At 39.4% G+C, this 72089-nt stretch overlaps 2 long non-coding RNA genes across 2 annotated transcripts; both read right to left on the bottom strand.

The window, feature by feature from the left end:
* Nucleotides 1-29121: 29121 nt before the first annotated feature.
* LOC123580593 lies at nt 29122-63595 on the bottom strand. Its single transcript, XR_006703373.1, has 3 exons — nt 63446-63595; nt 36005-36180; nt 29122-31913 (listed from the first exon to the last, which is right to left on the bottom strand). It is a non-coding gene; the product is annotated as an uncharacterized LOC123580593 (long non-coding RNA).
* Nucleotides 41718-48404, bottom strand: LOC123580594. The gene is made up of 3 exons (XR_006703374.1): nt 48393-48404; nt 46622-46625; nt 41718-41822 (listed from the first exon to the last, which is right to left on the bottom strand). It is a non-coding gene; the product is annotated as an uncharacterized LOC123580594 (long non-coding RNA).
* Nucleotides 63596-72089: the final 8494 nt, after the last annotated feature.

The raw sequence follows: 72089 nt of genomic DNA, 5'->3' as shown, positions 1-72089 counted from the left end.
CAGATACAGGCCTCTTTAGATGATTTATTTTCCCTTGGATTCATTTGGTAGATTTTGTCTTTCAAAGAATTGCTTCTTTTCTTCTGTCTTACACTGTTTTCCTGCCCGTCTGATTTTTTTTAAATTTTTTTTTTAACGTTTATTTATTTTTGAGACAGAGAGAGACAGAGCATGAATGGGGAGGGGCAGAGAGAGGGAGACACAGAATCTGAAACAGGCTCCAGGCTCTGAGCTGTCAGCACAGAGCCCGACGCGGGGCTCGAACTCATGAACCGCGAGATCATGACCTGAGCCGAAGCCGGCCGCTCAACCGACTGAGCCACCCAGGCGCCCCCGGCCTGTCTGATTTTTAAATGAGCATTTTATTTGACTCCATTTTCTCTGTTCTCTTTGCATTTCAAGTATGGTTCTTTTTTTAAATTGTTAGTGGTTGTCTAGAGTGGGCTATATACATTTACAACTAAATCCACTTTCAAATAACAATATACCACTTCACAGGGCAAGTACTTTATTACTGAGTCTTCTCAATTGCTGTCTCCTATCCTGTATGACAATTGTGTCATTCATTTCATTCATCTATAACCTATAATCACTTGGTACATTGTTGCTATTATTATTTTGAACAAATCACTACACTTGTTAGATTAATCAAAGCCAAGAAAAATAGAAGCCTTCATTTAATCCTTCTCTAATTCTCTTTCTGTATATATGTATATCTAAGTTTCTGACCCTTATAATTTTCCTTCTCTCTGAAGAACTTTAACTTTTCTTGCAAGTGGGCTCTACTGGTGGCAATTTTTTTCTATTTTTGTTTGTTTGTGAAAGTCTTTATTTTTCTTTCATTTTTGAAGGATAATATTTTTGAAGACACAACTCTGAGTTGATGGAGTTTTATTCCAACACCTTGAATATTTAACTTCCGTCTCTTCTTGCTTGCATGGTTTCTGAATGAAGTCTAATGTAATTCTCATCTTTGTTTCTTTAGAGTTTGGAATTATCCCCCCCTCTAGATTCATTTAAGATTTTCTTTTTGTCCTTGATTTTTTGAAAGTTTGAAGATGATATTTCCAGGTGTAAATCCTGCTTGGTGCTCTCCAAATTTCCTAGATCTGTGGTGTAATGCCTGTCATTGCTCTTGGATGATTTTCAGCCATTATTAATTCAAATATTTCCTACATTTTTTTTCTTTCTCCTCCTTCTGATATTTCTATTATACATATGCTACTCCTCTTGTAATTGTCCCTCAGTTTGTGGGTATTTAGCTTTCTTGATTTCATTGTTTTTTTCTCTTTAATTTTCAGTTTGCAAATTTTCTACTGATAGAGCTTTAAGGTCACTGATTCTCAGCTGTATCTGATCTACTGATGAGCTTATTAAAGACATTTTCTATTTCTCTTCTAGTGTTATCAATTTCCTTTTGATTCTGAAGTTTTCATCTGTTATAGGTAGCAGATATATTACTTACCTGTTCTCACATGTTGTCCACTTTTTTCCATTTGATTCTTAGAGTATCAATCATAGTTACTTTAAATTCTTAATCTGATAATTCCAAAATTTCTGTCATACTGGTTCTGATGTCTTCTCTGTCTTGCAAACTCTAGTTTTGCCTGATAACATGCTTTGCAACTTTTTGTTGAATGTGGGAAACAGCGTATTGGGTGAAAGGAACTGAGATAATAGGCCTTTAGTGTGAAGGTTTGTGTTTCATGGCTAGGGGTTTGATTGTGTTTGCTTTGTGCTCTAGCTGTGGTGTCAGTGACTAAAAAGTCCTCAAGTGTCCTTGTTTTTGTCTTCTCTGTTGTCTTTGTTTTCTTAGAAACTTTCTTTCTTTTTTTTTTAAATTTTTTTAACGTTTATTTATTTTTGAGACAGAGAGAGACAGAGCATGAACGGGGGAGGGACAGAGAGAGAGGGAGACACAGAATCAGAAGCAGGCTCCAGGCTCTGAGCCATCAGCCCAGAGCCCGACGCGGGGCTCGAACTCACGGACCGCGAGATCGTGACCCGGGCTGAAGTCGGACGCTTAACCGACTGCGCCACCCAGGCGCCCCTAGAAACTTTCTTAAATAGGATCTGAGGCTTGCAGTTCTTTTAGCTGTGATCACTATTATACTATTGTTATGACTTTGTTAAATCAACATTTGTTAAATGGAGCACTGGGTGCTGGTGGACTGCAGCTCAACAACAAACTCCAAGAAACATTGAAATAGAGCAGTTTACTACTCATGGGTTCTGGTGGAAGTATGGGGAATGATTCAAGGGGCTACAGGGGAGGACAAGGTGGAGTGCAGACAGAGGAATATGACCTGGAGTGCACACCTTCATTAGGATTCATGGGCCGAGTGCTTTCGGGTTCCCATACTAGGGCTGGACTAGTCAATTCACACCAAGAATAGGGTTTTGGTAGGCCCCTTGGGGGCTTATCTAAGGGGTATACAAGAGGAAGGCCCTGTGAGGTGGGGGAGACTTGATAACAAGGGCTGTTGGGAACATCACATCAAAGACTTCTATTTTTGTTGGAGACTCTGTGGGCTACTGTCTGGGACATGCATTTGCATGAAGAGCTGGTGTCAGTTTAAGGTCCCTGCAGGCCACTTTGCCAAACTAAATGGAATCTGAACTCTCAATACCTATAGATATAGTGCAGGTATGCAGAGAAGAGGAAGTGTTCTATAGACCTATGATCAGGTCTTAGTATTATTTTAGTGAGTCTGTGTGTGCCCATGGGTTGTGGCATTCATGATGAGTGCTTTTCAGAATCCTTTCCCTGTTAGGGGGAGAGAAAGTCTACAGGGGACTGGATTTGGATATTTTCCTTCCCTTAAATTCTAGTGAAACTGAAATCACTTAGGCTCTGGTAAAATAGTTTCTCTTGAGGCCAGTCTTAAGGATTGCAACGCTCTCGGTGTACTTTGAAAAGATTCCTTTTTTCCTTTCCCCTGCCAGAAGAAAGAGAGGATTTTTCTTTAATCTTCACTGTGAGAGTCTGATGAGATTCCTGGAAGGGAAACTAACAAATGTACGCAGGTCCTCCCCATTTATCTCTCAAGCTTGTCAACACTGAGCCTCTAACAATTCATCAATTACAATTTAGGTTTTCCTATCAGTTTGTGGTTCCAGGAGCTGTGAGTCTCTATTTCCTTGTCTATTTCTCCATTTTTTGGGATGCTGATCTAAAAGCAGTTGTTGATTTTCAGTTCATATCTCTTTGTTGTGTGAATGGGAGGGATAACTTTCAAGCTCTTTACATGTTGGACCAGAACCTGGAAGCTCCTTTTCCTTCTCTGGCGCTGAGATCTTAAGTCTCCTCTGTAGGGATTTTAAGAGGGAGAAGAGCTTTGCTAGCTTAGGAAAAGACTAGCCAAGGCTAATGTAGAAGGTGGAGGCTTGAAGGCAGAGTCAAGTGTGAGGATCTGGCATGGATCTTTGGTTTCTGGGGCAGTCACTCATATAATGCCTTGATTTCCATCACCAAGCTGGTTCTTAGTTTGATCACTAATAATGTCACCATTTCCCTCACATCGCCACATCATGCCACCACAATTGTCATTTTGATATATAACCTTAACTTTTTGCCAAGAAATCCTTGCTGATTTTCTGTGAAGATTATTACATCTGTACTCAAAAGACTTGAGCAGGAGTTTGAATTCTTCAACTTAATAGCTCTGTATTCATGGGTCAGCAGTTAAGCAGTCTCTGCTTGATTTGGGGACAGGATGTTGCAATGAAGAGAAAGCTAAGCCAGAGACCTAAGGACCTAAACCGTAGCCCTGACTCTTACTAGTTAAATGTTTTGGGGCAAGTTTAATTCTCTGAGCACGAAGGAAGATGGACTCCATTCCAAACCAAAGTTTCCCCTGGAATGAGGGAGAGCTAGGGACTTCGGCAATGAAAATATGAGTGTACAATCCAGTGAAGGAGATAGAGAAGGAAGGAAACAATTGTAACAGAGTGGCATGAGCCCTGCCTGAAAGGAAATGTGACTTAAATCTGCCCAGGAATACTGAGTATTAAAGCTATGTAGAAATTGAGGGTGGGTGGGATGAAAGGTGCAGGGATTGAGGAAGGGACATTCCAGGTCCTGATGTGATGCAAGTCCATGCAAAGGATTCTGGCTGTATAGTGAAATATCATTTGCATGTTAAGTAACTCTCTCACAGCTGTGATGTCATTAGAAGCTCCATGCAGCAAGGTGCATGCTCAGGTTCGGCCAGAGTCCTTTTAGTATGTAGCCCAGTATCATTCTGCTAGTTAACTTCTCATGTATCCCTTGATTGACAGGTCAAGTGCCATGTCCTATATAAGGTACTTTCTGGTGTATTTCCATTTAATTGAATCAACTTTTTAAAGATATTTTGATTATTGGTTTATGTATGTCTTCTTCAATTGACCTTTAGCTTGTCTCTGGAAAGGACTCTGGCCTTTTATCAGAGCATAGCCAACCTCTGATCCAGGCATTGCCATGGCACGTGGCCAAAAAAGCTCACATGGGTGAGGCTCACTGCAGTATTTAACACAGAACTTCAGTCTCAGAGTATGGCTCTGATCTCCTCTTTTTAGTATCTGTTGAATTGGGGAGATTAGTTAACTCTCTGGATTTCAGATTTCTAAGACAAAAAGATAATAAAATATAGAGATGGAATGCAGGTACAGCACTTAGAACAGTGTCTTACACAGTGAGCATTTCACAAAGGACAGCTATTCATAATAATCATTTATTGAGTGGATGAGAAGGGATTTCTCGATAAAACGCTGTAGACTGAGACAGTCCCAGCTTTGCAGAGGCATGAGGAAATGTTGCACACTGTAGTCCTCTCTAGGACCACCCCCTTCACACAGATGGTGGCTTCCTTAGGCACAATGATTAGGTAAGTTGACCTCTGAGGTTCTAAATTACTTCATCTATGAAAAGGGACTGATTTAATAGGTTGTTGTGAGTTCCAAGTTAGTAAATGTAAATATGAAGTGCTTAGCACAGTTCTTGATATATAATGATCGATCACTCAGTAAGTCATAACTAGGATTATTAGTTGCGTTAGTAGCAGAATAGTGGCAGCACAGATGACATCCTGGGGTTGTTTTGAGGCTTACATGAGGTCATGTGTACATGCCTGGTAGAGCGAACCCTCAATCAAGCTCAGCTGTGAGTCTCTCTGGCCATGTACCGTATCCCATTTCTTTTTTTTTTTTTTTAGTGTTTATTTTAATTTTGAGAGAAAGGGTACACGTGAGTAGGGGAGGGGCAGAGAGAGAAAGGAAGAGGATCCGAAGCAGACTCCACGCTGTCAGTGCAGAGCCTGACACAGGGGCTGAACTCACGACTGTGAGATCATGACCTGAGCCTAAGTTGGACGCTTAACCAACTGAACCACCCAGGCACCCCCACCATATTCCATTACTTATGAACTACCTCTTGCCTTCTCTGCCAGCCTCTAGAACCTCCTCTCCAGTGCTCTCCCATTTCTAGCTCTGTGTCATTCTGGGATAAGACACTATGATTCACATGTAAGAAACCCAAGGCGGTTTTCGTAGGATTTTAGTTTTGAAGAGGGATGCATTTATCAAAAGTTTGTGTACGATGTTCCCAAAGATCTGAGTGTTTTGCTTCATGACTATTCAAAGATAGGCAATTTTCTTGATTCCTATTTTTCAGTTTTCATCCAGATGTTTGGTATTACTTGACGAGAAGAAGGCCTACGTGTCACTCTTTTGTCAGTGTCGGAAGCTATTTGTGAATATGCTGGAAATCAAATAACAAAGATATATTCCTCCTTAGCTTTTCCTTTCGCTACATAATCATATTAGTATTCTTGAATTGCAGACCCAACCACAACAGTCATCTGGATGGCAACTTGCATCATACAAATCATGAGTCCAAAGCAAGTCAGATCCACTGCAGCCTCACCGTATCTCCAAACATAGCTGAGAGCTAGCATCCAGGAATATAATTCCCTGCTTCTTCTCTCTATATTTGAGCCATGATATGAGTTTGTGACGGAAGAGAAAAAAGAGATGAGTAAAAAGCTAAGTGAAGAAGAAAACAAGACCAGAAGTCAGATGATAGAATTGAAATTTAGATTATATGCCCACAAATTGGTAAAAACCAAGTAGGCAATGACTTTTATACCCCCCTCTCATGCTCAAGGTTGTCTCTCTTCATTTGGTACAAGCAAAATCATGGTTAAACAGTATATGCAAATATCACGATTCCTGACTTCATTTAGCCTCACTGCATTTATTAAAGCTCATGTTTAACATCTTGCCTATCCAAAATATAACATATGGACCACGTGGGTGAGTGTGCTAGCAGAGCCTTCACTTGTGCAGCCTTTGATTGTGGAGGCTTCAAAATAACCTGAATGTTAAATTGCTTGTTTTTTTTTAAAGATGTTGACTTTTTAAACCCTTTGTAGAAGGAGAGGAAAAACACCTTAGGTAAGAATTTCTTGAAGGCTCCAGGATAGGCTAACAGGGCAAGGAGATCTTTGAAGTGCAGGAAGATTTTGAGATGCCCTAGTGGAGGAGGCACGTCCATGGGGGCAGAGGCAGGGGCAGAGTCAGTGAAAAGACTTTCTAAGCCTGAGGGTGAGGGCAAGGCAGCTTTTCAACCTCAGCAAGGAATCTGTTCAAACTATTGTTGTCTGTGTGTTTGTGAGGCTGTTTAAAACTCAGGAAACCAACAAAACAAAGGACCTTTTTATTAGCATCTCAAAAAGAAAAATTCCATCGGTATACCTAAAAATTTAGTCATTATTTCTGCAATGCCTCTGTAAAGTTTGCATCCTTTGAAAGATGGCAACTAATGAGTTTAGGTCAATAGCCAGTGGAGAGAACAAATCAACTCTTACAGTCTTTTTAGAGCATGTTTTGAGCCAGTTATATTACAGGCCTGTTTTTCATGATTCCTGCCCCCAAAATCCTTATGCTTCTTTTTAATGAAATCTATATAGAGGAAGACTGTGGATAAGAAAGGAGAGATAAGAAAACTTGTCAGATGTAGAGCATCTAGCAAGTTGTATGAAAGTTATAGATCAATGTTCCGTTTTAAGAATTCAATTTCATGTTAGTGAGAACCCGAAAACCAGAACTTTTGTATACATCTACAATATGTTCAAATGAAAATAGTCCGTTGTATTATGGAAAAGCTGTATTTTGTACTTTTGAAATACTAGCAGTTTTAACACAAAGACTTCTTTCTTCAAAAATGTGCAATTTGTTGCATTTTGCTTAGATAATGAATGTAACTTCAATACAATTGTTAATCCAAGCTGTTTAATTCCATCAGACAGGGTTGTGGTGGTGATTTTTGTTTGTGTTTTTTGTTTTTGTGTTTTCCTAATCTTTGGGTGACTGATTTCAGAGTTAAAAGAATGTCGGCGTCATCTTTTGAATAGCAGTTACGATTCTTTGGTTACTACAGGTCATTGTTATAAAATACACACGACACACCTCCCATGACGTTGGTTTCCAACCCTCCCCCCTCTCCATCCTCCCATTCCTCTGACCCCCATCCTCCCATTTCCCCCACCCCCGCCCCCCACCCCCGCTACAGAGTCTGGAGAACACACTCTGTCTGCAGGTGGGCAGACCCGGACTTGAAATTGCCTTTTTCTCACACAAGCCTTGGGTTCTCCAATAAAACATCTGAGTAACTTCCATCACTTTTTCTTTAGGTATAAAACAGAAACAGTGACGCCTACTCTGTAGTGTTCTTTGTGGATTAAACAAGATGATGTCTGTTAAATGTTTGGCTCATGGTATGTAATCTCTCCATGAATGGTGTTATTATGAAGACTGATGACTGAGGGTAGACTCCAAGCCTCCCGGACAGGGTTCTTCCCCCACAGCCCACTTTTGTCTTGACTAACCTCTGACTGAAATTTAACATTTGCTTCCATGATGAATGTAAGCAGCAAACCACATCACTTTTGAGACTGGTCCAGAGGCTGCACCTATGGCTCTTAGGAAGTATTGCTTAGATTTATTGGATGTTTCTAATTCCCACCTCTTTTTGAAGCATTGGCATTTTGTGGCAAAGGTAGGCATATTGTGGGTCTCGGGCCACATCCAGTTCCCTGCCTGCTTTTGTGAAGACAGTGGTATTAACATGGCCATTCCTGGTTGTTTACTGTTGTTTAGGGCTGCTTTGTCTGACAGAGTTAGAACTAAGTAGTTGTCACAGAGACCTTATATCCTGCAAGCCTAAAATTTGCCATTTGTCCCTTTATGGAAAACTCTGTTGACCCTGGTATATTAAATTTAGCAACTACTGCCAACATCAGATCATTGATGATTCATACAAGTGCTTTCTCAGATAGAAGTTGACAGACAACAAAACATTCAATATTAAGGCCCTATTTTAAGCCAGCTACCAAGCTAGGTACAGGGGATTTAAATATCAACAACAACAACAACAAACCACCACACAAACAAACAAGTCATTGCCCTCAAGTCTCCAGTTAAGAGGTGGACTCGGGTAAGAGAACAATTAACTATGACACACTATGGGAAGTGCTATGGTAGATGAGATCATAGGTACTCTGTGAGGATGTTTGACAGTGGTTCCTCATGAAGTCAACCTCAATGGGCAGTCCAACTGTGTTGTTACTACCATAGGTTGTCTAGGAAATGCACACTCTGTGCTCCTTCCCTCAGAAAATTAACATTTGCGGGGCACCTGGGTGGCTCAGTGAGTTAAGTGTCTGACTCTTGATGTTGACTCAGGTCATGATCTCACAGTTCTTGAGTTCAAGCCCCACATTGGGCTCCGCATTGACAGTGTGGAGCCTGCTTGGGATTCTCTCTCTCCCTCTCTCTCTCTGCACCTCCTTCACTTATTCTCTCTCTCTCTCTCTCTCTTAAAAATAAATAAATAAACTTAAAGAATGAGAGAAAATTAACATTTGCTTCAGGGAGCTGACTTAACTCATGAAACATGAGCAAAACCAGGGACAGTTGTTACTCAATTATGCATTAAGTTGAAGTTCATGGGTGACTATAATCTATGAGAACAATGTGTGATGGTGGGTAGAGCCTGGGTATGCTTAAAAGATGCAGAACAGCTCCACAGAAGAAGTAGGATTCGGATTACTCTTGACCTTCAAATATCTCTGCATCTCACTGTGGATTTAATTACTTACTGGTCTCTTGGTGAAATTTGCTTGACAGCCTGATGTTGGAAGAAATAGAAGTAATATTATATATAGCAATATCAATTTTATGAATAATTTCCTAGATGGGTTCTTTTTCAGCTATCTGATATGTTTACTTTGTTACTATTTTCATAGGGAACTTAGTGTTTAGATGTCAACAAGTAACTTATTTTGTCCTTCTCAAGGACAAAATTTGTTGATTACATCTGTACTTGCCCTAAGCATATCTTTCTTGATTTTATAGATATTTATCATCTTAACTCCTAATCTTTTTTTTCTTACAGAAATATACAAAGGTCACTACATAAAAAGAAACAGGGGCTATTTATTCATAGCTGGGATCAGACACCATTACTCGTATTTTGGCAGGCTCAAAGGCTGGCTGAGGAGTGGGAAAACTTTATCATGGAATAAAATAGAAGGCTTCAAGTGTGCCCCATTTGGAGTTCGTTGGCATGGGGAAGTTGGAGGAGGGGTCACTTGAAATGGGACAACTTACGCGATAGTTTTGGGAGCATGTTTGGCTTTTCATGGTTGGTTTTGAGTTGGAAACAAAGACAAAATGTAGAGAAGCTTTCAGTCATTCTTGACCAACTCCTGGAATCCTGTGCCAATTGCCACAGATATTGAGGTTTGGCCTCGCAGGTGGTTGCTACAGATTTTGGATCGGGGTTCTATTGTCATGTACGGTCTGGCCATTGTTTGCATACTCAGTCTCCGACTTCCCTATCTGAGCAGTTTTACTTAGTTATAGAGCACGAGAGTGAGTGGGACAGGGACAGAGAGAGAGGAAGAGTGAGAATTCCAAGCAGACTCCACACTGTCAGCACAGAGCCCCATGAGGGGTTCAAACTCACAAACCGCGAGATCGTGACCTGAGCAGAGATCAAGAGTCCGACACTTAACTGACTGCTCCACCCAGGCACTGTAAGAATACAACCATTTTTTTTGTATGCCAAAAACAAATGCTTGTCAAATTGCAGGCAATATAATCAAAGGTAGTAGAAATTACCAAAGCTCTCATAATGGGAGCTTGGAGTGATTGGTATACTTAATTCATATCTCTGTCACTGAGTGAATATTTATTTGTAAGATATCTGCCTGACTTTCAAGAGGAACTGTTTAACTTTCAACAAAATAAGATTCTACTCAAAATTAAGCTATACATTTAATCATAGGAAATAGAGTCAAAACCCTAATATTATCTAAAAAGTTTCAAAACTATGCTGTTGATCCTAAAGCTGCTAAATATGTCAAGAATACAAACAATTATGGACTCTGAAAGACAATGTGTCTCCTTAATGTTATTCAAGGAGGTTGAGGGGCCAAAAATTTTATTAGAACAATCTTTTATCTTTTTAAAACAATTTTTAATGTTTATTTATTTTTGAGAGAGAGAGAGAAGACAGTGAGAGCCAGGAATGGGCAGAGAGAGAGAGAGAGAGAGGGAGACACAGAATCCGAAACAGATTCCAGGCTCCCAACTATCAGCACAGAGTCTGATGCAGGGCCCTAACACACAAAGTGGGAGATCATGACCTGAGCTGAAGTCAGTAGCTTACCCGACTGAGCCACCCAGGTGCCCATAGAACAATCTTTAATTTCTCAGTTAAGAAGCCTTTTGTAATAACATAAGGAGAAGAATGATAAATTAGTATGTGATATGTATGCTATATTTGTTTAGCTTTAAAAAAAAGCACACAGAAACCAAACATATGCACTTTCTTGTTTCTCCAAATACTTGTTATTTAATCTATGATGCAGCTTCCATTTGATAGTGTCTCGAAATTAAGAAATTAGTGTACCCTTATTTTAGATTAAGGAAGCACAGATTCTTCTCACAGTTTTTACCTCCAAAATTTTACCTATGATCATTTTCTTTTAAACTCATATCCCAATTTTTTGAACTGCTGATTTCATTGATTAAGTGCCTCCATGGTCCACCTATCCTGACTCTTTTGTGCCTTAGCAAAGAGTTGTTTGGCAGTTAATAGCTAATGTTTTTTTCCTTGCTGGTGTTGTGACCAAATATTTCATAAATTTATTCTTGTGCTTTTAAATGCAAATTCAAGTCTGTGGGAGAGAAAATATTTTGAAAAATCTTGCCCCTCGCTTTATGATTTGCATATTGGAACAAGTCAGGATCTACCTTTCAGATGCTTGCCGACCACAGCTTGCATGATATGCTCTGAACATTTCATAATTAAAATGGATTGCTTTACGCCTGGGGTTTCACTGGGATTTTCAATATATCCAATTAAATTTTACCTTTGAAGCCAAAATTACAATGAGCAAAACAGTATATTGCCTACTATGTCTGGGTTGTTTGAAAATATTTAGAGATTATTTAGGAAGATAAATTTTACTTGATAACACTCTTTCTACATTTAGCACCCAGTCACAATTTCCAAATTACATTTGCATTTTCTGGAAGTTTGAGCAGAAACTTTTAATACATTATGGACCAGTTAATTAAACACAATCAATGCATATCACCATTAAAATGATACTGAAAATTGATTATCTTTAGGTTGAATAATATACTCTCCACACACTTATATTTCTAAAGTCATACTGGACACCTCATCTGCACAGACATCTTATCACCTTCTTCTGGGGTATCAGATTAGCTCTATTTGCACCCCCTCCCTCCAATGCATTTTGTTGTTCTATTTATATGACTATCTAGAGATATTAACAGACAAAAGGTGAAGAGAGATGCCCAGAAAAGAAAAAAGCTATTCTCATCCTCTTAGAGCATATCTGATTAGATATCATACTTGAAGGTAGGAAATACCCAGAAAAATGTTCCAGACTGTATATCAGATACCTCTTTTATGCTATTCCAGATCTTCTCAGACTCACCTGTCTCCAGGGACTTTGGCCAGTTGTCCTGGGTCTTGCCACATAAATATATCATTTGTATTCAATGCAAAATGATATTTAAAGTAAAAGGAAGTGGTTTTAATGATTATGCAGTGACCATACACTTAAACCGGAACAATGTCTGGTGAATCAGAATGTACAGCCAAGCTAAGTCATAGCAAGTAACTTCCAGTGACCATCATCTGGTAGTGACTTCTACTTGCCCTGCTGCAGCTCTGTCCTGGGTTTCCCTGTTGACTCTGAGGTGTAAGAATTGTGGTCTCAGCTTGTGCCCAAGCAGGTGCAACTTAGAATTATAAGAAGATAAACACTGTGGAGGAAACATTTGGTGAATGGGACACAGGAGCTAGTGGATTGCTTTTTTCCTCTTCTTTCCTTGGACAGACTATAATAAGATATAGCTGCATAAAGAGCCTCTTGGAAGACAGTAATGGACAAATGCACAGTTAGGTATTCACTGCTCTTTGTGAAGTGGAGGATAGCTCTTCCTCATCCCCTACTTTCTTCTCTTTTTCTCTCACTCTTGAGCCATGGGATTGCATTTCCTAATAAAGCAGTTCCATAAAAGCCTATGCCTTAGGCTCTGATCTCTGGGTAACCAGGCTGAGAAAATCCAGAACACTTATATTCATAAAAAATATACTGGGCACTGTCGGAAAGAAATCTATTGAATACATTCCAGCCAGTGTGTTCGGAAAGTAGCTGTGAGCTCTTGGCAGTAAGCACCTGTAAAAATTAGAGGTCAGGGTCTTAAGAAGTATGATTTTCATGAGACCAGACCTATAGAAGATGTAACAACATTTTGTGAAAAGTCCCAACAGCAGAACCCAATGATAGCAGATCTTCAAAAGGGCTAATAAAAGTAAAGTTTGAGAAATGTAAAATTATGGAAAAAAGAGTGGACGGATAAGGTGGCACCATAAAGTGAGGAAGTGGAGGAATTTTTCTGCATGTGGAAGAGCACAGAAGCAGCAGTTCTGCAGGAAGCTGTTGCATGAAGAGGCTGAGGAACAGGGAGCATGTGCTTTGTGGAAACCAGCCAGTTTGGAAACTTATATCACCTTCCGTCTTCCTACCAAAATCTCTTGCAGATAGGCTGGCTTCAAACTGCCCAGTCATATGAATGGTGTAATAGAGAAGGAACTAGAACCTCTTACACATAATGTCCATTGAAACAAAGATGCTAGACATGAAAAGGAAGAAATGAGCAGCAAAGATTACCAACAGAGGAAGGGAATTCTCCAGAAAATTATTGCAATCGTAGAGATGAAAATTGTAAAAAAATAACATTTTCAAAAACTTAAAATAAATCACATTTTAAAAGGTATACGATGAGGCAGAAATGCAATAACTCAGGAAAGACATAGAAAATGGAGTGGGTGTGGAACACAGGCTGGAGGAATGCAGGATAGGAATGTGAGAAAAGGACCACGCATCACCAAAATGAAGATGGAACTGGATGGGGTCCAAACGTGAATAAAAAAAAAAATAAACGACATGGAGAGTAGAAGTGAGAATGTTCACAAGAAAATGGGGCGAAAGTCTTAAAAATATTAGAGAACGTGTAACTGAGAAACTAGCCCAAATGATTGGTGTTAGATAGTGTTTTGACTATCTACTGCAGACTAAAGATAAAAATAATATGTGCATACATATTGAATTCTAAATTAGTAGCTTTGTTTTTTCACAGTCCTGTGGGTTAGTAATTCTGAAACTACTTCTGGGCATATTAGAATTGAGCAAATAAGTAAATATATTAGGGCAAATTGGCTTTGAGTTTCTCCTCTCCTGTTGGTGAATTGGGTTACAAGCATGAAGAAGGTGGGGACTAAAGGGAACCCTGTGATATGCAATGCAATTGGAGGTATCTGTATAATCTTATGATTACACACACACACACACACACACACACACACACATCAATTCATCCACATATTTCTAACTCTCCTTGCTAAAGAGGCCTGGGAGTACCCATCAGCACTAGGATTTTGAGATCTAAATACCATTCTCTAATGAAATGGCTCAGAGAAATGGTTTCCTTGGAGAAATGGTCAATTCTAGGGTTTGTGGCAAGGAGAGTGTAAGATGAGTCAGAGAACATCCTTTTGTGTTGGGAAGTAAGAAAGTAATCAAAGAATGATGGCGTCTCACCAAAAGGTCCCAAGAGCCAGCTTAAAAGGTGTTCCAGCTGGTTGGCTCTGGGACAAGGTAAGCATCAAAATAAATAATGACAGAAGGGAATTTTTAACTTCTTGGATAAAATGAGAATCAATCAGTTATTACTGATATGAATGAATGAAAGAATGAGAAGAAAAGCTCCCCTTACTGTGAAAACCAATGAGAAAAGTAGAAGGAATGATGAAGTTAGGAAATCACTGTCTGAGAGTGGTTGATTCAAAACCTGTGGGTGAAAGAGTGAGACTGTGTGAACACCCTGTCTCCAGCCAAGTGTCTCCCCATAAGATATTTATTAGTTACAAAGGGGGAAAATCATAGCTTTAGAGCAGAGAAACGTCTCAAACATCCCTCAAGGGATCAAAGTTAACTTTGAGACAAATCAAGATCAAATACCTCTTGTTATGACTCACTGAGATCCCAGCACCACTTCTGTGGTGTTTCTGTCAAAAACACAGAACTACAACTAATCATGATAAAACATCCAATTACACACATTGAGTGATAGTCCCAAAATAACCCGTCAGTCATTAAAGAAAACAAAGTGTAAAGAATGCTTCAGGTTAAAAAGGGACTAAAGAGATATGATAATTAAGTATAATGTGTGACCCTTTATTAAATCTTGGGCTGGGTGGGGGAGATGCCATGGCAGACATTATTGAGACAATGGATGAAATTTGAATAAAGACTGGTTATTAGATAATAGAGTTGTATGAATATTAAATTTTCTGAATCTGGCCATTGTTCTGTGATTGTGTAAAAGAATAGCTTTGTTGTTAGGACATATACTGATCTATTTAGGGCAAAACGGTGTAATGTCTACAACTTACTTTCAACTGGCTGAAAAAATGTGTGTGTGTGTGTGTGTGTGTGTGTGTGTGTATGGAGAGAGAGAGAGAGAAGGAACACATATACATCATAAGTAAATGGAGCAAAATATAAACAATGGGTGCATCTGGATAAAGAGAAAATAAGAGTACCTTCTATTCTTCTTGCAACTTTTCTATATGCTTGAAATTTTATCAGAATAAAAAAGATTAGAAAGATCAATATAGGTGATCGGCCAAAGAGACTCAACATGTGAGTTGCTGAAGAAAAGAACCAAAATAACAGAGCTGAAAGATGTGTTTAAATATGTAATACATTAAGTTTTCCCCCTGAATTAATAGGCAACTTGAATTTCTATTTAAAGTGTATGCCACGTCCCAAGTTATATTTAACCCAATCAGCCCAAGTCATTTTCTTATAAAACCCTTGGAGCTCAAGGATAAAGAAAGAAATTTTAATGCAGCAGGGCAAAATAATACGTGGGAGGGCAAATCAACCTTATTTTGCTCTTTTCCATAGCATATTTTGCAACATGACAAAGACATCCAAAGAGACATGGAGTAAGCTGAGGATTTGATGCTCGGTCAAAATGTCCTTCAGGTATAGGTATGACAGGCAAATACTTTTGAACTTGAGCAAAGTTCCTATGAGCTCATCTGAGGAGGCTGCAAGAAGATGCTCTTTAGCTACCCAAAAGACCCACAGAGAAACTATAGTAAAAGGACTTCAGTAAGCACAGCATACACACCTAACAATAGAACCAAGAGGAAACAAATGTGGCTGCTAAATAACCTGGTAATGTAGAAATGACACAACTGTCAGAAGTGCAAAAAAGAATGAAACTGAGGAAAAATAGCTATCTTACTTGTACTATCTGGAGTCAAAGGATAAATGTTCAAACTGACATATTTAGTCATAGATGTGTAACTCTGGGAAAGATATGAAAATGCATGCTGAAAAATGTTTTTTAAGAAGACTAAGGGAAAACTCTGAAGTAGAAGGGCAATGAGCAGGAATTACTCTTAGAAGACATAAAAAAGATACTTTAAAACCACCTAAATAAAGATAGTATGGTATTTTTGTATGACTGGACAGACCAAGGGACAATAAAGAAAACAGAAAACAAAACAAAACAAAACAACCCCAACCTTCTAGAAATTAAGCCTGATTCAAATGTTACGTATGATGAATGATGCAAGACAGAATATTTAACAATCTGGGATACAATGATGGGACAGGCATCTGGAAAAAAATGAAGTTAAATTCTTTGTCAGAGATAAAGTCTAAGGGTATCTGGATGGCTCAATTGGTTAAGCATCTGACTTTTGATTTTGGCTCAGGTCTTGATCTCAGGGTGGTGTATTCAAGCCCTGCATTGGGCTCAGTGCTGGACATGAAGCCTACTTTAAAAAGAAATTAAAAATAAAAAAAATAAAGTTTAGGTTATGTTGCAGTAAAAGGAATCCTAAAATCTCAGTGGCTTAATTTAATCTAACAAAGTTTTCTTTATTGTTGTGGGCAGGTCTGCACTCTTCAGCAGTCATCGTTACTGTCACTCTGGAATCCCAGCCTCTATGTCATACACTGTTGGTTGCCGTGCTTGAAAAAAGAGAAACAACAGCACTCTCAACAATAGCCAAATTGTGGAAAGAGCCTAAATGTCCATCAACTGATGAATGGATAAAGAAACTGTGGTTTATATGCACAATGGAATACTACATGGCAATGAGAAAGAATGAAATATGGCCTTTTGTAGCAACGTGGATGGAACTGGAGAGTGTGATGCTAAGTGAAATAAGCCATACAGAGAAAGACAGATACCATATGGTTTCACTCTTATGTGGATCTTGAGAAACTTAACAGAAACCCATGGGGGAGAGGAAGGGAAAAAAAAAGAGGTTAGAGTGGGAGAGAGCCAAAGCATAAGAGACTGTTAAAAACTGAGAACAGGGGCGCCTGGGTGGCGCAGTCGGTTAAGCGTCCGACTTCAGCCAGGTCACGATCTCGCGGTCCGTGAGTTCGAGCCCCGCGTCGGGCTCTGGGCTGATGGCTCAGAGCCTGGAGCCTGTTTCCGATTCTGTGTCTCCCTCTCTCTCTGCCCCTCCCCCGTTCATGCTCTGTCTCTCTCTGTCCCAAAAATAAAATAAACGTTGAAAAAAAAAATTTAAAAAAAAAACTGAGAACAAACTGAGGGTTGATGGGGGGTGGGAGGGAGGGGAGGGTGGGTGATGGGTATTGAGGAGGGCACCTTTTGGGATGAGCACTGGGTGTTGTATGGAAACCAATTTGACAATAAATTTCATATATTGAAAAAAAAAAAAAAAAGAAAAAAGAGAAACAACAGAGTAAAGGATGCACCATCTCTTAAAGTTTCTAACCAGAAGCAACAAATGTTATTTCAGCTCATATTTCATTGGCCAAAGCAGGTCACATAGTCAAGTCTAGGGTCAAGAGGGTGGGGAAGGAAAGGCATCAAATATTGTAAAAGAGTCTTACAGTCTGCACTAGATAACTCACTCTAAGCTCAAGGATACTTTTTTTAAAAGAGATTTTGTTTTTGGGGTACCTGGGTGGCTCAGTTGGTTAAGCCTCTGACTCTTAATTTCAGCTCAGGTCATGATCACATGGTGGTGGGATCGAGCCCCATGTTGGGCTCTGTGCTGAGCATGGAGCCTGTTTAAGAATCTACCTCTCCCTCTCCATTCCTTTGCCCTAACCTGCTCACCTGCTCATGTGTGCTATCTCTCTCTCTCTCTCTCTCTCTCTCTCTCTCTCTCTCAAAAAAGTTCATTTTTAAGTAATCTCTACCCCCAGTGTGGGCCTCAAACTCATAACCTGGAGATCAAGAGTTGCATGCTCCACTGACTGATCCAGCCAGGTGCCCTTCAAGGATGCACTTTAAATGAACCAAAGACTTAAATATAAAAATAAGAAACTATAAAATGTATTAGAAGGTATATGGGACAACACTTTTATTATTCTAGAGAAGACCAGTTTCTTCTAACAAAAACACATCCCAAAAGCCATTAATGAAATGGATGTATCTTATTATATGAACACTAAGAACATTTTCTTGGGAATATTTATAAATTCTGTCAAAAGATGAACTGCAGCATGTTTAAAAATATTTGTATTTATGACATAGTCAAAACATTAATCTCCCTAATATATGAAGAGTTTCTATAATTCAATAAGAAAAAGGACCAACAATGTACTTAGTCAAATAATTGAGTAGTTCAAGAAATAGAATACAGATAGGTCATAAATAAATAAAAGATGCTCAGCCTCATTCATGTAAGATTAATGCAAATGAAATGACACCGAAGTATCATTTTTGTTCACAAGACTAGCAAAACTCCAAAACTTTGATGACACAAATATTTTGGAGAAGCTCATTCTTTTTGCCTGTGGGAATGTAGACTGGAGCCCCCCCTCTGTAGGCAAAACTATCACTACCTTTCAGAATTACAAATTCATGTGTACATTGTACTAACAGTTCAATTTCTAGGCATTTATCTGGCAGACAAATTCAAGCACTTGAAGTAAACGACCTACATGGCAAGTCCACACAGATAGGAGTGCCACTGACAGAAACTTCTCCTGGTGTGCAGAGTGTCTGTTGCTGGAGATGCAGACACCACCAATTAAACAGAGGACACAGTGTGGAAATTATGACTTGGGATGAAAACGTGCCAACTAGAGCCTTGTCAATATTTTACACTTACTTCTGCCCATACTAAACAATTACCCCAGTAGGATATATCTGACAATTCTTCTCTAAAGGAATTGGATTGACACTCTGGAAAAAATTAGGACAGCTAGGAGAGGTTCTAGTGCTCAAATCTGGAGATTCCACCTCATAAGATCTACTTCTGAAGCATAAAATTAAGTCTGAAGGTGGAAAGCCCTGTCCACATTCCAAGAGTTTTAGGTATTCTTCCTATTACCACATCTACAATATGTGTGGGACATGTGAAGGGGTAATTAATGGTAAAATAAATTACATTAAACCTGCCCCTTCCCAAAACCCTGTAAAAAACAAGTAATGACAAAAATGAACTACTGGGATCTCATCAAAATACAAAGCTTCTGCACAGTGAAGGAAACAATCAGCAAAAGTAAAAGGCAACCGACAGAATGGGAGAAGATATTTGCAAATGACATATCAGATAAAGGGTTGGTATCCAAAATCTACAAAGAACTTATCAAACTCAACACCCAAAAAAACAAATAATCCAGTGAAGAAATGGGCAAAAGACATGAATAGACACTTCTCCAAAGAAGACATCCAGATGGTCAACTGACACATGAAAAAATGCTCAACAGCACTCATCAGGGAAATACAAATCAAAGCCACAATGAGATATCACCTTACACCTGTCAGAATGGCTTACATTAACAACTCAAGCAACAACAGATGTTGGTGAGGACGTGGAGAAAGAGGATCTCTTTTGCACTATTGGTGGAATGCAAGCTGGTGCAGCCACTCTGGAAAACAGTATGGAGGTTCCTCAAAAAACTAAAAATAGAACTACCCTACGACCCAGAAATTGCACTACTAGATATTTATCTAAGGGATAGAGGTGTACTGTTTCGAAGGGACATATGCACCCCCATGTCTATAGTAGCACTATCAACAATAGCCAAACTGTGGAAAGAGCCCAAATGTCTATCAGTGGATGAATGGATAAAAAAGATGTATACACACACACACACACACACACACACACACACACACACACTGGAATATAATAAAATCTTGTCATTTGCAAGTATGTGGATGGAACTGGAGGGTATTATGCTAAGCAAAATTAGTCAGAGAAAGACAAATGTCACATGACTTCACTCATATGAAGACTTTAAGAGACAAAACAGATGAACATATGGGAAGGGAAGCAAAAGTAATATAAAAACAAGGAGGGGGACAAAACATAAAAGACCCTTAAATATGGAGAACAAACAGAGGGGAGGGGTTGTGGGAGGGGGCATGGGCTAAATGGGTAAGGGGTATTAAGGAATCTACTCCTGAAATCATTGTTGCACTATATGCTAACTAATTTGGATGTAAATTTAAAAAAATAAAATAAAATAAAAACAAGTAATGAAGAGGACTTTTAAAAGCTAATTAGTATCCTTAGAAAGATTTAAAGAGATAACTTTTATAAAAGAAACAAGAACTGAATGCCATGAGACAGGAACAAATTGTGTGTGTGTGTGTGTGTGTGTGTGTGTGTGTGTGTGTATATATATATATATATATATATATATATATATAGTGGTGGGAAGATAAAGGTATGGAAATCTCTTTGAGCATAACATAAAAAGACAAGAAAATGAAAAAAAACAAAAAATTTGAACCTCAAGAAGATCAAGAAGGCTAATCAACTATTAAGAGTTACAGAAAAAGAAAAAACAAAGAAAATGTAGGAATACCTTTATCAAATGCATGAAAGAAAATCATTCCCTGAGCTGAAAAAAGATATCTCTTTAAGACTACAGGAATGTATGATACATAGTCAAAACACAGCCCTGGGGCCAAGGTAATTAGGAAACAATCTCATATACTGCTCCCTGTTTATCTATGTGAAATCTGAAAATAGCTACATGTAATCATTAGATGATTCTGAAGTTGACCAGAACAAAAGACTTAGGCAAAGGACTGAATTGTCCCAGGTGAGCCACATTTGTCAAAACCCAAATCCCAGAAAATCTGGAATTTGTTAACAAAACAAATCTAAACTAAAGCTGAACCCCAGAAGGATGGTGGTAAGCCCATGGAACACAGTAGCTAACTGCAAGAGCTGTCCATGGCTGAAGCTGAAACAATTTGACCAAGAAAATAAAGTAGCATTGGATTATAATTCAAAGTATAAAATAAATCTTTGTAAGTCTATATTAATATGAATGAGTGAATAAATGTGTGAGAGAGATGAGTCTTTTGTGCAGAAGTATTGCCAATAATTTTCACAGATAATTCTCCTTCAAGGAGAAGTGTCTAACTCCTATACAAGTGGGCTATGACATAGTGACTTCCTTTCAAAGATGACAGTATGAAAAGGGGAAAAAGAGTCACTTTACAGTGGGGAAATCTGACAAATCTCACTTCAGTTAATAGCAAGGTTAGCATCAACAGTGGTAAATCATGTTGATGGTATGTATTTTTGACCTGATGTGATGCGAATGGCACTGTTCCTCTGTGGTCTCCTCTCCAAAGCCTGTAACCCTGCTCCAACCACTAGAAAAACATGAAATCACTTCTTGGCCTCTGACCGTTTGTAGTATCTATTCTCGTCAGTTTAGAAAATGTATGTCCTTTATCTGAGCACAAAAAACAAAAGCAACAACAACAAAAAAGAAAAAAAAAACCATTAGACAAACCCTGAGTGAGGGACAGTCTGCAGATTACTTGACCAGCACTCCTCAAAACTGTCAAGGTCTTCAAAACACAAGGAAAGTCTGAGAAACTGTCGTAGCCAGAAGGAGCCAAAAAGGACTAAGTGTAACCTGGTCTCCTACATGGGGTCCTAGAATAGAAAAAGGAAAATAGATAAAAGCTAAGAAAATTTGAATAAAGCATGGTTTTAAATTAATAGTAATAATCATGTATTGACATTGGATCATTAATTGTGGCAAATATGCCATAATAATGTATGATGTTAACAGAAGAATCCAAGTGGAGGTATGCGGGAAATCTCTGTACCGTCTTTGTCATTTTTATGTAAATCTGAAACTATTCTGAAATTTTAAAAAGTTTATTAAGAAAATCCAAATCTCAAATTGCTGCCTTCTCCGAAGTGAGTGAGGTGCCACATACTCTGGTGACAACTGTCCCCTGAACTCATGTCAACTTGGGCAGACACTGTGCCTTTTTTCACAGTCTTCTGAACATGCTCTCGTTTGGCAGGAACTTCAAGGACATCAGGATTAGGGGCATTTCTGAACATTTATTGCTGTTTCTAGATCCTGAACCCCTTCCTGAAATCCCTGGAGATCTCATTATTTACTTCTAACCTCGTACCGGCCTGCCAGGCCCCCAGCCACCTCTAACTGTAATCACCACATTTCTGGCCTCTGCTCTGACCTCTTTCCTGCTTCTCACCACTTGATTTATTTCTCAAGAAGAATCAGAACATTTTAGTTCTGAAAGGAAACTTAGACCACAGAGTCAAATCCTTTCACATTGAATGTACAAGGAAACTGAGATCCAGGGAAATGGAGGGCTCACTGCTAGTTGTGACGTTACAGGCAAACTGATCCTGACCTGGAATCAAAGTTGAGCTTGGCCCCTTCTTGACCACCTGGCCAATCCTGACAGCAGCTCTATTTTTGATTTTATGTTATATGTGTTATGCGTACACACTCAAACAACCAGTGTGGGTGTGTGTGCCTATACATATGGAGTTTGAGTCTAAAGTCCATTGAGATCTTGCTTTTCTTGTACCATGCATGCGGTGTTTTCTCCAAGGCTACCAAAAGGAACACTTGACCAAGGGTAGCGGAACAGCTAATGGCTAAAAAGACACACCTCTGGTTTTTTGAATATTCTAAATGATTTTTCCAAATCGTTAAGAGTAAATATAAGATACAGTATTTATCCAGTTTCTTTCTCCTTGGACACAAAAGTTCCTACAACTCCTTTCCAAAAGAAAAGATAAACCTCTATTTGATTCATTAGTGAATGCAGCAGAGTGTGAAAAACAGAATTAATTTTAATTTTTAAGCCGTGGTCTACACTTGCCTTTAGAAACAGAGGTCACATTTTTCTTCATCGAAATGAACCTGAGAACATTATACATTTGAATGAATCATTGGCCATGTGAAGCTATCCTCATTTGGATGATACGGTAAAAGTTTTAGAAGCAGTCTCCAAGAAAGCAATCTAAATTTAGAGTTGTGTTTTGGGTAAGATGTTTCAGGCTCTCAAAATAATATATTTACTCTAGGACTGGTGCATATTGTCCCTTGGCAATCTGAACAATAATAATAAAAATAGACACATCTCTGAAAATATACTACTGGTACAAAGGTGTGGAATTCTTGACTCTTCTGTGTGGTCATATGTTTGAAAATACCCATGCTGGCAATGTGTTCTTTTTTCCCTTCCAAAAATCATTTTAGGTGTTTTAGACAGAAAAAAAGAAGATGAAATCAATTAACATCTCCCTGAAATAATCCCATCGAATCTCACAATACATTTTAGAAGCATAAAAAAAGATATTTGGGATTTGGACACACTACACAAAAAGTTAGGGTGACTTTTAAAAGTACTAGTATTTCTCAGTGATTTTCAGTGCTCAAAGGCAATCATGTCTGATGTTTACACTAAGTCCCATCAAAGCAATAAACCAAGAGTGTGATCACTCAGATTTCAAGGAAAAGCACATTTGCGTCTGCCAACTCTGTAATCCCTTTTGAGGTTCAGCATTGAGAAAAAGTTATTTGAAAATTGTAACTGTTTCCTAGAATTGACCATGTTAAAGTAGATCCAGATCATCTTTTTAATGAAAATGGTAGGTAAAATACTATACAGGGATGAGAAGGAACAACTATCATTGCAAGCAATAGCATGAATGAATCTTCACAAACAGAATGTTGAGCTAAATGAGCCAGATGCAGAAGACACCGTGTGAGTCCATTAGTATGAAGCCTAGAAATAGGCAGAACTAATCTATGGCGTCAGGGTGTGCCTACCATTCAGGGATAGTGTTTTGGAGGGCATGGAGAGCCTTCTGTGATTCTCATAAGGGTTCTATTTCTTGATCTAGGCTCTGGTTACACAGGTGTGTTACTTAAATTAGTTGAGCTGATTACACTTACGATATGGGCACTTCTCTTTATCTGAGTATAACATGCTTCAACCAAAAATTTCAGAGACTCTGACAGTCTTTGCCTCAAGGGAGATAACTTTTTCCCTAAGGATCTTAGTAAAGCCAATCTGCATCCTATCGAAGAAACTTAAATTGTGATTATAAACACACTAAAATGTTTGGCCAGATTTTAAGATTCTTCCTTTAGACATCAGCTATGGCTTAAGTGATTACTAGGGTCTCTGCTAGACAGTGATCCAAGGAAGCCACTTGTTCCAAATTCTAGCCACGCATGACATCTCATTGCATTTCTTCTAACGTTGGCTGTCAAAAGCATTTTGGATGTTCTGAAGTCAAGGGGATTTTGCATAAAACTCAGGTAGAGAATTGAATCTTGATTGCCTGGAAATGCTACTGTTGTATGAGCATTATTCAGTTCCACTTTCGCCAAGATGAAATTTTTCGTAGATACAATATTTTCTTAAGGAAAAGAGTCATATATAGCACGTGAAGGCCCAAAGCATCTTGCCGTGTTTTTATTTCTTAGTACCCATCCAGCTCCTGGCATTAAATTCACCTCAGAAAGAACTTTACTGTTATCTAGGGGACACTATACTTTTTCATTAACTCAGTCCAACTTTCCTTAAAGCAAATAAGCAGAGCGGCACAAAGAATGCAAGTTTCGACTTGGCATGCTAGTGAATCAAACTGGTATGAGCACAAATGGTTATTTGGAACTAAAAATAGTTCATATTGTCTATCATTTCAATTTTTAAAAGAAAGGCATTTAAAGTTGATCTTGAAACATAGCATTTAGTATCATTACACAGCGTGTGCGACGTAGCGGGTTTGAAAATACTTAGTGGATATCCTGGAAGCTCTTATCACAGTAGACCACTGCACATTCAAAAATCTGTCCATCACGTGGTGGTTGCTATAGCAACAGCCTAATTCCAGCTGGAGAGAAGAGGATCACTCTGCTGGCTCCCAGGGAACTCTAGGTTGGCTTTCCTCCACTGTCCAGGCATAAACTACATTACAAGTTGGTGGGGCACAACACCTACCAGGAGATATGGTCCTGGGGGCCATGAATGGAGGGCCTTTCTGCTGCCTCTTGTTTATTTGCTTACAAGTTATGTCATGATGCTCACCAGGTGGATGTCTTGTAATTACTTCTGATGCTTTGGTTTTTGATCAAGAATCTATATTAAGAAAAGCAATTTTACATACTTTAAACGTTGTTTTTGCTCTTTCTCTGCTGCTGGAAATCTTGTTACCATTTCCTGGCTGACATCAGGACTTGTGATGCCTGGAGGGATATTTGATGCTACCAATGGAAATTCCTGCTAATCTTCTCCAGATGGGATGGGCCGACGGTGGTTTCCCGGCCGGAAGCTTGTTCTGACTGATTAGGTAGAGGCTCCCTTTCGTATGTCTGATAATGGCCCACTGTCCTACCATGTTTCAACATGTGGATTCAATTCTGAGTTCGCACACCAGAAGTATGCCTGTCCAGTGTCCATTATAAAAGCTCAGGGTCATGTATACATGAATCCAGGAGGCACAACAAGCTTCTCGTTAGATCTATATAGCTTCTTGCTCTTAAATGCCTTTAAAAATATCCGTTAAAAAGCAAACACCATAGGAATATCTCTTTGTAGGATGGATTTATGGGTTGTGATATTTTTCTTTCTTTCTATTCTGTTTTCTACCACCACGGCATATTACTTTAATAGCATTAAGAAATCATACCTGATTATTTAAATTACTGTAATTTTAACTCTTCATCTTGAAATAGTTTTAAATCTATAAAAAAGTTGCCAAACTGAACAAAAAATTCCTGAATTCCTTCATCAAACCACATCAAGTGTTAATGTTTTCTTTTTTTTTAATTAAAAAAAAAATTTTTTTTAATTTTAGAGAGAGAGAGAGTGTGAACAGGGGAGAGGGGCAGAGGGACAGAGAGGGTGAATCCCAAGCAGGTTCCACATTCAGCGGGGCTCAATCCCATGACCCTGCAGATATGATCTGAGCTGAAATCAAGAGTTGGCTGCTCAACCAACTGAGCCACCCAGGTGCCACAAATGTTAACATTTTCTAAAACCACAGTGCAGTTCTTAAAAGCTTATTTATTCATTGAAATTCTATAGTAGGGACATTTCCCTCCCCCTATCTATCTATCTATCTATCATCTATCATGTATCTATCTAGCATCTATCATCTAGCTATCTATCATCTATTTATCTGTCATCACTCATCTATCTTGATGTCACTATGGACTCAGATATTTTCATTCTATGAATTAGAATCCCTTTCTATAATTATTTTATTGCTTAAATTATCCCACGTTGGGCCATCAGGAGCCCTTTCAAGATGTCTCCTGTGTCCTTTGGCCATCAACGACAGTGTCATTCTTTGAGAACTGCCTTATTCTTTGGTGCCTTAAGAGTATTTCTAGCTTGTCAGGGAAGGTGATGTGGAAAAGGGAACTTTCAACCTGAACCTTCGAAAGGCTAGGATTAGGACCACCAAAAATGGGAAAAGGTCATGGGCTAGGCACTGCTTCTGTGTGTAATACTTCGGGATGAAGAAGAACAACAGAAATCTGTGCAAAAGTAAAAAGAAAAGATGTTCAAAATTCATCCTGAACTGTCTCTGCCTCCATCCTGGATTTTAGTCACTACTTGTTTTTCATTTATGTATGTATATGTGCATGTACATATGTATATGTTTATTTGTTTTGGAACAGTGTTTGGAAACAAAATCAGAGTGCTAGATGAACTGTAGTTTATTTAAAACAAAATCTCAGAGATAACTTTTTTAGTTAACTTTTTTTTGCTGTTATTAAAAAGTATGTTTCAGAACCAGATGTTACTTGACACTGTATTTCTCATACAGAGTATCACATTTTTTTGAAAGAAGAAATGCTATTTCCTTTCTGATTACAAAAGTAATATATGTGCACTGTGGAAAATTTTTTATTTTACTTTTAATTTTTTAAATTTAATTTTTAATTTTTTTTAATGTTTATTTATTTTTGACAGAGAGAGAGACAGAGCATGAGCAGGGGAGGGGCAGAAAGAGAGGGAGACACAGAATCCTAAGCAGGCTCCAGGCTCTGAGCTGTCAGCACAGAGTCCTGTCAGCGGGACTCAAACTCACAGACATAGAGATCATGACCTAAGCTGAAGTCAGATGCTCAACCGACTGAGCCACCCAGGCGCCCCTGGAAAATTTTTTAAATAGAGAAAAGCACAAACAAAAAAGTAAAATAATTTAGTTCTCATTCCCAAGTGGTAATCACAGTTAACATTTTTTGCATTTATCTTTTTTCTTTGAATTATTTTTTAAAGTTTATTTTGAGAGGGAGAGAGAGAGAGAGAGAATGTAGGAGGAACAAAGAGGGAGAGAGAGAAAATCCCAAGCAGGCTCTGCACTATGAGCCTGATAGGGGGCTGGAACTCATATACTGCGAGATCATGACCTGAGCCAAAATCAAGAGTCAGCTACTCAAACAACTGAGCCATCCAGGCGCCCCTTTCTTTGAATTTTTATACATTAAAGTAAATAAGAAACCATATTTGCATAATGTTATAATCTGCTTTTTAAAAACAATATGTTTTCAACATTTTCAGGCTATTAAAAATTCTTCTAAAACATTCTTTTCATAAGTGTAATATTAAATTGTGTTGACTCTATTTCTTGGAAACTTATGATATTTTTCAGTTTTTAATCTTTTATGTAATCTGGCCACAAATATTCTTATACATAAATCTTTGAGCTCATCTCTGTATATATTGCAGATCATATTTAAAATTAAAAAATATTTTCTTATTTTTCTACAAACTAGTTTATAAGTAGCATGTTTTAATAATTTTTAAATTAGGTATGGAAGCTTTCCAGAATGCTATATAAACAGGTTACTGCTTTTCAGTAGGTTGTCAAATTCAGAACCTAATTAGTTTTTTATCTGTAGCCTGTGGTTACCAGGGTATACATATATTCTTACATAAATACATTCTATACATACATATATATATATTCTTATAATGGATATGAATACTTACATACAGTACTGACCGAAGTTAAGTTGCCATTCTATCTATCTATCCATCTATCTATCTATCATCTATCTATCTATCTATAATCTATCGCTTTACTAAGCTGTACTAAAACAATGGTTTTAGATGTCATTTCGACTTTGGTCAGTACTGTATATAAGTGTTCATACCTATTATGATAAGAATTTCACACACACACACACACACAAAAGAATTTCACAATTATTGTTCATAAAGTAAATCAATAGCATTCTGGATCTTATTCTGCATTCTTGATAAGTTTTGGAATGGTCAGAAATTTGTTTGCACTAATTTAAACATCACTGAAATGGAAATAAGAGTTCAATCTTCAGGAGATACACAAATGGGTTGGGCTGATGGTGCCTAGGCTCGAAACCAAGTTTTATACAATTGAACACTTATAGGAGTGTTAGGAACTCTGGGGACTATAGGAATTTCAAAGAAAGAGGGCAGTGCATGGATTCCATAGTCCTGGATGGCTCCTGGGAGGCAGCTGAACTTGTACAGTTCTGAAATACAGCTAAGTTTTACTATGGCAGTACTTGTATCATCACAGTAAGAATAAAACAGCTGAAAGAAGTCAGGGAGGAGATTTTGTGAATGGGGAATGACAGAGGTTTCTTGAGTCAGGAGCCTGATAAAATCATCTCCTGTGCTTTGTTCTCTAAACAGCCTTCCTTACAGCTGAAGAGCTATCCCCAAAGATGGGTAAGCCAAAACCAAATGTCAAATCCTGAGTCTGAGACAAAGTTTTCTCATCTTCCCTAACAGTGAAGAATCAGTAAGGCTTGGATTATGAAGAGACTGGACGTCACATATTGTCATGGATTTTTGTAATATGATTGATTATATAGGTCCTATCAATAGTGTATCACAGTCCATTGGTGTGATGAGTTAATACATTTTTAATCCAATTTTTATGTCTTAAAATCTATATTAAAGGGAGGAAAACGTCTCAGAGGGTTTTATAATGACACATTCAATGTGCTATGGAAATTGACACATGAAATTGACACATGAAACAGCTTGTGAAACTCAATGATCATGCACCTAAATGTATTTACAGGCCATTGCGCGTCCAGATATTGCTGTGGCACAAATAGATGCAGGCTGAGTGACGGAAGCTGTATGTCACACAGTCACACTGGAGTGCTTTCATTCCCCCCCCCCACCCCCAGAATGTGTCTCGGTGTTATCTCCATGCAGCCATATGGCAAAGTGGATGAAGATACTATCTTCCCGCATACTTCTGAGAAAGTTAGGTGCTCATTTGGCAGGGATGGGCAAGCAGAGCTAAAAATGCTACTTCTCTTCTGGGATCTTGGCATCCTTTTTCTGGGCTCCAAGTGGGGGAAGACCATCTGAAATTGATGAAGCCCCTGGAGGGGAGGGGTGGGTGGAGGAATGAATCAGACTCAACAGTGCAGCATGTAATCCAAATAGGTGAACGACCACGGCTTCTACAAATGTGATCACAAGGAGAAGATTTTAAGTACAGGGTTGCCGCTACAATTTTTTTTTGCCTTCAGTAGAAATATTTTCCTATTTTCTGGACCATAAATAGGAGCACTGGCAGACATATAGTCTAACAAAAGTACAGAGTGTTTTGCTTTTTTGTTGTTGTAATTGAGGCTCTCTGACAAAATCTTAGACAAACGGTGGGCTGAGGTTTCTTTTCTTTTTCCATCTCAGTCTGGGATCCCCTGAAAGCCCTGGCCCCCAGATTGTGAGCTTCCACCGTCAGAACAGAGACAGGATCAAGGTGCTTACAAGTCTAGGGTAGAAACAGCCACATGAGCTCAGCATCTCAATAAAAAGTTCATGTTGGGGGCAAATTCCTGAAGGGAAAAAGACCCATTCTGGGGCATTTCCTCCTTGGCATGTTATGGCAGCTTTAATTTATATTTTGTAACCTAGGTGATTAGTGAGAGTCAGATTTCACATTTGAAAGCAATACAAAATTTTCTTTCTAGTATTTCTACTGGTGACATCCTTGTCAGGATTATAAGTCCCGGAAATAAGTGGTATTAAAGAATCTAAGTTTTCACAGGGACATTCAGCATACACTGGGCTCACTAGTGTTGTAGACAGGTCTGCTTGGTGGTAGACTGGGCTCACATCACTTGGCAGGGCATGGGGGTCACATGCTGAACAGACTTTTAGGTGAGTCCTCATAGCAGCTCAATAAATGCCAAGTGATGGCTTGATGGGGAGGCTTCTTCCAGAAGAGGATGGGATGTCTAGAACACTGAGGAGTCTGTTCTGATTGGCCCGAGGCAGGCAGTGCTGAGGTTGCAGGCTGAAGGCCTCATTCCCCGTGGCTGGGACAGCAGAGCTGGCCAGAGACAAGTACTAATTACTGCTGTTTTGTCATTTGTAACAGAAATCAAAGAAGGCAAGACCACACACCCTGAAACTTCTCATCATCTGTAATTAGCTCCTCATGAGGAGAGTCGTAACAGAGCCAGGAAATCAGTCGCGCCTGATTCACACTGGCTCCTGTTTGGAGATCCAGGGAGGGCAACTTACACAGATGACGTATTTATGCGAACAAAGGGCGCTCTGGTGGAATAGAGAACATACAGCAGGGAGCACTGGGTCTGTGCACAATAGGTTTTAGAAAGGATAACAGGTATTTTGACTCAATGTTCCTCATTCGGGTGTATAGATAACTATCTTTCAGGATTAACCCTCTGTCATGGCACTTAGCATCCTGTACCAGAATCACAGATTTTCTGCTGATACCGAAGTCCCAGTCCTGTGACAATCAGATGTAGTAGCAGAAGCAGTGGTTGGGCACCCAGGACCTGTGCTGGTTCCCGGCCGCCTGGAGGGCTGGCTGCTGGCAGCTCATGACTCTGTCCTCTGGGGATTGCTGCCTCCCTGCAGGAAGCTGCCTCATCTGCAGTTATGCTTGAAGGGGTAGCCTACAATGGCTGTTCGATGGGAGAGACCTGTTCCTTTACCCCAATTGGGACAATGCCACAAGGTCGTGGGACTCCATAGTTTCTGGTGGGGCCTCTGTTTCAAGTGCCTCACAGCTCAGCTTCTCCCACACTCCTCCCCGGAGTTGTTCCTGGGCATACTCCCCCATAAACCTCCTGTATGCCAACCTCAAAGTCTATTCCCAGGGAGCCCAAATGCAGCAGATACTGTAGCATCAAGCTGAAGATGGGAAACTGCCATCTAGTTTTTGACATTGGAAGGCTCAGCTTCATCACATATAGCTCTTCTGGTCTTCCATGTTGTCCAAAGGAGTGTGTTTCAACCAGGGGAGATTTGGGCAGTCTGGAGATAATTTTGTTGGTCACTCCTGGTGGAGGGGCTGATAGGGGAGGGATACTACTGGCATCTAGTGGGTGCAGGTCAGGTATGCTGCTAAACATGCCACAATGCACAGGACAGAATGCACAGCAAATCGTCCAACGCCAAAATGTCCACAGTGCCAAAGCTGAGAAGCCCTGGTCTAACAATGAAACAATTCATGGCAGGAATTTTCTAGACAAAGAGTCCCTAGTAAAATCTATCTGCTAGGCCAGTGGTTCTCATGTCAAGTGTGCATCAGAATCCGTGGAGAGCTTGTCAAGGCATACAATGCTGGGCCCACCACCAATCTCTGATTCAGTAGATCTGAAGGCTTTGGGGGGACTTGATAATTTGCATTTCCAGGAAGTTTCTGAGTGATTTTGACACTGTTGATCTGGGGACCTTGCTCTGAGAACCATTGTGCTAGGCTCAGCTGTCCTATACCTGAAATTGTACCATCAAAGACACATGCCTTTGGGATGGCAAGAGCAATGCCTTGCTCAGATGCTCACATCCCACATTGAGCTCTATTTTTATCTTTCAGATACTCTGATTTGACTTGAATTTTGTTGTCCACCTACAATTCCTGAGGCAATGGGCAGGATAGGCACAGCACTGTTCAGCTTTGATGAGAGGGAAGTGTCTAGAAGGAAGCTGGCACTTGGGAGCATCTGTGTCTGGAAGGAAAACAACATAACACAATCATAAGACAGGGCTTCATAGGTTACACAATTCCATCAAACAGTGGGACTGAGCCAGTGAGGTGGCTCTTTTTCCACCAGGGTTCTGGCCAGAGAGCTAAGGGTCTAAGAGTTCAGGTGCCATACAGATCATTGACTGATCACTGGCCATGCACAAAATGGAACTCAAGCTTAGCCCCGCTACACCAAGTTCTAGTCTCCCAAGGCTGCCCCAGACCCCGGGACACAACAAGGACAATTGTCAAATAATGACTGAGCATCAACTGTGAGCCAGGCTCCATCTGGGACTGGGCATGTAGGCAGCAGGCCAGACATAGATCAGGCCTGTCTATGGGGTTTGCACATGAGGGAGCAGACAGGAAGGAAAGAGGGCAGAGAAATCCATGCTGAGGAGCAGAATGAAGACAGGAGAAAGATATGGCATATTTGTGGTGAGGGTTTACATTTCTGATGGGACACCAGAGGGGGCTCACCAAGGTGGCTGATTTGAGTCAAGACCTGCTTGAAGGAAGGGAATCACCTTCTACCCTGGGGTGAGAGCCAGCTCAGAGGCCTTAGGGTGGGGTGGGCAGGCATAACTGAAAACAAGGAGGCCAGGGTGGCTACTGTGGGGCCAAAAGGGGGAGAAGAGGTCAAGACAGACTGTTGTAGACACTTTGGGTGAGAGGGAAGACTTTGGCTTTGGCCCTAAGTGAGTGGGTCAGTCACTGGGGTTTTGTGTGGAAGGGTGCCTAGTCTTATGTATATTTTAACTAAATTACTCTACTGTAAAATATAGGGTGCAAGGGCAGAAGGAAGGAGATGTGGGGTGTGAAAAGACCACTAAAGCATCCCAATGAGATGGTGATAGAGGTTTGGCGCTAGGAGGTGGCAGTAAGGCTGGTGGAAAGTGAGTCTTCCTTCTTCACCTCCTTGAAAGTGTGTTGTGGGCTGACTCTGGTTGTTGCAATGCCCTGTTGTTGCACTGTGGGTGAGCTGAAGCTTAAAGAGATTTCCTTGTTAGGTGGCCAATGTTTCTATAAACTGGCTATTGTCAGGGGTTGGGTGTCATATGGGCAGATCATGAGACAAGGGTTCATGTGAATGTGACTTACTTGGAAGTGTTCTTGGGAAAATTCCCATGAGAGGTGTGGGGAAGTGAAAGGTGACCAGCTGGCTCAGTTTGCCCATGACCAAGAAGTTTTCAGAATGTGGAACTTCAGTGCTAAGACCAGTACAGTCCTAGGCAAACCAGGGTAGGTGGTTATCCTAGCTGAAAGGGGAAGGGGAGGAGACCAGTACAAATGTGTTGCCAACAAGATCCCACAGAAAGTAACTTTGGCTCCAATGCTGGGGATGAAGTGCTGGGTACTTATTCCACTGCACCACTCTGTTGTGGATGAAGAGCTGTCTATGACCCTAATTTCCAGGCACTTCCAGATTCTGACTCAGGCAAAGTGGCTCTAGTAGACTAAGAACAGCCTCTGTCAACAAGGGGAAGGAGGGAGTTTTGAGGGACAGATTCCAGAGCCTGTGGGCATGATTGCTACTGGGATGGAGGGAATAGGGCAAAGCCCTGCTGCCTCTGCTATAACTCTTTACTAAATCTTCACCTTGGTAACTGGAGGATGAAAACACACATCACCTCTGAGGATTTCTCTTGAACTCTGAAAGTTCTTTGTATGCTGTGAGACTGAAGAATTCTTTGTTTTGTCTTGGTTTGTTCCCTGTATTTAAGGGTCTGATGTAGCTGCAACCTGAAACTGTCTGATAAGCAGGTAAGTACAGGTCCCATCCCTCCTGGATGGAGACTTTGCTGGGGGAGCGGAAGATGGGAAGCCTGCAGGATTCGGTCATCTGCAGACACTGAGTCACAAATGGTAGAAGCTGCTTGTTGACTTCCAGATGGATCACAGTTAGCACAATGTTATCATCATGACTTTCTTTGCAGTATTGTCAAGAATACTAACGGTATTCTCAGTTATTATGGTAATTTATCTTCGGGTAACCAGTTACATGCAAAATGTGCCAAAACTTGTTTGATGCTTCATGGAAGGTAGATTAATTAATGAAATCTGCTACTTGCTTCACAGTAGTTTACAAATAAATTGTAACTTCCTAAAAGCAATGATAAGCTATCTCTTTGAAGAAGTATAATTTTATTTCTTAATTAATAAAAGGCCATTATGTTAATTAGACTATGTGGAAATTGAATATGAAGATCATTATAGCTATTGTATATCTTTTTAAGTTAAGATATCTGCAGGGAAAAAAAAAATCCAGTACTTGTGTGCATTTAAGTGGGAGGTAATATAGGCTTTATTTAAAAAAAAATGAGCCATGGAAAAAATCACCATAAGCCTACATATTTTTCCTTTGAGCTAGTAGAACCCATATATGTATTTTTCTCTAAAGACAGATTCCATTAAGGTAAGTTCCAGTTCCTCTTCATTGAGTTAAAAATGCTATAAGGATGTTATTATAAACCTTGTGTTAACTATGTTTTTGGACTAATGTTTGGAAAATGTTCAGGAACTTGAGTTTTCTGGTTTGGTCTCTGAAGTTTGTGGATGCCTCTGTTTTAGATCATGCTATCAGAACATGTCCCTGACATTGACAAGCCCATTTCCTATGCAAGGAGCAAGGAGGGTGGCAGCCAGAAAAAGAGGACAAGGGCATCTGAAGCAAATTTGTCATGGAAAGAAAATGTAACATTGGCTAATTATTCATAAATTTATTAATCCAACAAAGACTTATGGAATTCCTCCAAAGTGCCAGACTGTGGTAAGCACATAGCCAGGCACTGCTTACAGTTTTAGGGAGAAGATAAATAAATGGGTGAGTATGATACTCTATGTACTTAGGAGTTTTACCTCTCTCCAGAGGGCAATGAGGAGCCTGTGAAATATTAGGAGTATGGGAAAGTTTCCTGGAGGAAGTGTTTCCTGAGCTGATCTTCGAAAGGCGAGGAGAGATGGCTTTCAGGATTGTCAGGGAAGGAAGCAGCGTGTGGAAAGGCAGCATGTGGAAAGCAAGGCCCTCGATAGGCTCAGAGCACTAGTCCAGTGAAGAGATTCTCCTGTGATGTGATTAGGGTTGGTGGTTGTCAGGCTCAGGCTACTGGTTAATGCAAGTTATTATTAAAAAGTACATGTGCTTTAAATATTTTAGGTTACATTTTAGTGTATGCATGTTTGTCTAATTTTTAAATAAAGGGCCAATGCCTTTTCTTGATTATATAATTACACATTTTCTTCTTTGCATGGGCAATGCATCCCCTGGATTCCCATTTCTCTTTCTTTCAAGTGAAATGAAAAATTGAAGTCACTTGGAAACAACTTTCTTGAGAAAATTTCCAGAGATTTACATCCTCTCTCAATCTTTTACTGTGGTTTTATCCAAATTAAAGAGCAATTATTTTTATGAACTCTTCCTTTATCAAGTCTTTCCAAAACATTCAGTTTAGTGTTCATAGAAATAACTTGTTTTCATCTTTATGGTATACTGATTGCTATCTTTTTAATTAAATTATATTATGACAGTAAGTGCTAGCATAAACAATTCTGGGAAGAGCTGTCTCCAGATGATCACTAACATAGTTGGTGAAGCATGGTTTTGTGGGCCTGCTTGAAAGAAAGTAGCCTGTCTATTGCAAGGCAGCCTGTTTTACAGAAGGATAAAAGTATCACCAGCTAATCCTGCTCATTCAGCAAAATGAAGGAATTTAGGGAATTTAGAATGGAATTCAAAATGGCAGAAGTATAAGGTTCAACAATTATACAAATTGATATTAAAGAACATAGTAGCAAGCATATTAATGACCTTATCTGCATAAAGTGTTCAAATTTTATCTTGCCAGATATAGAAAAATGTTTTAGATTGTCCATCAAGTAGAGTAGAAAGGGTACATGCTAGGAGATGACTTCTGTGGATCAACACTTGTAGGGAATTGAAGGCAGAGCATGAACTGTAACAAAAGTTACAGCTGATCCAGGGGAGCTCTGGAGCTAGGATGGCCCTACAGAGTTGTCCTTTCTCAAAGAAAAAAAGTCCTTCCTTTATACCAAACTCCCATCTCCTATACTTACCGATTACTGGATGTAGGCTGCCCTCAGGTACAGGGAATCACATATCTGGTCTTTGTTCCCAGGTCCTGCCACAGAACTTCAAACCCTTGGGATTTCCTCAGTGATAGGACTGTCTTTGTTCTGCTAGTGAGTTAATTCAAGGTGGTCCCCTAGATAACTTCAGGATGCAGTTGTCACTGGAATAGCAACCACAGTAATTGGGGGAGGGTGGAGGGATTGGAAATTGAGTTCAATCATGTGAACAATCATTTAATCAAATATGCCCTATAAAAATCTCTGGACACTGAGTCTCAATGGAGCTTCCTAGATGATGAACACATTAATTTTCTGGGAGCATGACACACCTGTGAAGAGTACAGGGGAGATCTGGGTACCCTAACTGCACTTGACCTTACCCTATATATCTCTTCATTTGGCTGTTCCTGGTCTATATCCTTTACAATACAGTTTTAAAAATCAGTATAGTATTTAAGGTGAGTTTGTGAGTTGCTCTAGTGAATTATTGAAATTGAAGGGGTTGTAGGAGCTCCTGAATTTATATACAGCTGGTCAGAAGTGCAGCGGGTCCCCAGTACTTTGAAGTGGAGGACAGTATTAATCTGCACTAGCAAAGATGCCATATGAGGCACACACTGCAATTGAGATTGCTCCTCCACTGAGACTGTGGTAGACATCTGTCATCCTCCAGTGTCTGTCTGGATTTTTAGAGGCTAAACTGGTGATTTAATGTGGTTATGTCAGGGACCAGCACCACTATATCCTATATGGGTTTTGGGGTAATACCAACCTCTGATACTGCCCAGGATGCAAAGCTGTTTTTGATTTACTATATTGGCAGGGCGGGGGGCGGGAGAGGGTGATTCAAAGACTTATATTTGTCTTTCTCCAAAATGATAGCTCTTACATCACATGTCAAGGAGTCAATGTGTGAATCCAGCCAAATATCACATATGTCCTTTCCAATTATGATTTGGGTGGCAGGGGAAATGACCATGAGGTGTGTCAAGGACTCATTGGATCTATCATAAGCTAGATCTGAGCCAAGACTCCATTTCTTAGGTTTTGTACACTCCTATGCCAACAGGGATGCCATGACACCTTGGGTCTCTCATGGTCTTATCAACTCAGACACTGTGTATCACAGTCACTGAAGTATTTGGGTGCTTTCCTTTCCCTGGTGTATGATTACTCAAGTGAGGGATTATATGTTCTTTTAGAAAAGGACTGTCGGATCCTCTGTTCCACCCCCTCTCTGCCCCTCCTGCTGTTGCACACACTCACTCTCTCTCTCAAAAAATAATAAACTTAAAAAAATAATAATAATAATAATAAAAGAAAAGGACTGGCGATATTAGTGGACATGCTTGCATAGTATTTCATGGTTCTTTCCCCTAGAGACCTGGCCTCTTCTTCAGCCTGTAGGATCTGGGTCTGAACATTTAAGTTCAGAAACTGGGAATGTGATTGTGACATTTTATTGGGGCAGCTATTCTTTCTTCTCACTATCTATCCTTGTTTTATCTTCATTTTAGACTGAATATTACCCTTGTTGTCTATCTGTCTATCTTGTTTGAAAGCATGACATGATATGTTATCTCTGTTGTTTTTTGGCTGTTACAGTGACCTTGCATTTATTATGAAAATTGCACTGTCTTGCTTCTGTTGTTTAAGTACAGCACTCAGGGTCTATTATTTTGGGATTTTGTCACCATTATCATTACCATAGAACCTAGGGCTGTAACATCACCTCCTACTATCAGCCCTGGTCTATAAAGTACAGTCATTTCTGAGATTCTCAGTGATGCAACTGTCCCTCGAACTAGTGTAGTTTTTATTGCTTTAGTGGTATTTACCATGCTTCTGACAGAACATTGCCTGCTAGCTGGTCTTCTGGATGTGCATAGGACATTCCCTGTAATAGGTCTATTTCTCTGAGCCTTGGCTCCTTTGTTCCATTTTCTGTCATGGTCCTTCTGGTATACTGACTTCACATACATGAACCAACGCTTTCTCCAACGTTCTAAGAAACATAAAAGCATGGCATTAGCACTGTCTTCTGGGGTCTTTGCCAGGATATTAAATCCTATATCGTGGGACAGTATTCCATATGCATAAACTTTTGTACAAACTTCTCTGCCTCCCTTGATTCAGACCTTCAGAATACAGTTCTATACATAAACTCTTGCTAGCTCATGTTTGGTGGGTCTTGTGTCTTCTTTGGAACATAGTAATTTTGTCTCTAGTAGGCCTAGCCCCTTCCTTGCAAGCTTATGAAATGACTTAACCTGAGTTACTGATTTGTGTCTAGGAGAGGAATTATGAGTAGGTCCTAAAGGAGGTGTATATTGTCTTGTAAGCCACAGACCTACTCATCATCTTCAAGCAAGAGAAGAGAACCTTAGCATATAACAGGAAAGAGTTATATGCTAGCAGGCCCAGAGATTTCAAAGGGATCTACATCTAAAATTTTCAAGTCCATGAGCCCAGATATTTTGATTCTGTGACCCGGGGCCCCACTCCTTTCCAAGAGCACTGACCTTGGCACAGAAAAATTTTGGGGGTTAAAGATGTAACTTCCTCTGAAGCTCTGCTACTCTTTTAAGTATGTCCTGGATTTGATCCTAAGCTTTTCCTGCCCTTCAGCTACAGAAGATGAAAGTCACTCTATATGATGCCAAAGCAGCTCTCTGACTCTTGGACTTATCCAGATTAGTCACTGTCAGCCTTTTATTTATTTATTTTTAATGTGTTAACTGCACTGAAACATGGTTACCTGATTCCATAGTCCTTCATTTCCACTTCCCTGAAATTCTCAAGCACTGAGGTATTTCCCACTCCAGTGCAATCCTTTCTGTGGTATCCCATCCTAATTCACTGTTGGTGAAAGTTAATGTCACAGCTACTGGATGCCTGGGGCTATTTATGCTCCACCTACCCACCAGTGGTAGGTTTCTCATTGACAGCTGACTGGAGGTAATCTACTTCCCAAACCCCATGTTAGAATTAGCTTCCTCTGACCACTCCTGGCACCAAGTCTTAGATTAAGTCTTCAGGAAGCAGACCCTGAGACAGAGATTCTTTTGCATGGAGGTATTTATTAGAAAGTGTTCCAAGATCAACATCTATAGGGAAATGAAAGAAGTAGGAATAAGCAGAGGGAAGAAGTGAACATCCAAGGGTTGGGGTGACCTTGGCTAGAGCTGCTGTCTTTGGTGGAGGTCAGCTCCTAGAGGGTCACTTGGTTGGGGGCCATTAACCTCCCAACACCACCGGCAACTGGGGAGTACTCAGTTCTGAAGGAAGGATCAAGGTTATACATGGCAGGTCCACTTCAAGAATTTCAAATTGGGAAATTAACATAATCAAATTCTGTCTTTACAATAATCATCCTGTCACAAGTAAGAAGAAAGAATTAAAAGAGTTCATGGCTAATTGATCATGCCATACTGGTAAATACATTTTTATTTATATTTAAACTTTTATCTATATTATTTATATCTATATTTATTCATATTTATATTTGAAAGACAACACATTTCTACCGTGGAAAAACTCCAAGGTAGGAATGGCAGTACATGTATAGAAAAATATAGTCTATAAATGACAGTAATTCAGTCAGGTTATTTCCATTTCTAGCCCTCATAAATCTTAATATAATTCCATTGTTAGTCAATTCACTAAAGTGTTTTCATTCCAGTGCCATGATGCAGCTGAAGTAAAGAGGTAAGTGCATTCTTACTTAGTGATAGCAGGTTAAACAAATTGAAATTCTTATGTAAGTTTCATGAGCATCGGGATATGGAGAGAGTTATAATGGATATAATAATAATGAGAAATAGATCTAAAGCTAATGAATAAAAGAGGGTAATGGACTTTGTGAGCACTTAGTCACTGTTCAATCTATAGCCCTGGTGGAACATAAAGGAAGAGGAGACGTGAAATAGAAAGATGCAATAGATGCGCGAGGTTAAAAAAATTCTATCTTTTTGTTTTATGGGAGTAACCTATAAATATACACCTTGTAAGCAATATGAAATATGAAATATGGAAATTAAAATTAAAAAGTAAAAAATAAAAACATTCCACAATCCTATCACCAGAAGATAATAATTGTTAAGGTCTCCATGATTTCTTTTATGAGAATATTTTTAAAAAATTCATTATATTATGCATTATATGTGTAATATATGCATTTCCTTAATATCATGTCATACTTTTTTTTTTTATCAAAACAAATTATTTGAAGACTCTTACTTTTAGTTCTGGTGTAGCATTCCACCCATCATATGAATATATCCTTTTTATTGGACATTGGGGCTGTTCCACGTTTTTGTTTTGTTTTGTTTTGTTTTGTTGTTGTTATTATTATCAATGTTGGGAAGAATAGTCTTTTGTAGAAAAATTTCAATATAGGTCTTGTTAATTTCTGAAGAAACACTTATAAAATCAGGGATAATGGGTCAAATCACATAACTTTTTTAAAGGTCCTTAATTAAATCACCAAATTATCTAGAAATGTGTTCCAGTTTCTATTCCCCTCAGCAATGCATGTGTACTTTCATCTAACTACACATTCTTTTCAGGATGGATTATGGTTTTAACTTTCTGCCAATGTGATAGAAATAAATGTGATTTTGTTGTTGTCGTCTTGTTTCATATTCTTTCAGTAACTAGTGCTAGCTTAGCTGTTTGAGTCTTCTTATAAATGGTCTTCCCAGAGCCACACCTGTAGGGCAGATTGGTGCTCATGTAACCCCTCAGCTAGTTCTGAGTTTCTGATGCACATTCACACTGAGCAGCTCTAGATGTTCCTAGAGAGTTTGCTGATCTGATAGGACATCAAATACTACACTTCCCAGGGTGTGAAGTGTCTATGTGTTTGGAACTGTACTGTTTTGGAGTGAATCGTGTCCCCCTTCCTTCCCCCATTTTCATGTATTGAAGTCTTAATCCCCCATACCTCCAAATAAGACTTTATGTGGAGATAGGGTCTTTACTGGGGTAACCAAATTACAGTGAATCCATTAACTCATCAACCAAATGAAAAGGCAACCCACTGAATAGGAGAAAATATTTGCAAATCATATATCTGATAAAGAGTTAATATCCAAAATATATAAAGAATTCATGCAACTCAATAGCAAATAAACAGTCCAAATTAAAAAATAAATAGAAGCTCCAAATAAACATTTTTCCAAAGAAGACATTCAGATGGCCAACAGGTACCTGAAAAGGTGTTAAACAACACTAATCATTAGGGAAATGTAAATCAAAACCACAGCAAGATACTATAAACTTGTAAAAATGCTATCCAAAAGATAGATAACAAGTGCTGGTGAGGATGTGGAGAAAAGCAAACCCTTGTGCACTGTGGGGTGGGAATGTAAATTGGTGCAGACACTGTAAAAAAACAGAATGAAGGTTTTTCAAAAAATTAAAAATACAACTATAATATGATCCAACACTTGCATTTCTGGGTATTTATCTAAAAGAAAAAAACTGAAAACATTAACTCAAAAAATATCTGTACCCCATGGTCATTGCAGCATTATTTACAATAGCCAAGACATGGAAGCAGCCTATGTGTTCATTGAGGGATAAATGGAAAAATAAAATGTGACATCTATATGTCTATACATAAATAATGTGATATCTATCTATCTAAAATGGAATATTATTCAGCCATTTTAAAGGAAATCTTGGGGCACCTGCGTGGCCTGGTTAGTTAAATGTCCACCTCTTAATCTCAGCTCAGGTCTTGATCTCAGGGTCATGAGTTCAAGCCCCACATTGGCTTCCACACTGGGCTTGAAGCTTACTCAAAAAACAAGCAAACAAACAAACAAAGAAACAAATAATAAGAAATCTTGCCATGTATGACAACATGGATGGATCTCAAGGGCATTAAGCTAAGTGAAATAAGTCAGACAGAGAAAGACAAATGCCATATGATTTCACTTATATGGGAATCTAAAAAGAAGCAAACAAACAAACCAAACTCATAGATACGGAGATAGTTTCCAGAGGTGGGGGATGGGAGGGTGGGCAAAACAGGTGAAGGGTGTCGAAGGGTACAGACTTCCTGTTATAAAATAAATGAGTCACGGGGATGTAATGTACAGCATGGTAACTATGGTTAATACTCCTGTATTGTATAATTGAAAGTTTCTAAAATAATAGATCTTAAAAATTCTTATCACACTTAAACAAATGTTGTAAGTATGGTGATGGCTGTTAACTAGACTAAGTGATCATTTTGCAATGTGCATGGATATCAAATCATTATGTTGTACACCTGAAACAAATACAATGTCAACTAGATGTCAATTAAAAAAAAAATAAGTCCATCAGGGTGGGCCCTAATCTAATAAGACAACGGTCCTTATAAAAAGAAGAAATTTGGCCACAGAGACATGCACAGAGGGAAGACAATATGGAAAGACTTAAGCAGAAGATGGCCATTCACAAGCCAAGGAGATCCTTGCCTCCTGGCCCTTGGGAGGAACCACCCTTGCTGATCACTTGATCTTGGGCTTCCAGCTCCAGGACACTGAGGCAGTAAACCTCTGCTGTGGAAGCCATCAGTCCTCGGTCCTTTGTTATGGCAGCAGTAGCAAACTAATACGTATACATCTCAGAATCTGAATGTCCCATCCATCTTTTTCTCCTGCACAGTTCTTTTCTGGACGGTTGAAGTAGAGCACCTTCAGGGAGCCTGTCCACACCTGTTCCTGCCCTGTGGAGAATGGCCCATGCGGCTGTGGTGAGCTGTGCAAGCTTGTCCTCTCTATCCTACTGTGGCCCTGATCTACACCTGGTTGCTCAGAGCCTGCCTGTTGGACGTGCAGAGGCAGCGCCTAGACCCAGATTGCAGAGTTCTGGGTCTGGGAGATCATGAGTCATGGAAGTCTCAGGGGTCATCACAGCCCTTGCAGAGGTAGTCTTTTGGAAGAGAGGGGAAGGGAGAGAAAAGCAGAGCCAGGAGAGTGTGCTTTGTGAGACATGAAATGGTGTTTTAGAGATTTTCTGTTCAGTTGTAACACTTGAGAGGCTGTTCTTCCTTCCCTGGTTCTATGGGCTCTATTACTCCTTTACTTCTGGTGTTTCCACAAGAACCGTCAGTCCTAGATCTTGGAGAGAAGTACAAGTTTTCTGTGTATTCCTCAGCATTTTAGTGGAGAGAAGGGAGAGGCCGCACCAGGGACTCCTTCTCAGGAGTCATTAAAAATTTTTTTATGTTTATTTATTTATTATTTGAGAGAGACAGAGAGAGAGAGAGAGAGAAAGAGAGGGAGAGAAGGAGAGAGAGAGAGCAAGCTGGGAAAGAGCAGAGAGAGAGAGGGAGAAAGAAATCCCAAGCAGGCTTCGTGCTGTCAACACAGAGCCCAACACGGGGCTTGAACTCATGAACTGTGAGATCATGACCTGAGCCAAAACCAGGAGTCAGATGCTTAACTGACTGATCTACCCAGGTGCCTCTCAGGAGTCATATTAAACCAGGTACCACAGGTTCAGTCTTGAAACAGCAACGCCTTTTAACTAAACACTACACAATTACCTTTCCTCTTTTATTTTGCAATGATTCGTGAAGATTTGAAAAACCTTCCTGTTCTCTCATAGGCCTCTATTTAAAATGTATTGTGAATGGCTAAAATAATAACCGTAATCAGGTAATAGCATCTTAACCACAGAAAAGCATGGTGAAGATTAGTATATAAAGAACCTGTTCATGTGTGCATATACAGATAGTGTTACGGATATCTACTCTGGTTTCATTATAACGAATTATTCTCTTTCCTTTATCCCTTTATCTATCTACTTGCAAACATGATTAAAATATAAGATAAAGTCTTTGTCCTCAAATGAGTCATACCTTTGTTGGAATATTTTTAGGGCAGTAGGGAGAGGAGAAAGTCAAACAAATAATTATTATGGTGTTTCATGTGTTATGATATATATATGGACACTTAGAGCCTTGAAGTTGCTCAGGAGGTCTTTCCAGGAAAGTAACCCTTCAGCTGTGCCTTGAAGAAGGAGAATATTGTCAATTGTTTCAAATGATGAGCCTGAATGGCAAGGTCACAGGGACTGACCAGGAGACTTGAGGACAGCAGATGTGCATGGAAGGGCAGGGATGGATTTGAAGGTTCCTTCCATATCTAAAATCTTGTGGTCCCATGCTCCAAACTATGCTGATGGAACCATGAGAATCGGCTGTCATTAGGTTTTAAATAATGGTGCTGCCGTTGGTTAAGGGAAAGCAATTATGTTCTACGTAAATAGGGCAAATAACATTTCATTATCTGTGACCCATGGCTGGCTCGGAAAGGCTGACAGCACAAATCTGTGGGCTAGTGAAATATTTTTGTCTGCAAGGTTTTCCTAACTAGAGGACGGCCAGGTAGTTTGAGGGACACTGTATTATTCATTGACGTGCTCTACTGCACCTCCATTTGTGACTCAACATCATAATCCTCCAGACAGCGGCAGATTCCCTGACCTCTCCCTGTGACATCAACAGTGCCAGCATGTGCCAAGACTATCCACGCTGCCTGTGACTTTCCCAGCTCCTGAGGGTCACAAGCAGCCATGCAGCAGATGTCCGGCCTCCTTGCTGGCTCAGCTGATAGCTTCTCTTTGTGGCTTCTTTTTACGACCTGGCAAGGCCTGAGATCATGAGAGGATACAGCCCTCGTGTGTGTAAGAATTCTGGCTCCGAGGTTCAGTGAGGCTTCAGAGAGTTCCACCCATTCCCTCAAGTCCTCATGGGGCAGGGCTGGGGCTCCTGATGACTTTAACATAATCCAAGGTCCTGTGGGCAAGTCGGTTTTCCCTGCTGTTTCTCTGCCAAAATATTAATGTTTTGCTGTGGCGGTGGTGGTGGTGGTGGTGGTGAACTATAGGTAGGTTAATTGTTGTAGGGAAATAGGTAGATAAGAATTAGAAGAATTATCTCTCTGCAAATCTTCCCCAGCTTGTGTTTTATAGACTCAGAAAGAGCTGAAGAGACCGGAATAGTAGGGATTAGTTTCCTGAACGTTCAGAGAAGAGTTAAAGGGCACAAAGCTATGCTCTGAAGGAAACAGGGCTCAGGAGGAGCTGGTGGCTCTGGAAGGCAGGTTCTTAGTGCACAATTATAAAGCATCCCAGTGAGAAATAGAGAAGGAATTGGCAGAGAAGTGACATTAAAAAAAAAAAAAAAAAAAGCGTGGCATGCATGATCCCAAAGTATAGCTCCAAAATGGACAGAGGTGTCTTCATCAAGGATAAAGATCATAAACGTGTGATTTTTTAAAATTCAGGCTTGATGATGTCACTCCTTCTTAAAGTCCCATTCTCTGTGGAAAACAATCTCAAACTAGTTCACTTGGTATGTAAGATGCTGTTGAACACCATGTCCATTCCCCTGTCTCCTTCCCCCAGCCTATGTGTTTGATGTGTTAAGGGGAGTCGCTAAAAGTGACATTTACAAAACCTGTTCCTAATCTATAGCATCCTTTGCACTTTGGGTGGTATGTCTGCTCTTCTTATTAGATTCTTTCTTTAGTCTGTACCATGCTTATATTAAGAAATCAAATGTTAAAGGAATAAATTGAATATAAAAGTGCCCATTAGGTTTCTTCAGTGCCCATTGCTAACAATTTATGAATAATTTAATTTATATTGTGCTAGATTTCTATGTATATGCTGCTATCATTGTGTTAAATAAAAATTGTGTGTATGTCTGCACATAATGCATATAATTTATATATATATTTATGCATATATGTGTGTAATTATATGTATTATATGTATATATGAAATTATAGGAATATATTCTTACAATTTTCTGCTTATCCCACCTAACATGACATGTTGAGTATCTTCCCATATTCATACACAAAGCTTTTTTTTCATTTATTTAATTTATCTTTGATTACTATTGTTTTTCATTTTAGAGAGAGAGTGTGAACAGAGGAAGGAGCAGAGGAGAAAGAAGGAGAATCTCAAGCAGGTATCACACTCAGCATGGAGCTTCACACAGGGCTTGATACCATGATCCTGGGATCGTGACCTGAGCAGAAATCAAGAGGGAGACATTTAACCAACTGAGCCACCCAGATGCCCCTGTTCTAACAGCTATATTATAGCTGCATGCCTTGTTTAACCAACCCCTCTTAAATCTCATTTAGGGGTTTTGAATTTATCCATAGAATAAACAAAAACATATTTGCATGTATATTTTATGTAAATGTAAGTTTATTTTTATTATTTATTTTTTCATTTATTTATCCAACATCTATTTATGCAGCATTTATTCATAGAATCTGCTTAAAGCTTGCCTGTGTTATGAAGCCTAAAACTCCCACTCCCTAAACTAAGGCAGAATCCAGTCTCCCATCTCCCTGTTGATACATTTTTGTGTCTTTCCGTCCTTTGGGTCTGTGAGTGTTGTCATGGTAACAATGTTACCATTGTTCCGGTTTCCCAAAAATACAATCAAGGTAAATCTTGAGATTATAGATTACGAAACTGAGTACTTCCCCAACAAACTCTATCCTGTTATTTCAAGCTTTTCAAAGAGAGGGATCTTTATGAGTTAAAATGGATTATGTAAAACCATGCCCCATTAACCACCTTTCTTGGAAGCTTTCCTACATGACAAATACAGATTAGGGAATGTTGTAGATAGAGACTATCTTGATTTCAACAAAACACTTGAGATTAAAAGAAAAAGCAAGAAACAAAACTAACATGCTTATAAAGGAAAAAATGTATTCAATAATTGTATCAATAGGTAAATTTATAACTGATTGAACAACTGGGTCTAAAGAGTAGAGATTAATAAATCAACATCAACCTCAGAGAGATACACTATAAGGGTCTGGCTCCATCCTGCACAAAGTGAAGTAGCAAATGTCTTCCCTAAGCCTTCTGCAACAGAATTATGCAAATGCTGAGTATTTAACTCTTTTTATAGGAGAGTTTCCATTTGTTTAGCCTGTGGTTTCTGGGATATACTGATACAACACAAATGAACTGGTTAGATTATGTATCTGCTCCATTTTAACTTCCATATTTTTTAGTTCTATTTTTTTGCCTGAATTGATTAGACAAAACTAGGTTGTGATGATTCAGATATTTCAATATTGAAAAAAAATCTATCATAGCCCAGTGTTTTCTCCTGTATTGCTTTAACCATTAAAAATAAAGTATATTGAGATTTCAATTCACACGGAGTTGTAAGAAATAATACAGAGAGAAGAACCTGTTTGCACAGTGTCCCCCATGGTGACATCTTGCATAACTATAGTATAACGTTATTGTCAGGAAATTGACATTGATAGTAGCAATCAACCTTATTCAGATTTCACCATTCACGTATATTCATTTGTATGTGTGTGTGCATGTGTGTGTATGTGTTTAGTTCTACACAATTTTATCACATCTGTAGGTTCGTGTGGCTTCCACTACAGACAATATACAGAACTGTTCCATCACAAGGATCCCTTGTGCCAGCTTTTATGGCCATAGCCCCTCCCTGTTCCCACTCCTTAGCCTCTGGCAGTTACTAATTTGTTTTCCATCTCTGTAACCTTGTCATTTCAGGAGTACTACATAAAATACTTTTGAGACTAACATTCTTCACTCAGCCTAATTTCCTTCACATACAACCATGTGATTGCTTGTTATCAATAAATAGTTCCCTCTTTTTATTGCCAAAGGTGTGGATATACACAATTTGTTCAACCATTCACACAATGAAAGCTATTTGGGTTCTTTCCAATTTTTAGCAATTACTAGTAAAGTGGGCATGAACAATCATGTATGGAGTTTTGGGTGAATTTAAATTTTCATTTCTTTGGGTTAAATGCCAAAGAGAGCAATCACTGGGTCAGGTGGTAAGTGCATGTATATACTTTATAAAGTATTCTTCTCTGTTCTAAAGTGGCTTTACTGTTTTACATGTCTGCTGGCAATGTATGAAAGAACTGATTTCTCTGTATTCTCACTAGTATTTGGTGGAGTTACTTTTATTTTAGTTGTTCTAACAGTTGTACAGTAATAGCTCATTGTGGTTTTAATTTACATTTCTCTAATGGCTATTGATGTGAACATTTTTTCACTTGACACATATATATATATATCCCCTTTGGTGAGAAGTCTTTTGCCCATTTTCTAATTGGACTGTTTGACTGTTTTTGTTGTTGAGTTTTGAGAGCTCTTTATATATTATAGATATGAGTCCTTTGCCACATATGTGGTTTGTAAATTTTTCTCCCAGTCTGGGGTTTGTCTTTTCATCTTTTTAACAGGGTCTTTCACAGAGCAAATTTTTTTTTGATTTTGATAAAATTTAGTTTATCAATTTTCTCTGTTATGCATTACACTAATATAGATGACTTACTTAAAAAAAACACTTTAATTTTAAAATAGTTTCAGGTTTACAGAGAAATTTCATAGAGAAAATTTCACAGAGTTCCCACATATCCTTCATCTGGTTTCTGCTGTTATTAATGTATTATTGTCACTGTGGTAGACTAGTCACAACTAGAAAACCAACATGACAGTATTACTATGAACTAAATGCCACACTTTATTTGATTTCACTAGTTTTTCTTAATTTCTTTTTTTTTTTTTTTGTCTAGAATGTAAATCAGGACATCACCCTAGATTTAGTCATCATGTCTTCTTTGTCTTGTCTGACATGTGATAGTTTCTCAGACTTTCCTTGTTTCTCATGACCTTGGCAGTGTTGAGGAGAGCTGGTTAGGTATTTTGTACACTGTCCTTCCGTTCATGTTTGTTTCATGTTTTTCTTTCTCATGGTTAGACTGGGGTTGTGGGTTTTGGAGAAAATTATATTAAAGGTACGTGCTCTCAACACCACTTATCACTGACCATGTTGACCCTACTCAGCTGGCCAAGGTAGTGTTTGCCAGTTTTCTTCACTGCAAAGCCTCCATCCCCTTCTGTGCTCTCTGAAGGCGAGTCACTAAGCACACCTTCTTGGTGTGGTGGCTGGGGATGGGAGTATCTAGATTAATGACCTGGAATTCTTTCGTACAGGAGGTTTGCCTCTTTCTCCCCAGTTATTTATTTATTCAATCATTTCTTCATATTTCCATGTATTCATGGTTAATTTCAACATTACATTATAATCTAATACTATCTTATTTGTTTCATATCAGCTCTTGACATTAAGAGGTCTTTCAGATGGGCTCCTGTGTCCCTTTGATATGCCTCATCCTTATCTTTTGAGCACTTCTTTACTTTGTGACATTTCTAGCTGTTCCAGGCTTATTTTGCATATTCCAAGCCACAATAGAATCAGCCAAGACTGGGTTCCTTTAATCAGACAATAGGAGTAGAACTCAATCTGGGTGTTGAGTGTGGTTCACTTTTTGAGTAAGTGTGACCTGTGACCTCATAGATAACATTTTGTGAAATGAAAACAAAATTAGATGGATTCCTTCCCCGTAAACAGTAACGTTATTCGTGAGATTATGCATGAGAATTTATGATTTGTCTTGAGTTTGCTGTACTATGACCAACTGCCCTCCTTAATGGGACTCAGTGTTCCCACTATTAAGAACTTTTAGGTGAAAACTGAGAGTGATGTCACATCAGACTGTGATGGTCACATATGACTGTGATGGTTGTGACTTGTAGCTATCTTGAGACCATGAAGGATGCCAATCTACAGAAAAAGATGACATGGTACATATAGCAGATCAAAAAGGGAAAGAACTGGGTTTTTTATGACTTCAGTGAGCCAGTTCTTGACGTGCTCTACTTTGGGATATTTTGCCATGTGAAATAATGATGATTAAATACCATATATTCAATTTCTATTCCAAACAATATAAGGCATTCTGCCTAATATAACATAACATAACATAACATAACATAACATAACATAACATAACATAATAATAATATAAGGCATTCTGTTGCTACTGATGTGTATCTTGACTTAAGCCTCAATGTAAGCATGCCTTTTGAGATTCAGAGCTCGTGTATTACTGATATTATTATTATCATTAATTATTATTCATCTAAATATTTGTGATTTCAGTGTCATTTTGTGACTGCTCTTCCTTAAAAAATGCAGTCTTTGCATCAGCATGTATAGAAATTCATTCACTAACTTGTTCAGTCTTCTATCTCTTCATTCATTTTTCAACAATTGCTGAGCATTGACAATGAGCCAACATTGTGTTAGGCTCTGGGGATACAAAGATGATTACTGGACACCTCCTGCCTCTGAAAGCTCACAGTTCATGGGAGGAAACAGTGGTGTAAACAACTGAAATGACATCAGTGATGGGGTAAGCAAAGTGAAATAAACCTTCGGAGGATAGAGCATGTATTTTCTAAGGATGGAAAGGGATATTTTGTGAATGGGTTGGAATTTGTTGAGTGTGGGTTCTTTTGACAAGAAAGAGCAGAGAATGGGATTTTAGGCTGAAGGAAATGCAGGGACAAAGTGTGGAGATGGAAATACAGTCTTCTTTGGAGAAAGGCAAGCAGTGAGATGTAGCTGGAGAAGAGTGGGAGATGGGCTGAGATGGAAAAGGAGGTTGGTAATATTAAGTGAGACTCAACTGTGGAGGATTTGGAAGACCAGGTTGAGGATTTTGGATTTTTGGATTTCAGTTGTGGTTTAAATCTCTTAACAAATACAAATTATGTAACTTTCTCAAGGGTTTATCCTGCTCTTCAAAAAAGGTGCTACGTAAACAAAGAGCACGGGCCGCAATCATATTTCACTGATTCATGGTAAATAATGTTAAAAATCCTGTTACAAATTCTTTGGGGAATGAAGTACTCTTTTCTTTCTCTTCCTTCTCCTTTTCTTCTTCTTCCTCTTCCTTCTTTCATGCAAATCTTTGTTTTGGTATGTTGGTTTTATTTAGAATTTTTGTTTGTTTGTTTTAACTGAAAAGAGCGAATATTCAACCTATACTCATATACAATTGGAAAAATATTTTCTCTCTAGAAGACAATTATTTGGCATCCAAAATCCCAGTTGGTTTTATGTAGCCTTAGATCCTTTAGCTTTAAGGTATCATTTCCTATGTAAAAAGTAGTTAGTGATGCTATCATTGCCTTTTTAAAAATTATACATGAGATTATGGTAATGGTAGTGTTCTTCAAATAGAACATCTGGGGATACTGGCAAACCAGATGGAGGATGAATCCTTGATAGATATGCAACCTACGGCGAAACTTTGAGAGCTTTTTAGGATTTGTTTCATTCTATGAATCTCAATGCTATTTTAATGCCATTGTTGGTTTAACTTCTTTTTTATTGAGTAATAAAAATGAGGAGAAATGGTTCAATGGAGCTTATAAAAAAAATCTATGCTTCAACTAACATGGCAAACAATTCATAACATCTTTTTTATATTTTGTAGGGCAGGGATGTACAAATTATCATACTTTAAGTGTATGGAAGTGATCTTGAGGCAGGTAAGAGTCAAGTACATGACAAAACAGTACAGTGTTGTGTATGGCATTGTCCTAGTTTCTTTTTCTTTTTTCTAATTCCTATAGAAGTAGATACTCTTTACCAGTGAAATCTTGATCACTTTCCATACTTTTCCCTGGTGTCTCTGGCACACATGACAACCTTAGTTGTTGAGTTGGTGTCAGTTCCTAGTGGGATGCAATGCTACTGACTGCTGGCACATGATTAGACAATGGTTTGGATTTGAGAATTTCTGACACAAGCTATTTTAGATATGATTTCTCCAGATTAGTCCTTTACTCTCTGGAAGTTTCTCAAATTCAGATTAGGCCAATAATTTGAGAAATGAGAATCCCAAGAACATCTTGGCCTTCATGTCTGAACCTTGTAGCTGCTCCTAGGGGTGGTTGACAGACCATGCCTTGAAGATGCAAAGAGAATAAACCCATGTAGCTTGGAGACCATAGTCAATGCTTGTAACTGGGCTCAAATGCCTGCTGGAAGCCACATTCTATTGCAGAATTCAAAGAGATTGGCAAGCACTGGGGCAGTGCAATAAAATCCAGGGAGTAAAGTCAACATTATAGAGTTAGGAAAAACTGTGACAAACACTAATTTCAGTAGAAAACACAAGTTCAGAGACATATTGATAAAGAGAGGGCTTGAATATTCTTCTCTTTCACATAGATGTGCAGACCCAGGCAGAATAAAAACCAATCAGAGATCTTTTGTTTTGTTTGGTTTTGTTTGGTTTGGTTTTCTGGGTAAGATTTTCAATGTGAAGCCAGCCACTTCATTTGGCAGATGGAATAATTCAAGGAGGCTGTGACCTACCTTAGTTACATAACTGGAGCAAGTGGGAAAACAAAGGTTTTCCCTTGTGTTACTTTCCTTCTATGAGAATGTGTGGAGGGCACCGTGGGGTGTGGCAGGGAGAGCAATGGATGACACACTGAATTTCAATATTAGTTCTGACATCTCAGCCATGATCTCTGTCTTTTGTAAAAATGAGAATAATAACAGTTTTTTTTTGCGAGAGGGGAGGGGACAGCTGTGTGAAAATTAATGAAACGATGGATAAAGAATCCCCAGTATGAGACGTAACACAAGATAAGACACAACAAACGACAATTAATGCTATTAATATGTGCCAAGATTTTAAAACCTTATGATATAAGATGGGAATGGATAGAGCTTCAGGTGCTAAGTCACAAGCCACCGGCTAGTGCCTCTCAGCCTAGTGTTGGGAGACACCTGCCAGGCTATTTGGGACATCTTATAAAGACACAGGGGATGGCTCTTCTGAAAAGTCTCTGTTGTGGAATGATAAATTATGGACATTTCTTTACAGAGAATATTGAGCCTCCAGCAAAGAAACCTTTTTCATAACTGTGTCCAATTGGGAAGAGTAATCACATACATAATGAGCTAGGGGAAGAGGGAGGTGAAGGAATAATCTGGAGCATTACAGACTCCAGAGTTCAGGATGAAAGCATTTTGGAGCTCTGATGAGCAGATGGGAATCTCTCTTCACTTTGCTTTTTTATTTACTTTTTATTGAGATATAATTGCCATATAACATTATATTAGTTTCAGGTATACAACATAACCATTCTGTATATGTACTTATTACAAAGTGGTCACCATAGTAAGACCAGTTAACATCCATCCTTTTGACTTTAAATATTCCTTCAAGAACAGGCAAAATTAAAGGTAAGCATTTATTCCCACTAGAAGAGACCAGAAAAGGAAGTAAATTGATCTAGAAATCTTTTGTTTACCCCATCTCACAACATTGGGAGCAAGAAGTTCTATCCAAAAGGATTCAGTTGGTAGCGTTATTGTCAATGACATTCCATGCATTTTCAGAAGTACTAGAGAGATGAAGGCTTGGGCATTCTCCTTTCTGAGACTCTGTGGTGTATGCTGATTAAAAAGGAAATTTCTACCTGCATTTCTAAAGGACTGCAAAAACAGTCTTACGCTTTTGTCTTGTTCTCCCATCATTCAAGTATTTTTCCTCCACTCCCATTTTAACTGCAGGAATCTGGCTGAGACAGTTCTGCATAAGGGAGTGCTTCTACTTTGTCTTCCACTAAACAACATATTAATTCAGAGCAGATTGTTGAGTTAAGAAGGTGATTGAACTATAAGCTCAAAGCCTTGCTCTCTCCATGCCTGTTTTGAACCCTTCTTCCACCTCTAATTTCTATTTTCCTCTATGTTTTGTCATGTTAACCTCTGAGATCTAAACTATCTTTAGAATAATCAAGAGCAGGGAAATTTCAGGGGTAGTTTATCTTCAGTTGAAGTATACTAAAGTGGTAGATTTCTGATTTACTGGTTAGGGAGATAAAGACTTTTGACTTCTGGTATCTATTTTCCACTTGAATTTGGATTATGCCCATGTTTTGCAGGGTGATGATATCATCATCCAAAATTTTTGAACTTTTACATACACTTTTGAGACATTCAGAGAAAGCATGCAACCTTTTTTGTTTGGTTGTATGTTTTGTGTTTGGAGAATTCGGTGGATTTGTACTGGTTATGTATTGGCTTGTTATGATTTCAAAACTACTTATTTATGACAAGTGAAGTTGTTTTGATCTACATGAAGTTATTTTGATCAAAGGTGAATTTGGGAGGCTGTGTCAGAGTGATATCGGCAGAGCTGTACTATCAAATGCTTATCGATATGCACATATGGAAGAGCCAAGAAGGACACAATGGACATTAACACCTGGAATTTGTGAGGGCTTCCCTAAAGTGTTCAGTCTGGACAAGGCTACTCTTCCCTGATCTACATAGTTCTCTGAAGATCTTGAGACACTTATTCTTGCCATGGTCAGGCTACTCTTGGTTGGCATTGGTGTTAAACTGAGCAGTAGTCCAAAGAAGAGACGGAACATCTGTTTCTGCCTTGGTGAAGCTACTCCTCATATGGGCAGTGGTGCAAGCCATGTAAGCATCCCTGGATAATAACCTTCAGAGAAGCCCACCTAGCCTGCCAATCCTGATGGCCCACTAGCTACATGCCCCAGCAGGGAGGGACCTAGGTTGGCAGCTGATACCCAGCTTCTATTTGGAAGGACTAACTCTATTGAAGACCAAATTTGTAGAAAGGTTCACCTCAACTAAACATGGACTTTATTTCTTTCATCTCCCCTTTGCCTGGAACAATAATGTAATTAATCTATCATTGGTTTAGAGTATGTTATTTCTTTATTGGATTGTTAAGAGACATTATTCTGTATACTATTGGCTTGTGAGATATTGCTATAATAAATTATAATTCCCACAGTGAACGTGTGTTAAATAAGTTATTGGTGAAGACAAATCTCAGTCTCTGGGCATAATTTGGCCTGAACAAAACACTCCTGGAAGAAATATGAACACCATTAACTGTTTTTTTTTTTTTTTTTCCACTCACTGTAAAGTTCTAGGAGGTGGTTAACTCACACCGTTGTGTTAAAAAATGGAAGACCTGGATGACAAAGTGATTTGCTATTTCTCAAAGCGGGTGGAAATTCATTATGAGTGTTTTAAAAGATGGTAAAAAATCACTTAAAATGAAGCATTCAGCTAAAAATGATTCCTTTCTTGCTATAAATCCATATATAAATCTCAAAAACTGTCATAAACACCAGCAGCACTTTTTGAGTTTATAATAATCTCAAATTATAACGATGTTCATTTTCTTTGGAACTGACATGATTTGACAATCGTACAACTGCCAGTTTTAGCAAATTAGTAACTATATCCAATATTAAAAATAAGCATTTAAAACCACCAGTAGAATTGAGGCATTAAATGTTATATTATGCAAAACTTTTCGAAGGTTCTTCTGAAATTATTTAAAAATTCACTTTTTATGGACACCTTGTTTTTAACACTTGACTAAAGCAATTTTAAATATTATAAATAAAATTCTTTTTCAGCTGAGGCCATGAACAGAATTGGTTCTGAGTGTTATAAATTGACTGAGGCATAAATCGTCACAAAGTAGTGTTTGAAATAAGCACTGTAATAACTCAGCTTTAACAACCTAGTCATAAGCAACATCCCACAATACATAATGGGCACTAGTGTTTCACAACTGTATTAGTAAATCTTGATGGAGGCTTTTGAACATTCTGGTAAGCATTGTAGTCCTACACCCAACTTCAGCATTCAGTTTACAACTTTAGTGTTAAACATGTGCCCCTGCCCTTGAAGAAGTTAACCATTCTCCTTCTCTTAATTATAGCAATGTTCTCTGAAATTTATGTTGGTGGCCATGTCATTGGCTGATGTACTTGGTACCTCATCCCATAGATGTGTTAGTTAACTTGTTCTAGACATTATCAAGGTTGAATCACACCATTTCCATTATGCCATTTGAAGTTATTGATTGGGAAATAGTTTCCAGCTTTCAGGCATAAAGTGTGATTTATAGGTCAATTAATACCTTACAAGGTGGTACTCATTGTCATATCACGCACAGATGCCTATTACACTCTTCCTTTGTGACAGTATTACACTGATCATGTCTGCCAAATGGATGGTTAGACAGGAGGTCAGATTGAATCAATTCACACAGTTTCCCATCTGGTGTCTGATTCACTCTGTGAAGCTGCTGGAAACAAAGAGGGTCTACAGATGACTGTTGCTAAAACATGGCCATAAGTATGAGTTTTCTACCGAAGGATGTCAGTGTGAACAGTGACATTGCCCATGGCTCCAATCCATGTTTGTGAAGAAGCCTAATATGAATGCTGGTGGCCTAATGTTTCCTGACAGAAAACACTGTCAAACATCAGTACACATTAGTAAGGGAGATGGTAGCGTGCTCTAAGACCAGGCAGTTATTTATGGCAGGGTTCTGAAACTGTCATGACTGGACATAGAAATTCTAGACTAAACTGGAAGGATACTGAGAGATCCTGAGGATCCATGTCCATTTGGACGGCTGTAATGAAAATGCCATGGGCTAGGTGGCTTATAAGCAGCAGAAATTCATTGCTTACAGTTCTGAAGGGTGTAAAGTCCAAAATCAAGGCTCTGGCAGATTTAGTGTCTGGACTTTTCCATTCACTGGACTTCCTCTTCTCTCTGTGTCCTTGCATGGTAGAAAGGGTTGAGCAAACTCTAGCCTCTTGGTACAAGGGCACTCATCCCATCCATGAGGGCTCCACCCTAGTGACTTAATCACTTCCTAAAGGCTCCACTTCCAAATACCTTAATATGCAGGATTAGGTTTCTGTGTATGGATATTGGTGGAGGGGGGAGACATATTCACTCTGTAGTATCCTTTCAACCATGACTGTCAAAACTTAGAGATGGTAAGTATTTCATCTCCTCTCCTCCATTTAAACACCCCCTAGTCATGTCAAATCCATGACAGCAGTAACTCTTTCAATCCCTGAAATGTGCTTCCCACAGCTCAGATACCCTTGAAAGTCTGCAAATTTTAATTTCTGCTGATTGCAATCCACTCCTCAACTCCCAGGAAAATTCTCTATCATCTTACCCATTGACAGTTATTTAATCTTGGGGCTCCTGGATGGCTCTGTTGGTTAAGCATCCCACTCTTGATTTTGGCTCAGATCATGATCTGAATGTTCATGAGATTGAGCCCCCAGTCTGACTCCATGCTGGCAGCAGAGGATTCTCTCTCTCCATCTCTCTCTGACCCTCTCCGGCTCATGCATGTCCTGTCTGTCTCTCAAAATCAATAAAATAAACTTAAAAAAGAAAGTTATTTAATCTTGTTTTATTGAGTGAACTAACTAATGAATGAAAAAAATCAAAATTTTCATGAGACTTTCAATGTATTAACTGAATAATTCTGGTAAAAGTGGCTTTGAGGTCAATAAGCACATGAAAATATGCTCAATATTGCTAATCATTTAGGAAATGAAAATCTAAGCCATAATGAGATATCACTTAACACCCCTTTGGGTGTTATTTTAAAAACCCTTGAAACAACAAGTGTTTATGGGGATGCAGAGAAATTGGAGCCCTTGTGCATTGCTGGTGGGAATGTAAAGTGGTATAGCCACTGTGGAAAACAATACTGTGGTTTCTCAAAAAATTAAACTTAGAATTATCATAAGACCTAGAAATTCCAATTCTGGGTATATACCCAAAAGAATTGAAAGCAGGTACTCAAACATGTATTTGTACACCAATGTTCATAGCAGCATTATTCACAACAGCCCATGTCCATCAATGAATGGATGGATAAATAAAATGCAGTATATTCATACAATGCAATATTATTTAGTCGTAAGAAAGAATGAAATGTTAATGCATGCTACAACATGAATGAATCTTGAAAACATTATGCTAAGTGAAATAAGCTAGACATAGATGAACAAATATTATATGATTCCACTCACACAGGTACCTAGAGATGTCAAATTCATTGAGACAGAAAGTAGGATAGAGGTTACGAGGCACTAGGGGGAGGGAGGGACATGGAGTCATTTATTGGTACATAGTGTCGATTTGGAAAGATACAAAATTCTGGAGATGGATAGTGGTGATTGTTGTACAACAGTGTGAACATACTAAATGCCACCAAATTGTATACCTAAAAATGGTTAAAATGGTAAACCTTAAAACAAATAGCTTTGAGGCTCAGTCAGAGTCTTAGAAAGAGAATGGGCTTTTAAGTCAGTCCATCTAGGTTTGACTTCGATTTTTCTGGATGACTCTGACTTTGCCGGGCCCCCCTTTCTTGCACAGGCCACTTCCAAGGTATAGGAATGGCCCTAGTAATGTGTTCACCAAGTCATGTATTTTCCAAAATTTGCAAATGTAAACTTTTCATCCCAGTTGGTCAAGGCCACTTTCTCTTCCCACTTTGTTTTCTTCTGCTGTCATACTTTCATGCCAAATGCCGTTGCCAGGGGAGCAGACAGTTTTGGGATGCAGATAAGCAGAAGTTGAAGGAGGGGCATATTTGATCTAGTTTTAGAGGGACACGTTGACCTGCTTTTGCAGTCAGTTCTGCGCATTGTTCCCCTATTTCCAGGAGTTCCAGCCATAGCATTGGCTTCAAGGCATGTTCCCTGGGTCAACTTACCTCAGCAGGTTGGTCACAGGGAGGTGGGGGCTAGATGTCACATGGCAAAAATATGACATCCATGGTACCTGGCATGGAAAGTACATAAGACTGGAGCCAGAAGGGCTAATCATTTCCAATTCAAAGAGAATCTAAGATTAGCCTTTGAGCAAGGAAATTTGAAAACCCTGAAAGTTTACAGCCCATGTTAAAAAGAAACTTGGTAAAAATTTTTGTAAATTTGAAAACAGTCCTAAAACTCTACATGGCATTACCAAGACTGAGATATGATGATGAAAGAAACTTGTCTAAACTGTCCATGGCAGGGGCACCTGGGTGTCTCAGTAGGTTAAGTGTCTGACTCTTGATTTTAGCTCAGGTCATGATCTCACAATTTGTGAGTTTGAGCCCCTCATTGGTCTCTGCTCTGATGGTGCGGAGCATTCTGGAGATCCTCTCCCTCTTTCTCTCTCTGCCTCTACCCTACTCTCTCCTTCTCTCTAAAAAATAAATAAATAAATAAATAAATAAATAAATAAATAAATATTAAAAAAATAAGGTCTCCATGGTAAAAACAAATTTGTTCAACTATGCTGAGAAAAATAGATAAATTATATTTCTGCTCTCTCAATAGAAAACACAAAGTCATGGTCATATGGATATGAATCCATATGGATTCCAAGAGAACATATGGATAAAAAATACAGGGAGAAAGTATTACAAAAGTGGGTAGGCAGTTAATTCATGAGAATGAGTTATTTTGCTGGATTTTATGGTCTTTGTGATGTTTACTTTTAAAGTTGTAATTTCTTTTTTCATTTTGAATAAATATTCACTTTCATATCTACTTTTGTATTTGGGACTTTGTATTACAGAATGCCTAGAAATTTTTAAAAGCTTCAAACCCCATGAAATTTGGGTCTACTCTGGTGCGAGATGTAGGAGTAGCTTTTCTCAGGCTAGAATTTTCTTGGCTAAATAATGGGTAATTGTACCACCTACCAAGGTTTTTATGCAAGTTACGTTAGGTGGTGTGAATGAATTTCTGGCACATAGTAGGGTTTCAGTAAATGATCATTTTCTTTTCTCTCATCTGAATTCTGATGGTATAAATTTGTGATCTTAACTTTGACCTTTATATTATTTATACCTGGTTCATTACCTCTGTATTTCCCCAAGTAGGTTCTGAGTTCATTGCACTCCTACATGGTCTCAACCTCTGGTTTATTTGCTAATCCATTTTTGTTCTGCTGCTACAGTGATTTTTCAGAAAGGCAGATCTGATCTGAGTTAAAAATCTGACCTGCTTAAAGAACATTAATGGCTCCCTTTGAACAAAAGATAGCTGAAATGTCTCCATATGGAATTTAGAGTACTTAAAGTGACTCCTGCCTACTTTTCTAGACCTAAATCATACCTCCTTCAAATCCTATACTCCAAGCAGCCAGGTATTTGCTGCTTTCTGTCATTTCTGGTTCAGGCAAGGATGTCCTCTTCCTGCCTGTAATTCATTCATTCATCATTCATTCACCCACTCATTACAAGAATATTTATTGAGTCGGTATTTAACTTGTGCAAGACATACTAAGTATATGAACACAAGCTACGTGGAAAATTAGCTTGATGAAATGGTCACCCCCCAAACACCTTACCAGGCAAGTTGCTTAGAGGTCAGGGAACAAAGCATCTCATAGACTAAGTTAGAGGACTCATGGCAGGGTTTATTAACCCCCAGCGAGAATGGAAAGAGAGATGAAGTAGTTCAACACAAGAGGAGGGCCATGCCATCAGGTTTGTGGACCACTTCCAAATCCCTTCTCTCTCTGACACATTAGCTTTCCTTGCTGGTGACATCATCATGAGGCCAGAGTTGAGTTTGCCCCTGGATGAGATATGGCAGGAATTGGAACACACTCTCACTGTATTGAACAGATCCACATGCATTTGCTGGCCCCATATATAACTCACACAATGCTGTGCTGAACTTCAGCTGTGGGCTGCCTTTGTGGTTCATGGATAGAGCATATATGGGCCAGGATGGGACCACACTGGGGCCACTGGATATGTGGCTAGGTTAGGGGTGACAGAGCTGTCCAGCCACAAATGGCATGATCATAATCTTGCTTTTGTAATTCTTTTGGTGTATAAGTAACATTCTTGTGTGTTTCATCATATTTTCCATCAATTCTATGTGTCTCTGGCATGTCTTAGAGATTATAGACTTACTTAACATCTCTTATGATTTTTGCCCATATCCCATAACTACTTGCTTACTTATTATCTACACTTAACATATAAGTTCCATCTATATTTTCTGAGTTATTAGCTTACTATCTGTCTTATCCTGTTTTTGTTGTTCTAAAAGTCAAATACCCTTTTTTTAAATCTTTATTTTTGAGAGAGAGAGACAGAGAGACAGAGAGACAGAGAGACAGAGAAAGCAAGGGAGCAACACAGACAGAAGGAGACATAGGATCCAAAGCAGACTCCAGGCTCTGAGCTGTCAGCACAGAGCCCGATGCAGGGCTCGAACTCACGACCCGTGAGTTCATGACCTGAGCCGAAGTCAGATGCTCAACCGACTGAACCACCCAGGTGCCCCAAAAAGTCAAATACTCTTAAACAATATTGCAAATGTACAACATACCAGGAGAAATACAATTTTCAGGAAGCTTGTGGGAGAGAAGTATAAGTGGCCATACCTAGGCTGTCCTTGCCACATATGAAGTGAGGTAGACATGTACAGAATCACTCCTGATTTGGCCAGGGATTAGAGCAGGCTTCCCACAGAGGAGGATTATGGAGTCAGGATAGTGGGAATAATCCAGGCTGGTAGGGCTGGTGCAAAGGCCCCTTTGGAGAGTTGCAAGTCATTGCCTCTGGCTGGTGCATGAATCCTACATGAGGAGCAGAAAACATGTGACTAGGAGAGATTGCCAAGGAGCTTCTGTGACTGGCCTTGAGTGCCTTGCTAAGGAACTTGGAGGTTATCATCACAGGCCCTGGAGGAGCTGTGAAAGAATTTTTAGTCTAGCTTTCCCTCTCTTGACCTTCAAACTCTTATCTCTACCTGGGGTTGTTAATTTTATGTGTTGGCTTGGCTGAGCCAAGGCACTCAGATATTTGGTCAAATACTCTTCTAGATGTTTCTGTGAAGGTGTTTTTCAGTTGGGATTAGCATTTAAATCAGTAGACTTTGAGTAAATGCAGATTACCATCCATAATATTGGGGGGGGGGGCTCATCTAATCAGTTGAAGGCCTTAACAAACAACAAAACTAATAAAACCCTAAAGTGACCTCCCTGAACAAGAAAGAATTCTGCCAGCAAACAGAGTTTGAACTGGAACTTTAGCTTTTCCTTAAGTCTTCAGCCTGGCAGCCTACCCTGCAGATACTGGACTTGCCAAATTCCTTAAAATAAACCTCTCTCTTTGTATATTCTTACATCCTATTGGTTCTAGGGCCTGATTCAAATATTACCCTATTTGTACAATCTCTCCGGCTCCACATTAGTCACTTCCTACTCAGCAGCTCTTATAACATTCTGGGTAACACTGTTCAGGACTCAACACATGATTCATATTTATTTACATCTGTCTCTCCCATAAAACTGCGGGTAACTTGGGGACCAAGTTGTATTCATCATTGAAGTCCCTGAGACTAATAGAAGCTGCTACTAAAAAAGATGCTCAATAAATATTTATTGAAAAAATGAAAAAAAATGGAATGATACACTACGTTCAGTTGCAGTATCCACAGCCATTGGAATGCATGGCGCGTAGCTGGCAATGGCTGAATATCCATGATGGCGATGTTAATACCCTAGGCACCTATTTGCCATGTTATGATAAGCTGGACACTAGTCTACCCTCTAAAAATACTGTGGAACCTGAAAGGGCTCATACAAATTTATTTTGATTAAATTAAGGGTTTCTGCCAAAGATTTCTAGAATCAGCCAGGTCTCAAGTTACTTTCTCCACCATAAACCCCTCTGCCCTGGCTACACTCCCCCTACCCGCCCCCACCCCCACCCCTGCCTCAAACCTTCAGGTCTTTTTAGTGCCAAGACAATGGAGGGCTTGTACCTGGGCAGAAGGAGAAAGCGAATGTAGTAAAGGGGAGCCAGAAGGTAGCAGGGCTGTTTATGGAGACCTGGAGGTCACTGTTGAAACCAACAAATGCAGCAGCTTCAGTTGCTGTGACCCCTTCCCAGCTCTCTGTGACCTTTCAGCTCCCTTTTGAGAAACATAGAGTTCCTGGGAACTGCTTTCAACGTGCTGTGCTTTGAAATAATCATGTGGGCTAATCTAGTCCCAAGCAGGCCTTGGGGGAAGGCTCAGGGAAATATAATAGGCTGGGAGAAAACAGGGTAATAAATCACAAATTTTGACATCGTACAATTCAGAGAGATGACTAAAGCATGTTTGTAATTTATTTTCCCCTTAAAAAAAAAAGGAGTTACTTCTTGCAGTGTGAACACCAGATCGCTAAAAATAAGTTACTGGCTTATTTGTCACTGAAGATATGGGCACATCAACATCTACAGGAAATTTGAGTCTCCTGGGGTGGATGCCTTCAAACGGAAGACAATAGAAGTCGGAACAAAGACAAATCACTCTTCATTGGGTTTTCCAGCAGAGCAGATCCCGAGAGAGAAAATGGCAGGGAAAAGGGACTTCAGGGTTCTGCATTCTGATTCCCTCTCAAAGCGATTCTTTGCGTCCAGAGCCCATCTGTGGCTCCCACACCAGGGGCTGGATACCTCATTCGGTCTTGCATGATTTTCTCCCCTTGCGATTCCTCCTATGCTTTTTATTATATTTCTTTCTACCCAAAGCAATTTTTCGATACTGTTAGCCAGATGGAGATTGGTGGGAGAGAGGGGATCCTACAAGATGAACAAACAAACCAAGGCACAAGCCCAAACCCCATCCTACCTTCTTGAAGGCCTGGCTGCCAGCAACTTCCTCTGGCAGGTGGCTGCAGATGCTAAAACCTCTTGTAAGCATTTCCACTCTGTAAATGGGACCGCAAAAGGCAAATTAGTGGAAGCAGGATTTATGTTCCCGAGTGAGCCTGCACATGTCCCTCCCCTCCTAACCAAGAGCTCAGGAAGTAGGTGAGAAGGTGGAAGGATAGAAGCAGAGCCATGAAGCAGCTCTGCCCCACACCCACAAGGTGCTGCTGGCTGGTTTAACCTCTTAAGTGCCTGCCCAGATGCACGACAGCTGTCGACAGAGTCACCAACCGTGAGATATATAGGACACTTATTTTTGGAAACATGCTCTATATCTGAGAGCACTCATGATGAAGAGATTCAGCCAGATGGCAGAAACTCAGTCACCCGCCCCTGCAAAATCTCCCCATACCCAGTGGCGGCAGAGCGGAGAGGCCCCAGCCGTCTGTGTGGGATCAATTATTGCAAACCCGGGCTTCACATTTTCCTTGCTTCCCTAGCAGCGTGCCTGTCCTGTCCCTCGCCCCTCCTGCCCTGTTAAAAGGAAGGTAGATTTGGCTCAAGGAATTTTTGTTAATGTGCAAAACAAATTTTTATTCATTTTAAGGGAAGGAAAGTGCAGCCAAGATGAAGAAGCATTATTGATGGCGTGCACCTTTGCCCTCAGATGGGGAATATTCTGCCGGCAGCTGCTCTGCCCACCAGAGCTGCTCAGACCTGCCCTGACCCTGCAAGGTCCTCCCTTTGTCAAAACTGAGTGAGGCAGCCTCAGGGCCTTGTCTTCTCTTCGCTGGTCCTCTACAGATGAGAGTCACCTACCCTGCTCAGAAAGCCATAATCTGTAGCACATTTTCAGTTGGGATTCTACATTCGCTCCAAGAGAAAGAGATGGAGAATCTCCACTAAGTGTCAGATGTCTGTAATTCCACCATCTGTTAAATAGTCATAGCAATAATGACTTTGAAGAACTTTATTAATGATTGAGATGGTGTTATAAAAGTGGCCTACAATAGGGGCACCTGGGTGGCTCAGTTGGTTAAGCATCCAACTTCGGCTCAGGTCATGATCTCACGGTTTGTGAGTTCGAGCCCTGCATTGGGCTCTATGCTGACAACACAGAGCCTAGAGCCTGTTTTAGATTCTGTGTCTCCCTCTCTCTCTCTCTCTCTATCTGCCCTCCCTCCCTTGCTTGCATGCCGTCTCTCTCTCTCTCTCTCAAAAAGAAATAAACATTAAAAAAATAAATAAAAGTGGCCTACAATAGATAGATGATAGATAGATAGATGATAGATAGATAGATAGATTTATTGAAGAACAGAGGAGGACATTAATCCAGGTTGACACTGAATAGTCAATATACTGCATTACCTCAAAAAGCTTAAAGCTTCAGGCACCTGGGTGGCTCAGTCAGTTAAGCATCTGACTTTGGCTCAGGCCATGATCTTGCAGTTTGTGAGTTCGAGCCCCCACATGTGTGTCTCTTCTATCAGTGCTTTGATCCTCTGTCTCCCCTTCTCTCTGCCCCTCCCCAGCATGCTCTGTATCTCAAAAACAAATAAAAATTTAAAAAAAAAGCTTAAAGCTTGAACCACAGATACCCTTGCGAAGTTTGATTTCTCAGTGCCAATAAATTCAGCAAATATTAATCTAGCTATATTATATGCAGGCATGATACCAGGTACAGTTTATGTCCTCAAGGAGATCACAGTCTAGTAGAAAGCATGGGATTCAAACCTGATGTAGAGGTCAGGGTTGCAATAATGCTGAGTCCAGGTGGTATGGGAACATAAGAAGGGCTGGCTAACTCCACAGCAGGCACGGGGCCATGGAAAGCTTCAAGAGGGAGAAAAATTTTGGCTTAACTCTGTAGCCTTTAGAAAGCCATTGAGGTCTTTCAAAGAGGGAAGTAACATAACCACATCTACATTTTAGAAGGGTAAGTGGCCATTGTGTGGAAGGCAAGTGGGCAGAGGACAGCAAGACTGGAGACAGAACCGTTTGCAGATAGGTTGAATACCTGAAACATCAGCCATGGGCTGAGAAGAGCCTGGGCAGGTACTTAGAAGAAGAAGTCCACTGAGTTTGGCTACTCATTGGTATTCAGGGTGAGGAAGGGGAGGACTGGTTTGCCCTGGAGGAGGTAATGGTACATCAACTGAGAAGGGGGCACATGTCTTTAGACGGGAAGTTTGAGGTGCTCATGGACTGTGGGACAACATTCTGCAAGTGGTTGAAAATGTAGAGCTAGTATTTAAAGATGGGGAGGATCTAGACACTGCAACATGGGGGACATCATTTACACAAATGATATTGATAAATGTTATTTAAAGCTGGTGATTGACCCACAGAAAGAATGCAGAAGGAACAAGGGCAAGGACAGAGGGTGGGATAATAGGGACAGTGAATTCCTAAGACTGGAGGACAGGGAGGACTCATTAGGTGCTGGGTACTAGTTAGAAAAGCACTGGAAGGGGTGTTGATAAAAAGACACCTCAGAGATGATAAAAGGACACATACAGGGCAGGCTGAGGGCCAAGAGAAAGTCAACCTCTATTGACTTATAGCCAATCCTGACAAAGAACATCAAATAGTCAGTGGACCATCTGAACTTTCAATCTATTCCCAAATAAATCTAATGTAATCCAATTACATATAAAAATTCAAATTCTGAAGGTAGCCAAGTATTTATTGCAATGAGAGTTCCTGTTTTATTATAAGAAATCTACTCTAAGTGGTTCTCTGGGACTTGCTGATGCACCCCTCTACTCAGACCATATCTTTCCAGAAATCAACTCATTTTAGTCTTCCCAACCATGCTGTGAACTAGGCATTAAATGATCACATTCGACAGGTGAGAAAACAGAGAAAGCAGAGAGATTCAGCAACTTACCCAAAGTCACACAGCCAGTAAGTATGGAGAAATGAAAAGTTAGTCTTGTTAACTTACTTAGCGGCTGTGTGACCTTGAGAAGAACCTTAGATTTACATATTCTTTATCTTAAAAAAAATGGTGGGAAAGATTACCTGTCCCAAAGAACTCCCTTTGCCAGTGATTTTACAACCACTGGGATGAACTGACTTCATTTGAGATGAAGTTTTCCAAACTCTACCCTGATAAGCATCCGCCACATTGTAAAGATCAGTCCCTGCGTTTGCTGTAGTGGTTACTGCTCTCCTTGCTGGAGTGTTTCTTTCATTAGGACTGAGGCAGAGCAAATAAGTTTCTTACATGTCTACACCACTGGTTCTCATCGCTGGCTGCACAGTGGAATTACCTGAAGAGCTTAAAAAGTCCTGAAGCCCAGGCTACACCCCAGACCAATCACATCAGAATCTCTGGGTGTGGCATCCAAGATCAGAATTTTTTAAAGCTCCAGATGATTCCAATGTATAGCCATGATTTAGAACCACTGGTCCTGACCTCTCTCCAGGTAGAATCTGTTCTAGGCTACTACCAGTTTTACCTTTTCCCTTCCATGTCAAAAGGCTCAAAGCCTTTAGGAAGTGTTAAACTCCATAGTAGAGGAGAACCCAGAGATGGCTCCCAACATTCCCACTCCCAGTATACACTTCTTGTATAATCCTTCTCCTTGAGTACGGGGACCCTTGTGAGTATCATGAAAGTCGCTCCCTTGGTAACCCTTAGGTTACTTACACAGCAAAAGTGATGGAATTTTGCAGATGTAATTAAGGTTCCGAAATCAACTGATTTTGAGTTCATTAAAAGGGAGATTATGCTGGAGAGGATCTGACCTAATCAGGCCCTTTAAAAGAGGCAGGGAGACTTGAAACAGCAAAGACTGTCCCTCCTGCTGGCCTTGAAGAAGCAAGACACTAAGAATTCTATAGCTGCGAGGAAGCAAATAATCAACAACCACATGTACTTGAAAGAAAATCTTGAACTTCATGTGAGACCCCAGATCAGCTGACACCTCAATTGCATCCTTATAAGACCCTCAGCAGAGGGATTAGCTAAGCTTTGCCTAGACCAACACATGAAACTGTGACTTAATAAATGAGTGTTGCTTTAAGTCATTAAATCTGTGGTAATTTGTTATATAGTGTAGAAGACTAATCCAGCCCTGTAGTGGCCTGGGGCCAAGAACAGCTTCCCACAACCTGAGACAGGGTGCTTAGGAGTTGACCACTCTCTTTGTGGTGTTGTTAGAGCTGGTGGCAACTCAAAATGCATCAGGGAGTCAGCACCAACTGGCTCTGGGTCACTGAGAAATGACAACTGTATGACGGGCACATTTTTGTAATAAAAAGTCAAAATATGGTCTAAATGGCACAAAGAAATCCAAAGTTATAATTTTCCAGAAAATGGTGGACATAAGTAATGTATATTGCTAAACTGGGGTCTGATGTAGGGGGGACTTTTGGTTCATCGAGTCCTAGAGGATAGGGGACCAGACACACAAACAGGCCAACAATCACTGAACCATCAGTGGACCAATGCCTCACCTGTGAAAATGTAGAAGCAATATTCATCTTTTTCTTTTTGTTTGGGGTAAGATTGAAAGTATCCTGGATTCTGTCTTTCTTATACTTTACCCAAGCAAAGGAGAGATGGATATTGTGTGATCTTGCAATTATCATGAGCTCCTCAAAACTTCTCTTCGGTCTGGGAGTTCAGATTAACATTGGGTTGGCAGATGTGATTTCCTGCTTCTAAGAAGGATTTAGCAAATCTGAGCCAAACCATCTGGGGCATCTTATCACTTTTAAGGAAAAATCCTACAATTTTCTATTTTTAAGAGCAAGTGAAACTGAAGTATGTGTATCAAATTTTGCTCAAGATATGTGAAGGGGTAAGCACTGGGGTGGAAAAGTGATCTGATAAAATAATGCATTTTTGGAAGCAGGAAATCCACTAACTTTATTACGCACTAGGAATGCAATACTTAAGTCTTTATTATGGAGCATATATTCAAATATATAACATATAAGCATGTAACAAAGTAAAGAGAATAATATAATAAACCTGATGAACCCATTTTCTGGCTGAAAGAATCATTAACTCATGGTTAATCTTGCTTCATCTCTATGCTTTCCATTTTCCTATCCCATCCTGGATAAAAGAATCTAGTTTTACAGAAAAAAAAGATAAGAAGGAGGAAATGTCCAGTTTTTTGATCCATTCTGCCCACCTTGATGATGACTTCAAGATGCCCACCCTTGCACTTGGCTCTACCAGCCAGGTGAGCTGTGGGCTTATACACAGACTTGAGAAGGGCAATTCCACTGGATTTCAGGAAAACTTACTTCTTCCATTCCAGCTTCTTCTTTTCTGAGTCATCACAGACATCAGTTCTAGAGGGTAAGTTCTAGAAGAGGAGAATAATGTTCGCAGTTAGAATTAAATATACCCAACAGAGCTACATAATGGAAATAGAACTTTTTTTTTTTTTTTTTTCTACAGGCAGCTTTGTAAAGTGCTTGTTTCTGCCTCTTCTCTTCAGTCCTCCTAAAGAAGGTGTTAGAATCTTATCTAGGACTGAATGAAAAGATAGAATCAATCTCATTCCTTGCCATAGAGTCAAGCCAACATGTACAGAAAGGGGCATTAGTTTCATCTCTCTGCCATTGGACAAACACTTGAATTAAGAAACTTCACTCATTTTGTAATAATCCCGTAGGGAAATTTCAGGACATAGGACAACATGTACTCACTCCCAGGAAATTCTGTCCCTTAGAGCCGACTTTTCTTATTCTAGTTCATCAGTTTCCTCTTTATCTGGTCCTTATGTTCATAAAGAAAAGCCATGTACTGTGCATGCAGAAGAATCTTGTATGCCCTTGATAGACACCAGTCCTGCCTAGGCTTTTCCAATATCTTTCCTATTCCTTTTTTAGGGATTGTTGGTTTTATAAATCAATTCCCCAGCAGTTTTTATTTTGGGAGTGAGAGTGTATGTGTGTGAGAGAGCACCAGCGGGAGAGGGGCAGAGAGAGAGAGAGAGAGAGAGAGAGAGAGAGAGAGAAAGAATGAGAGAGAGAATCCTAAGCAGGCTCTGTGCTGTCAGTGTGGAACCCAATGCGGGGCTCAACCCCAGGACTGTGAGATCACGACCTGAGCTGAAATCAAGAGTTGGATTCTCAACCAAATGAGCTACCCAGGTGCCCCTTTCAGGCTATTCTTTAAATCTCTTTGAATCTTTTTCACACTTCTGCATCCCTTTTAAGGTGTCAACCCTAAACTGGGAAAGATGCTCCAGAAGGAATTGAGAATGGAAACAAAATAGAAAGCTTATGTTCTTTTACTTAAGACTAATGTGAGTTATCACCATCGATAAAGATCAGCTGTTTTTGTTGTTGTTTTATAAGAAAAACCTGGACAACATAAATGTTGTAGAAAAGAAGAAGAAAAGAATGTACTCAAGGTGTAGAGTGCTTACCTTGGTTTCCTTGGAGAGCATTTAAAAAATAAGTCTGGTGGCATCTTCACAAGTTCCAAATATTTGGTGGCAAGAACAGATAGAAGACAGGAATTCCTCCATCACTACTGCCATCATTAGATCTTAGAATCATCACAGAGATTGGCACACCTTTTCCATCAAGGATCAGGTGGCAAATATAGTTGTCTCCCCTTATAGTTGCCTCCCCTTATCCAATAGGGGAGTGTATTCTAAGACCCTTCAGTGGATGTCTGAAACCATGGACAGTACCAACCAATCTCTGTACTATGTTTTTCCTATACATATACACCCATGATAAAATTTAATTCATGAACTAGATACAGTAAGAGACTAACAACAACAACTAATAATAAAGTAGAAAATTATAACAATATACTGTAATAAAAGTTACGTGAATGTGGTCTCTCTCTCAGAATATCTTACTGTTTGTAATCACATCTTCTTGTGATAGCGTGAGATAATAAAATACCTACATGATGAGAAGAAGTGAGGTAAGTGACGAGGGCACTATGACATAGTGTTGGGCTACTATTATTTTTTTAAGTTTATTTATTTTTGGGAGAGAGAGAGAGAGAGTGAGCGAGAGAGCATGCAGGGGTGGGGCAGAGAGAATTCCACACAGGCTCCAAGCTGTCAGCACAGAGCCCCTGTGGGGCTTGAACTGACAAGCTGCAAGATCATGACCTGAGCCAAAATCAAAAGTTGGATGTTCAACCAATTGAGCCACCCAGGTGCCCTGCATTAGGTTGCTATTGATCTTCTGATGATATCTGCTTCTAGATATCTGCTTCTCGATTGTCTGCAGGTAACTGAAATATTGGAAAGAGGAGCTGTAGGTGGGGAGTGGGGGGGGGGGACTACTGTATTTAGCCCTTGTGGGCTACATGGTCCCTATTGCAGCTACTCACCTCTGATGCTGTGGCCTGAGGTGGCCCTGCACAATATGTAAATGCATGTGCCCGACTGGTCCAATGAAACTATATTTATGGTCACTGAAATTTGAAGTGTATGTTTCACATCCCATGAAATTCTTTAGATTATTTTTTATCTGTTAAAAATGGTAAAAACCATTCTTATCTTGTAGGCCATACAAAAATAGACTGCTGCCTTGGATTTGGCTTGCAGATTGAGGTTTGCCTTTCTCTAATCCAGTATCTTTTTCCCATGAGCCCTGGTGAAAAGGAAGCATGAGGTAATAAGAAAGATAATCTGTACCATTTTGAATTTTTTTACTGCAACAACATTTAAAAACAGGAATGACAGATTCTTATTCTTTGCTTTGAGCAGAAAACTATGTAGGGACCCTAAAAGATTTTAATAGGGCAGAGTTAGGTGGGGCCTCGCCTATAATCTCTGCCTGATCAGGGATCCCATCTCATGAGATTCAGGGTCCATGATATATAAATATTGACTAGACTCTGAGGATCCACAATTAAGAATCACAATTTGATAAAAACTTATGTATCAGCCTATAAATTTATTTACATAAAATATCGTAAAATTATAAACAGTGAATTACATTAATTACATAATTGATTCTGTTCATGAAAAGAGTTGGAAATGTTCTGGAAGCTTTAGGGCTTACGGTATTTATACAGAGCTTCATTATAGTGCAACTTAGTAAAAGATCTTTCCCTGGGTACTTGTGAGCCAATACCTTTCATGTATTACTGCCTAAAACGTGTCCTGCCCTGTCTGAAGCTAAGCCTTGAACATTACTGTTGTGAAAAAGTAACTGGGAATCTTATTGGTAGTTTTGTGTATTATTTCTTGCCTAGTTCACTGATGATTTACTGAGGGCCTTTTATGACTTTACAATGTGACAGAATGATAGTACATGACATGCTTTAAATAAGCTTGTATCATTTAATCTCTTAATTTGCAGTTCAGAACAAACTGTAAAACCATTTTGTTCTTGGAAAAGTAATCGACTTTGCTTGAGCGGAGCCGGCTGATATCGTGTCTTAATTTTGTAAATGTGGAGGCTGAATAGTCAGTTCCTAGACAGGTCTTTGAAAATAAATTGAATTGCAGTAGAGAATTTTCTGACAATTAATAGTAGTCTCAGAACAATAAGCTTATATTAGGTAAAATCCATATAGACTTGAAGGATGTGGAATTTGGGTTGGAATGAATACTCTTTCAATTATGGGATAGATCATCATCTTATGGATAGAAAGTCAAATATTTAACTATCACATAATA

The sequence above is a fragment of the Leopardus geoffroyi genome, chromosome A3, assembly GCF_018350155.1.
Source record: "Leopardus geoffroyi isolate Oge1 chromosome A3, O.geoffroyi_Oge1_pat1.0, whole genome shotgun sequence".
Taxonomy (NCBI): domain Eukaryota; kingdom Metazoa; phylum Chordata; class Mammalia; order Carnivora; family Felidae; genus Leopardus; species Leopardus geoffroyi.
The sequence above is the reverse complement of the archived record's forward strand: the minus strand, read 5'-3'. Positions and strand labels throughout refer to the sequence as shown.